Raw genomic sequence first — 72,089 nt, 5'->3', positions numbered from 1 at the left:
GACTTTGCTCAAGGCTTTTCATCCTTTTGGCCATCTAATTTTGTTCTACGACTCTGGGGTTCTGATCCTGCCCTAGTACAGGCTCGCACTGAGGCGGTAGAGGATTAGTACTGGTGGCGAACCTAGTTGGTTCCATTGAGAACGACGGTGCTTGGAATGTAAAAGAGGATGAGTCAAGGCTTGGCTTGTACGTGGCAGGCTGTGCCGTAGCTGGGAAAGGCGATGCAGTAAAGATGTTCATGCTTGCATCATTGGCCGACATTCGGGGATGAGGCTCAGAAGGTGATCCTGCAGAGAAGGCGGAGGTGGCTGGGTACCCAAATGGGGTAGCAGGGTAATTTATGGGAACATTAGAAGTCCCACTTGACCTGGAGAATAGTTCAGGGAATCCGGGGACGACACTTGGCGGCTCTTTCCCATTGTTCCAGTCATCCAGCATTTCCAACATGCGGAGCCGTAGGATCCTATTTTCCTCCGCAGTTGCGGATTCAGGTGTGAGGACGGCTGAGATTGAGCTCTCCTCAGAGACGGGGACTGTTTGCAATGGAATTTCCGAAGACATTTCCACACTTCCTTTTGACCTGGTGAAGTAAGTGTGAGTACTGCTTCTGGTCCTAACAACAGGTAGTTGAACACCTCTCCTTGACCTCGTGAAGTATGAGTGCGAGGCCAGACTTTCACCAAACCAACCGTCTTTTCAAAACCCTGAAAAAAAATGCTCAATGACAAACGCACGGTTAATTCTGCAGCAAATAATAGATAGTTAATCTCACGTTGGGCATGATGCACCTATACAGTTAAGTGGATTACTATATGTTTGCTACGAGAGCATGCGTCATTCCGGCATTTTTTCTCTTATTAGTTTTTCCTTTTTTTTTCTTTTCTCTTTTGTTTTCCTTTTATTTTATTTATTATATATATATATATATATATATATTTTATTTTTGTAGTAAAAGAAATGCGACCGGATCCGATGAGGATTGCCTACGTATCACGATGCCTACGTGAATCAGATCATTACGTAGTTCGAAAAACACAAATGGACGTAAAAGAAACAACCTCTTCATTGTTGAAATGTTCTATTACAAGCTACATTCTGCAAAAGAAAAAGCAAACTTGGAAAATGAACCTAGACTCAAAATAGACTGAAAATCACCTTGATGAAAAAACAGGCAGAAGATGCTAAAATACAGATTTGACCTATGAATGCATTATGGTTTTAAAAATTGGTTTCCGCGGGGCATCGTTCGGCCTCGCCGCGGTCCTAGGCGTGAGATCCCTCTCAAGTTGCTCCAGCTCGTGCATAGTCTGCTTGACATAACCCATTACTGCCGAGAGGACGGTAGCGCTGGACATGTTCTCACATCGTAGACATCGTCTGGTGATGGCATGGGCAATGGCCTTGATCCTATCTCTGGTTTGCTTCTTCTCTATGAGTAGGTGCCTTATCTGATCACTGCTCGTCTTGAATACCTGTGAGTCCTGTATGTGCTGATCCCTCAACTGCCGCACTTCTTCCTTCATTTGGGCCAACAAGTCGTAACAGTATCTATTCTCCATTTGGAAATCCCTGGCCTGCTTAACTGCTTTAAACTCAAGTGTAGCCATCTCCCTTTTTATTTTGGAAACAGCCTTCTCGTGATCACGTTTCAATTGGTTCAAACATCGGCGATGCTTATCTACTCTTGTTTCCCACCGTGCCTTGAATTCTGTCATGACCTTTTCGGATTCTTCTAACCTGTCTCGCCATTCCGTGATCTCTCTTTTCAAACCCTTTATCAACCGCTGGTCTGATTGACTTCTGGGTTGCTCATCAAGAGACAATCTCAATTTTTGGACTTGGGCCTTAAGTTCTTCATTCTCTTGGATCAACCTATTCTTTTCGCTTCGATCCGCCGCGATTTGTACGCTGTTATCGAATTTCAAACTATCTATTTGTAGCTTCAAATCGCCAATCTCTGCTCGATAACCCTTCTCTTTTGCTAACCAGTTCCATTGCCCTTGGGATGATTCTACGAAATCTTTGAGATGCGGCCTCTTAGCCGGTCTTTCGTAAGACAGGCTACCTCTAAACCAAGCGTGATATCCTGGGGCGACTTCCCCTTTTGCCGTATCGATCACACAAGTGTTTGCTGTCAGATGTTGGCATTCACTCCAGATTTGGCGAACTTCTTCTTCAGGGAAATGACCGTGCGGACTGATTTCAATCACTTGGGTACTCAAATCTTCATCTTTCGGTACCACTTGGTACCTCCCAAGTTGCCTCAAAACCCGATACGGTGCATAGGGTTGGATACTTTTCAGTCCCATCAACAGAAAGTGAGGCCGGGTTGCCGGCATGTATATGATTTCCTCGATAGGTGACCATCCGAGCGTCCATTGGATTTGGCTGGCAGTGAGAGTTCGGAGAAATGAGGTCCATGATGTGACTCCCTCAGGTAAATTGAGCCCTTTGATTCTCGTGTAGAATTCTCCAATACAAGTTTTCTCTGGCGAACCATAACCCACAAGTGAGGAGCGATGACATAAATGATCGGTCATCCATACTTGCAACAGTAGGTTACATCCTTCGAAGAAGTCACCCCTGGCTCGACAAACAGTGAGAGCCTGGAAAATGTCAGCCATAATCATAGGCGCCAGAGTACTTTTATCTTGGGTAAGCAAAGTACTGACAACCCCAGTTATTCTTAGATCGATGTTGCCGTCCTTCCTTGGGAACACTATAAGACCTAAGAAAGCCGTCATGAAAGCCAATTGCCTGTGTTCGTCCCATTTTTGCCGGTTGCCTTTACTACATAGTTTGAAATCCGGCTTATTGAACCCACCCTCATGACCGTATCTAGCATACATGAGATGGAGACTGCAGAAGCCTTTGGCAAGATCTGGATGGTGAAATGTTCGGGGTATTTTCAGAAAGTCCAAAAATCGGTGTACCGTGACGGCTCTAGGTGCAATCAAGTACTTGAACCTTAACGGAGCTTCATCACCCCCAATGTATCCCGCTATTTCCTCCAGCGTCGGGGTGAGTTCGAAGTCTGAAAAATGGAATACATTGTGCGCTGAGTCCCAGTAAGTGACCAATGATCTGATAATATCACCCCGAGGCTGAATGTCTAGTAAATCCGGGAGATTTTTCAGATATTTCCTCACTTTGCCTTGCCCTTCTTTGCCTAAGTCGTTCCACCATAATCGCAACTCAAAAGGGATCTTGGTCATTATTGAAAACGATTCATTTTGTATCGTGCTCATCCTGCACATTTATTTAAGGCGATAAACTTTATTAGACTCAAAAATTAAAATTATCTAGATTTTTTTGAAAACGGGAGGTTGGACCCGCCGAGGGTTGCCTACGTATCTCACCCCGTGCGAGAATCAAACCGGCGTAGTTCGGTCATATCGCGAATAGAGAAAATCAAATAAACCTAGTAATCAAGAATAAGCATTTTTATTGTTTTTGTAGAAAGATAAATACTAAAAATATTTTTTTTTTGTTTTTTTTTTTTGCAATATTTGGACTATTAGTCCGAATTTATAAAAGGGTATTACAAAAGAAACAACACATTTTTTTTTGAATTATGAGTTTTCCATATTTTTTTTTGAAATAAATACCCTCTTTTTTTCTTAAAAGAAAAGAAACAAATTTTTATATGTTTTTTTTAATCAGACTAAAAGGCAACTTTTGGTTTTATTCTTTTTTTTTTAGAAAAATTCCGACGAGGTTTCGACACTACTTGGACATTGGTTTTATTTTTCCAAAATAAGTAATTATCTCCCTACGCTGCTATTTTTTTTTTAGAAACCGATCAACATGCGGAACCGAAGCAAATAAATGCGCAAAACAAATAAGATGCAGCAGGGTGGCCTTTTCATTTCTGGTTGCTTGTCCTAGACGGACCCAACCCCTGTGTTGAGCCCCCTAAGTCAAATGCAACATGATGCAAATAAGCGTTCCTACTAGGGATCCGGCATGAAGTCGAGTTATACTAGGTTTAAACCTTGGTATTTGTTCTAGACTGTGTACCCGAGCGGACAACTCGAGTCGAGGAGGGGCAACTTACCGGGAACCAAAAGGCCGTCCGGCTTCGTAACTTATCCGTCCTCTTTCTTATTTCGGGTATTGACACTAACAGAATAGGGAGTCTCGACCAGCGAGCTTCTCCCCGGAGGTGAAGAGAGAAGGGTTTCGGCACAGTTTATATACAGTTCAGATAATATCAAAGCGGTAAAAGACAACATTTAGCACGTTATGCAAAAATATGTAATAAAGATCAGATAATAAAGCCGAATATAACAATTATTCCAAGCTCGAACTCTTGAACCCTGAACCAGTGGTTCTGGGTTTTAATCCCCAGCAGAGTCGCCAGAGCTGTCACACCTCCTTTTTGCGCGCCCAGCCCCGAAGGGTTAAAATGCGCGGGTGGAGTTTTTTCCAATTTAAGTGACAATATTCGAAATGGGATTATTTATTTAATTCAGAGTCGCCACTTGGGAAAGGTTTGGCTTTTGGTGTCCCAAGTCACCGGTTTATCTTGAATCCCAAATCGAGGAAATTTTCGACTTTTCCAAATGAAGTCTGCGAACCAGAAATTCTAAGTAAGGAATTCTGTTGACCCGAGGGAAGGTGTTAGGCACCCTCGAATCCCGTGGTTCTAGCACGGTCGCTTAAATTGTTATAATGGCTAAATATCTGATTTAAATACATGTTGTGACTTATGTGCTTTTATTAAGTTTTAACCGCTTTTATTATTATCATTTATTTTACAGAATTGCAACGTCGTGAAAATGCATCTCGAACCACGTCACAATCAATGCACCCGTGATTGTCGACACATTTGGACTTCGTTGAGATTTGGATTTGGGTCACATCAATGTGCACCCGAATTTAAGAATGTGATTTAATTAAGCCGCGCCAACAGAGTCTAACGCGTTATTATCTTTGTAGAAGGCCATGAAATTTATTAAATGACCTATCTTGAATTCTAAATAATTATCATTAGTTGTTGAGGGCCCCGCAATTGGGTTTTTTTTTATTTGGCGAGGCTCGTCTTATTATTTTTAGAAGGGTATCCTACAGTGACTACATTTCTATTATTTTTATTTCCAGAGATAGAAGAAAGGAAAGTGTGTGTGCTAATTGAAGTATATACTTCAGCTTAAACCAAACTCCTGTCAATTTTGATTGATTACTTTTAAAGTAAAAAGACGTCATGCCTTTTACGAAAATGATTTGGTCGAATAAAAGATTACATATGAGATAGATGAAATGCAATACTTAATCCGAACATTTCTTAATTTGAACTTAACTGAACTTATTTGAACTAGGTTAAAGGATAACTGGCGAAGTAAAATGCTTTAATTTGACAAGGAATCATATACGAGTTAGCGAAATACAACGTTTAGTCTGAGCATTTCTTGTATTGAACTTAACCAAACTTATATGGACTAGTCTTACTAAAAAAACTAAATGAAACAGAAAACAGTATTGTGTAAAGTCGAAATATGCATACTTATACTAACAGACAATTGTCGAGCTCAAATACAAAGGGGTGAAACTCAGTCGGCTATCAGTATACTCTTTTGAACTATTGAAACATAAGCTAAATCAATTTCCACAAGGCCTGTTAATGTACTATGAATATTACAGCAAATGCTTGAACTTCTTCAACCTTTTTCATTTCATGCTTTCAAACTGTTTCAATTACATCAATATGGGACTTGAAATGTGTACCTGAAAATGCTGAAAGTGCAAAGGAGAAGAAGAAGAAGATGGGAATCAGCAGCAGCAAAAAGGCAGAATTAACAGTAGCAGCAGGACAAAAATGCAGCAGCAATAGTGAGCAAGATAGCAGCAGCAATCAGAACAGCACAACAGAAAGGATTCTGTTGCGAGATGGAACTAGAGTTGAAGGAGAAACAACCCGATGAAACAGCACACAGTGTGATACTCCAGACAGTCCAATTCCGGAATATACCAAATGCAGCAGAACACTAACAATAATCTCGATTGAAATTTAGAAGAAAGAACACTGCCTAACGTATTGACAATAAATGAACTTCAGACAAACAAGACCAAGTTTCTGATTTCTTAATTCTGTTTTCTCTCTTTCTTGCTCTCTTTCTATTCCTGTCAACTCTCTCTTTTCTTTCTATCTTCACAGTGTGTGTGTGTTTCTTTTCTATCAGCTCTTAAGGTCTAGAGTGTGTATTTTCTTTCCCTCTCTTCTCTTCTCTCCCCCAGTCTATCAGATGTTTTTCTATCTCTTCCTCTTTTTTTCTCTCCTCATTTTGTCCCTCTTTTATAAGCCTAAACCTCAGCCCTTTATCAGCCTGTTGGATTAATCAAATACCCCTCCCACGTGCTGCCCCTTTTCAGTTCCACTTAGCTAATTAAGTATTAACCCCCATCAATATTCCCTGGCAGGCTTTCCTTTCCTATTTATTAACTAAAAGCAAGCATGGGCAGTAGAATGTATCTGACAGCATATGCTGTCAAACCATTTTTAAAATTAAACAAAGGACCTTTATGCAGGCCACAGGCTGTGCACAAAGCACATGAGATGCACCAATGCACATGCTGTGCACGAGTGCACATGCCTTCCAATTCAGAATCTAAGCACAAACAATCCAACAGCTATAAGTGAACTAAACTGGCTCTTAATTGATTCAGGCAAATGTTCAATAGAAGCAAATCGATTTAACTTTGTTCAGACCGTTGAAACTAATTGACGACACATGTCGACTCGACTATATTAGCATTAACATACACAAACGTAGCCAAATCAGACATTCAAAAGCATGGGACACATGACTCGACTTATACTGATTAAGCAGGATTATACTTTGAGGAATCAGTAAGTCAGTACAAATTTGGGATACAACCAATACACATGTCTTATCAGAATAGGAGGGGTTCAAACAAAACACAGTGGTTCAGGCAAAGTGGTCAATCAGAAGGTGGTAAAATTTAAAGACACAAATTGAAACAAAACATGACCAGATATTTAAAACAAATCACACGGACTAAAACAAATAAAGGAAAGAAAACAAACTCACCTTAAAGCTTGCAAAGTTAAAAATTTGAACTCGGATTTGGACAGACCTCTCTTAAGGCTGAACGGACTTTAATCGAAGTGTTTCTCAGATGAGAAACACTTCGATTAAGGTCCATTAGACCTTAATCTCTTTGGCTCGGACTGGCATGGGCCAGTGATGAAGGACACAAAACTTTCAAACTTAGATCTGGGATTCAGGCTTCCCTGATCAGATTCGGACCAAACCAAGTATGGTTTGGTCACGAGGGGGTCTGGGGAGTGTCTGGTATGAAGCTGAGGTTGGTTGGTGTAGATCGAGTTTTGACTCGAATCTTCAAATGAAGATTCGAGGACCTGGGGGGTGATTCGAAGTGTGTGGTTGGTAGATTTAGGTTTAGGATGGCATGGGGGTTCTATGGTGTTTAGGGGAAGGTCAACGACATCCATGCCGCCGGCTTTAACGGCGAAAGTATACAGGGGCGGCTAGGGTTTGGAGGACTGAGGTATGTGGAGGGGACGACTAAGGCCTGGGGGTTAGGATATGGGGGCAGGGTAAAGGCTTAGGCTTATATAGTTAGTGAGGGGTCGATTCTTGGCCGTTGGATGAGCTGCGATGAAGGGCCAGGATTTTTATGCTGATGGGTAACGGTGTCGTTTCAACCTGAAGGGGTTTGGGTTGGTCCGGGTGGAAACGGGTCGGGTTATGTTCGTGGGTATAGGAAATGTGATCTTGGCCGTTGATCAATCTGAGATTAACAGCCCAGATCAAACTGTATCCATACGACGTCGTTTGGACTCTCTCTGGGCATCATCTGGACTGGACCAGGCAGGCCTAGGTTTTGGGCTGAGTTTGTTGGGTCAATTTAACAAATTGGCCCAAGTCCGGAAGGGGTCTTTTCCTTTTTTTTCTTTTATTATAAAAAATACAAAACTAAGTAAAATCAAATTAAAATAAACACCTAACACAATTATTTGCACACACATTAAAATGACTCAAAACAGGTAAAAATTAAACAGAACAAAATCAAAGGCAAAGATGCCCGTTCATGCTTTCTATTTAACAATCATGTTACAGTTCAGATCATGCATGACACGTACATTTTTTGTATTTTGTTTTAATAAAGTAAAAAATGGGCTAACGTCATAAACAATTAACGAAGTGCCATGTAAAAATCTCAAAATTGTACAACGGGATCAATTGTTGTTATTTTTTTATTTCTTTTGGAGCGATTGTCTCGCGAAAACAAAAATCACGTGCTCACAGACGACATTTGAACATTTTAATCAATTGGAGCGATATAGTATTATTTGGAGTTTGAAGATTTAGGTAAGTTGATTATGGCTTACTCTTCTTGAGGGAATCTCTCTAAGCATGTTTTGAGTTAATACGTGATATTATTTATAAATGTACATCCGCACTTGTGGGGACAAGCGAGAATGTGTTTTTAATTTTTTTGATTTTGAAGTGTCACGCCTCTTTTTTACCTACACCCCGTAAGGGATGTATAAGGGAGTTTTTCCAATTTAAGTGACAATCGAAACGGGATTTATTATTAAAAGATTCAGAGTCGCCACTTGGGATAATTTATGGTGTCCCAAGTCACCGGTTCAAATCCCGAATCGAGGAAAAGATTGACTATGTATTACAGTCCGCAAACCAAAAATCCGAGTAAAGAATTCTGTTAATCCGGGAGAAGGTGTTAGGCATTCCCGAATTTCGTGGTTCTAGCACGATCGCTCAACTGTTATATTCGGCTTATTATCTGATTTTAATACATGTTCAAACCTATGTGCATTTTTGACTTTAAACAACTTTTAATTATTTAAAGAATTAATTCAAGATTATTTAAAACATATCGCAAGCCACGCTATATGAAATGCACTCGTGGTTCACGACACGTTCTATTTAACCTTGTTGGAAATTGGAGTCGGGTCACATGAAATGCACACCCGAATTTTAAACATGTTTATTTCATTATTATTATTCAAAATTATGGCAGGGTCACATGAAGTGCACACCCGAGCCCATTTAATCTAATGTGACGTAGTTCAGCAATCCAATTTCTATACTGTGACAAAATCATGTTCAGCTATAACCAATTCGAGTAAACACGAGCGGATAACCGAGCGAGCGAATTCAAAACTACGGAGAACAATTACAGAAACAATGGGATCGCATCACCAAACAAATAATTAACATTAAGCTCGAATAAAACAAAGAGAGAATGAAAGAATTGGACCTCTATATAGCCGGAAAATCGGTTGTTTCAATGTTTAACACTCAAAATGTGCTGAACAGCGGACGAAATCTGAATTAGCACCGGAAACTCAACCAAACACGGATTCAAACCCACACTTTAATCATTGTTTACGCTGACAAAGATTAGGTCCAGTAGCCCACGAAACCCTGTTTGATTTCTTCAATTCCATGAAACCCCTTTATGACTTAATTAATAGATTCAAAAACACTCAGATTTCTTTAGATAAAAAACGAATTGTTTCCCATTCCAAGGTGTTAGAAGCTGCAAAACGTTTGCACTTGAAAGAACACATTGTCCTTGATGGATCTGGAAATGAATTAAAAATAACTCTATGTTGATAAACAAAGCTGGAGATTTACAACATCACTCGTCAAACCAAACAGAGCCATGATCGGCGGACTGAAATGCCAAAACTACGAGCCGGAACCTCAAATCGGCGTCGGAAAACTCCACATCCAAACTCAAAGCAACTACTGTCCAGTAGAAGAAAGAGAGGCTTCAGAAACTTTTACAAGGCAGTAAACTGGGATTCACGAACGGGATTCACGGCTAGACTCGTTGGTGGTTGGTGATGGTGTCAACTATTTTTGGCTGGAGCTCGTTGTTCAGGCGAGCTGCTGGAGGAGGAAGACGAAGAGAACATCAGCTAGCGTTAAAGGTTTTTGGCGAGTTTTGTTAACGGGAAGAAGCAGAAGCTGAAAGGTCCTTTCTCTGTTAAAAATGGCTCAAACTCACGTAGGGTTCTTTTTGTGTTTTCTGGTTTTTGTTAGATCTTCATGAAGAAGAAACTCATGGGGTCTGGTCGTTTAGGTGTTCAGGTTGCTATGGAGATGGAGTTCTGCTTAGGGTTTTGTGTTAAGCCCCCATGAAGAAGAAGAATCGAGGGTCGTTTGGGGTGGGGGTCTGCGGATAAGATGAGGTCCAGGGGGTGGGTCTCGTGAAAACGGTGGATTCCTTTTGGGCGCAGCTTTCTACTTTTTTCCTCCAGCGTGTGTTTTTTTTTAGATTTTTAAGCATTTTTTATAGGTAGAGTCTAGGTTTAGGTGTATTTTTATGTATTTTGCTCATTAGTCCCTATGTCTTTTGTGTATTAGGTCCTTAGGGTCTTTTTTATTTATTTTTGTTCCAAAGAAGAGTCTAGAAGGGTCCCTAGGCTTAATTGATTAATCCAAATTGGGTCAAGAACTAGGCTCTAAAACTCTTAAAATTGTGATCCAACACCTTAATTGACTTCTTTTAAAATAAGATAAAAATACTACACAATGCAAAGGCTAACATGAAACTATTATATACCTTTTTTTTTGTATTTTCAAGATTATGTAAAGATAAAAGTACGCTATTTTTTTATATTTAAATTTATGAAAGATACACAAGCTAACATATTTTGTAATTTTCCATTTTTATGACGAAAATAAAGGAAAGAAGTCAAAAAATAGTTGAAATAGCTATATTAGGCCTAAATTAAATATTTTACGCTAAATGTGAAAAATCTTGGGGAGGGTCAAAAATCATATGTCTACATGAAGTATCATATGATTTTATATAAAAAAATTATTTTCAACCCTTGTTTGCAAGATGTCACTTGAGAAAAACATTATACGTTTTATTAAAACTTATGTGTTCATAAGAGTATAAACTATTTGGGTGATAAAGATACGTTTCACGAAAAAGTATGTGTTTTGAAATTTGAACAATGGAGTAGCACTTGTTGTATCTTTGAAAAATTAATGTCAATTTCTAAAGGCATTAACATGAAAAAGGTTATTCATTTGATTTTGTTCAAATGGTTTGGATTGGATATGAAAATAATTATTTGATTAAATAGATACTTTGAGGCTATCAAGCTATGAATCTATTTTTTATATTCAAATATTTTGGGAGTTACTAGTGGAGAAGATCGAGATTGGTTCGAATATTAAGCTCGTTACCATGAAACTATACGTGTCGATGTAGGGACGCATTCGAAGGCTAGGCCAGGTTTGTGGGATAAAGTTTCCGGTTGAGAGGGCAAATGATCATTACTTAAAGTAATCAGGTTAAGTCGACTCGTACGCTACTACGGGAAGTCGCCCGAACAAGATAAAGAAGACTTTCTTACTTTCTTATGTTCAAGCTTAAGGAGCCAAAAGTGATTTCGATGACTTAGTGAAAGTGAAATAGTTTTGTATGATTTTATTAAAAATCTTAGATTGATTTAAATGTTCTAAGAATTTATTTCATGGTTTGTAGTTCACTTGTCTTTTCATTTGAAATTATAAAAAGCATAATTTATATAATTGTTTATCACTTTACATCAACTATTGGTTGCATAGTTTTTGTAAAATCTTATCCAGGAACTTGAGTTGGATAGAATCTATGACACTTATTGAGTATTGTGGTGGTGTACTCAGCCCTCAGGGGCCCTTTTTCAGGGCTTCGCTTACTTTATATATTTCAGGACGAGGGGCATGATATGTGGCGTGCAGACATGGCTAGGATGACTCTCTTCCCAAAGTATATGGTGAGGGACCACTCATATTTTATGGTTGTTATCATGTTGTCCTTTTATTTTAGTTAGTCGGGCATTGACCAAAATATTGAGTTATATTCTTCGTATAGAGACTCCATAGATAGTTGTGATGAGTTATAATACGAGATGGTACACGATATATATAAAAAGTTATTTGTTGGATTTAATCCAATTAATATCATGAAAGGCATCATGTGTAATTTTGAATTGGAAAAATATCTTATCATTTAACTTGAAAATGTATATGATTTTCAAATAGCTTTCGCAGTTAAATTAGTTTTCATGCATATGGTTTTGGTGCATCACATGGTTTGATTCACTCGAGTCGGGTAGTGTGCTAGGTGCAAGTCACGTGATTTTGGGTCGTGACAGTAGAGAGTTTTTGTTGAAGAAATTTTTGTAGTGCTTGACTTTTATTATAAAATTTATCTAAGATAACTTTTGATTAGAAAGTTACTTTTAAGATTAGTTGTTTATTTCTACACAAATTCTAAGTTTAAATACTTATTTTATCTGGGAATCTTTTAGATTGAAAAAGAATAAATAAACCACAAATGGTGGTCTCCGTTTACTTTTGGTAAATTAAACGAGTAGAACTTTGAACCCGTGAACAACACGTCATATTGAATACCCTGAAGCGCTGAATTGCTTTATTCAACCATGTTAAGGGTGTTCAAAATATAATATTTAACTATATAAAGTAGTGTGTAATATATATACGCAATATAATTTTTCGACGAAGGGTGTGCGCTTGACCACCCTTAACATAGTGTGACAACGTCACTGATCATAGCGGGTTAGTCAAGTGAAAAATCAAGCCAAGCCAAGGTATATGTAAGATTTTTTTTTAATGTTTGACTCAATTTTCGATTTGGGTTGATTTCTCTTAAATGCCCCGCAAACAAGTGAATGATTCTGCAAGTGGGTCCAATTTTATTTTTTATTTTTTGGTCAATTATCTATTTTTTTGGGACAACTGTATAGCAAATGACTTTCTTTTTATTTTTCTTGAACTTTGAAGACTTTTGGAAATGCGGTCTAAAAATCCCTTTTGAGCAAATTAAAAATATTAAGCCATATTCTAAAATTATGTAAATTATTGTTGTAAGGTTGAATATACGAGAAAACTGTAGACCCGAGTCTAATATTATGTCCAAAAGGGTAAAATTATGACCTAAAAGGGACATTTAGGTAAATTAGCCAAGTGGATCAAGGACCACCGGTGAAAATAGCATGGCCAACCACTTTTTGGACTGATAATCGAAAAATAATCAGCGTTTGCAAAGTCATTGAAAAATTAATATTTTTTTGTTGAACACGAAAGGTTCGAGCATAATATGCGGATTATGGAGCTCTTGCGTATAAACTTCCACATATTATGTTGGAACTCCAGCACACGAAAAAGTTCCAGCATAATATGAGGGATTATGGAGCTCATGCATATAAACTTCCCAATATTATGTTGGAACTCCATCACATTATGAAATTCTAACACATTATGATGGAAGTCCAACAACAACGACCCAGTATAATCCCACAAGTGAGGTCTGAGGAGGGTAATATGTACGCAGACCTTATCCCTACCCCGAAGGGTAGAGAGGCTGTTTCCAGGAGACCCTCGGCTCAAAAAAAGCAACAGGAGCCGATATATTAGTACCATAAAAATGCATAATAAAATAACAACAATATAAGAGATATGAAATACAGAATACGAAATACGAAATAGATGATTGGTATAGTAAAACTAACAGGTAAAGCCCTGCATCAATAGACGACCAATGACATTCTTAGTCTAACTCTTAACTGGCTAGTCTCACTCTATTGTGTCGTAGAAATATTCACAAGTTTTCCCTAACCTACCACCTTAATGCTCGACCTCCATAATTCCCTGTCAAGGGCCATGTCCTCAGTAATCCTAAGTCGCGCCATGTCCTGTTTGATCACTTCTCCCCGATACTTCTTAGGTCACCCTCTACCTCTCCGCGTGCCCACTACAGCCAGTCGCTCACACCTCCTCACCGGTTCATCAGTGCTCCTCCTCTGAATGTGCCCGAACCATCTGAGTCTTACTTCCCGCATCTTGTCCTCCATGGGGACTACGCCTACCTTCTCTCGAATATCTTCATTCCTAATCTTATCCATCCTTGTATGCCCGCGCATCCACCTCAACATTCTCATCTCTGCTACTTTCATCTTCTGGATGTGTGAGTTCTTTACCGGCCAACATTCAGTTCCATATAACATGGCAGGACTAACCACTGCTCTATAAAACTTACCTTTTAGTAACGGTGGCACTTTCTTGTCACACAAGACTCCCGACGCTAACCTCCACTTCATCCACCCCACCCCTATACGGTGTATGACATCCTCGTCAATCTCCCCGATCCCCTAAATAACCGATCTAAGGTACTTGAAACTACCCCTCTTGGGAATGACTTGAGAGTTAAGCCTCACTTCAACTCCCGCTTCCGTCGGCTCAACTCCAAATTTGCACTCGAGGTATTCCTTCTTCGTCCTACTCAACTTGAAACCTTTAGACTCAAGAGCATGTCTCCAAATCTCTAGCCTCTTGTTGACGCCGCCTTGTGTCTCGTCAATTAGAATAATGTCATCAACAAATAGCATGCACCATGGCACCTTCCCTTGAATATGATGAGTCAGTGCATCCATCACCAGGGCAAATAGGAATGGGCTGAGCGCAGACCCTGGGTGCAACCCCGTAACAACTGGAAAGTGTTCAGAGTCGCCTCCTACTGTCCTAACCCGAGTCTTAGCTCCAGCATACATGTCTTTAATCACCCTAATATAGTCAACCGGGACCTCTTTATCCTCTAAGCAGCTTCATAAGACCTCCCTAGGAACCCTATCATACGCTTTCTCCAGATCAATAAACACCATGTGAAGATCCTTCTTCCTATCCCTGTACTGTTCCACCATCCTCCTAATAAGGTGGATAGCTTCTATGGTAGATCGCCCCGGCATGAACCCGAACTGGTTGTCTAAAATAGACACCGTCCTTCGCACTCTCATTTCTACCACTCTCTCCCAAACTTTCATGGTATGACTTAGTAATTTGATGCCCCTATAGTTGTTACAGCTCTGGACATCACCTTTGTTCTTATACAACGGGACCATTGTACTCCACCTCCACTCTTCAGGCATCCTATTAGTCTTGAATATAACACTAAACAATGCAGTAAGCCATTCCAAGCCTGCTCTACCCACACACCTCCACAGTTCAACCGGAATTTCGTCTGGCCCGGTAGCTCTGCCCCTTCTCATCTTACGCATTGCCTCCATGACTTCATCGATCTCAATGTCCCTACAATTACTTAATTCATGATGACTGTCGGCATTCCTCAATTCCCCAAGTATAATACCATGATCCCCTTCTTCACTTAGAAGTTTATGAAAATAGGTCTGCCACCTCCTCTTAATCTGGTCATCTCCCATCAAAACTTTGTCGTCATCATCTTTTATGCACCTCACTTGGTCCAGATCCCGAGTTGTCCTCTCTCTCGCCTTAGCGAGTCGGAATAACTTCTTCTCCCCACCTTTGTTCCTTAGTTCCTCATACAGACGAGCAAAAGCTGTCGTCTTAGCCTCCGTCACTGCCATCTTCGCCTCCTTCCTAGCTACCTTATACCTTTGACTGTTCTCTCTCTTCTCCTCCTCGTCGGGCACCCAGTGCCTTACTCAACCGAGTACCAACGCAACATATCTTTCTTATCATATTATCATGAGTAAATGAGCCAGAAAACCCGTCATGAGATAACAAGAATAAAACATAAGGGAATACTCAACATATGAAGACCCAACATGATATACAAACTTATATATGTGACATACGGGCCTATAAGGCCGACATGACCATTAGTAAACTCGAAACATAGGCCGACAAGGCCATACAAGTATCCATACACCTGATATCTATCTACAAGCCTCTAAGAGTACATAAAATCATAAAGGTCGGGACAGGGCCCCGCCATACCAATCAATATATATCCAAAGCATACTGACCAAATAGGCAACTCCGGAGCAAGTGGAGTGCACCAACACCTTCACTGAGCTGATAGCCTACTAGGAGGACTGTCAAGCTATCAATCGGGACCTGCGGGCATCTCCCTTGTAACAAGGACCTCCTCCAATACCAATACAAACAACAATGACCAGAGCAATCCATCAATACATAATTATCAATATCAAGACACCATATAACAACAACAAGTCACAACTACATTACGACGAGCAGCAAGCTCCGATTGGAATCCGTATACCCCTTATCAATCCTTATAGACTTCTTACTTCAACATAAAAGTATCATTAACATGATAATGAAGTCATTAATCAATGATTCCAGACTTAAACCATATATTTATAACAACAAAAATAATTCACAACTTCAACTATCCTCAATTAGCAACTTTATTCACTAGTTCATGTCTAGCCCATCCATTTAACTTAACCAACATCAAGATAACCTTAGGCACAAGCAAGATCACAATATACATACCTTATACATTAACTTCAAGTCAAAATCCAAGTTATATTCAGTTTACAACAATCCTTAATAGCAATACAACACCATAGAAGTGACTTAAGCTAATCCAAGTATTATCTTGTAGTTTATCATCCTAACAACTTAACCAACATACCAGCAAGATTAAGCACAATTAGTAGGCTGTTATACTCACCTTAGACAGCAGCAACAACTTGGAATTTCATCCAAATATAGCCCACAACAATCCTCAATGACAACACAACCTCAAAGAGGTGTTGTTCTTCACTAGAACTAAGTTTTGATGTTGAAATATGGTGTAATCACTTTGGAATCACTTCAAACCCTTGTGGTATATGTTTAGGAGGGTTAGGAGAAGTTTGGAGACGAATTTTAGTTGAAAAATGAGCAAAAATAGGCGTCCAAATCGTTTATAAATTGAAGTAGGTCAACCACCGCCTAAGTGGGTCCCATTGGGAGCTGCTTGCGCGGTCTCGCGAAAATATGAATATCTCTCTACTCCAATGTTGTATTGACGAACGGTTTAATGCGTTAGAAAGTAGACTCATATACCTTCAATTTGGTAGGTAGAACACCCCATTATTCCAAGTATATTTGGAGAAATTCTCAGATACATTTGACCTAAATTTCAGCAAATTTATGAATGTAACTTGTGATGACCTTTGCCAACTCTTGTTCCACAACTTGCTTGCCTTCAAAATGTAGAAAATGAATATCATACGACTAAAATAACTCATAGAATAACCTCCTTATCATGTTAAGAACCCTAGTCTCACCCCAAAGTACATGTTATAACATTCCAAACTTGTCGACTTTTGACGAAACTTATTTTCTTCAATTGGTTTAGCTTCTAAGATTTCCAACCCTCTTGGTACTCGTTATTCATGATCTTAAATATTTGTAACCTCCAAGGTAACATGATTAACTTACTTTATTTTCTTCCAAATATAATCTCATTTCCGAGCTTACATCAATGACTTACGACGTACTCTCACGTATGAAAACTTGGGGTGTAACATCATTCCCCCTTTGGAACATTCGTCCTCGAATGTTGACTGATGCGCTTATCAGTTTCATAAACTGTGGATCTTACGAATACTTTAATGCTCATCTTTCCATCTAAGCAACTGTTTTGTGAATAAATCCAAACGCTTGGGCATTCCCCCTTTTAGGCCTCTTTGTCACACCATGACATGTGGTTGGAATTCTTCCAACATCGTAACATTTGATACCTTATGTCATGCAGTATGTACGACTGTGTCCTTGTATGAGCGCCTAGCGACTCGTCTTCTCTTTTTCCTCCATCTTTTAGCCAATCTCTAAGCCTCACTTTATGAACATATACAGAATTATGACAAGCTGTCCCTCTAGGCATCTATAGGTGTACTGATGTCTTTCGCTTGGTACTTTATCGAACTTAAGACTATTTCTATCTCTTGTTTCATAGCCTTGTATATCTATCCTTATGGATTTACTACATCTAGGTAGGTTATACTATACCATAAAACTTACTTCGGTTTATTATTACCGAGGTTTGCTACCCAACTCCAGGTTACTCTCTCGCTGCTTATCCTATATGTATAAATCTAAGTCCTTTAGTGCTTCCTCATTATTATTCATCTAAGAATAACAAACAAATCTCATCTCGAACTTTGGAACTTGTACCCATCTATTGTTTATTCACCTTAATGTTGATCTATAATCTATCACTGATAACTTGCAACCTCTTACGTAATACACTGTCACTAGGGCTCACATCTTATCGGGGAACATATGAAGTAATTTTCCTGATCCACCTAGGGATAATACTATACTTCAATAACCATATTTCATTGCATCCCAACGCGATTCATCTTATGGGGGTATTCTAATCCCGTGCAATTAATGAAATCCCTTTCTCGTTAAATCATTACTCAATCAAAGGCCTAAGAATCATCCTCTTATCTATCACAATTACACCCTTATTCTACCGCCAGGGCAACATTCCATCTCTTCTAAATGCACCTAGTCTTAGACTCCTCTGGGTTCATTCAGGCTGTATAGAGTTTTTTATTCATATGGAAATCATCAGCTCCCTTGTTTTGATGGGTTTAATCCCGAGGACATACATATTCTCGTCACCTTCTCACTCACCTTTTCATATCCTTACTCCTATCAACCTAAAACCTTGTTGCTCTACAATACTTTACCTTAGGACCTACACCGATCTATTTATACTACTCACAACCTTCCTTTAACTTGCTAGCACCATAAATTTCCTTTCGTGCCTTCTCAGTTGTCCTTAAATGTAAGCAATTACTTTTGCTGGTCGTTCTATCACTTGTTACATGAATACTTGGCTTGTCATTTTGCCCACGAATACTATAATTTCCTGTACCTCATATGATCTCAAACATCACCTTTGATGGCTTTTTTTACCATTCATTAGCCATGATAGGTGCCACTTTCTTATGGAGTGTATACAATATTGTAGTGAGACTGTTGTTATAGGATCATTTACTCTTTAGCTCACTATGCTTAGATGGAAACCTTCTTCCTTATTTACTCAGCTAGTCTTTCATTGTAGTACTTAGGGAGACCTTCTGGCTCTTGTAAATTTGTGAGCTTGATATATCGTATACCCAAAGGTAATTTTCGTTATTCTTACTCGCCTATAATAATCCTTAGTTACATAAATTTATGCCTTTATGCTCGTAGGGTTACTTCTAAGCTCAAATTTTTATTGTCTCCTTAGTGGCACTCTCTCTTATTTTTATAAACTTTAAAAATAGTACCTTTAATTGCCTCAACTCCTATCTGAATTTTTTCCAAATGATTGCGATCTCGTATCTGCAAGACTGAATTCACTATGATGCGGTTCACTCCATTTATCTTGCATGATCTATTGATTTATCTGTGACCTCTTGTCTAGCCATAACTGGGCTCTTCCTGAATCAACTACTAATTACTCGTTGGTCCATTCTCATATATATATATATATATAGCATAATCCCTCTTGGGATATATCCTTTGTCTTAACTTATCTCTCGCCACTAGCTCCTGATGTATCAAGTGTCCATTCACACTTATTTATCAATAACATCCTGGCCGGAACTTTTACTGCCTCTCTCCGGTGTCGTGCTTGTATAATGTTCTGGAGTCGCAACATATCTGCAGGAACTAAATAAATGCAACATCATCCCTTTCTCCTTTTTACCACATTCTTCCTTTACCATTCCATAGTTAACTGAACCGCTTAACTCCGACTTAATATCATATCACACCATATTCCCCCTTTAGGGGAGTACTAAGATTTAGTACTATGACGATCTACCTATAGTTGTTTTACCTTTTCATATTCGGCGTCTTTTCACATTATCAATGAACCTTAATCACCTTAGGGTAACCTTCTGTAGCAGAGATAACTAAATTTCTTACGCACGAAGGTAACACCTACGGTAACTGGCACACTTAGTCCCTTAAGACTAACTCTGCTCAGAGTGCTTGCTTTAGGTAAGCGACTTCCTAAATGGCCTTTAAAGGTTATTCGTCTGTTCTCTATTCTATTATTGTTGGAGCACGATCTTTGAAATTCTCACGATGTCGACCATTATCAAATCCTCCGGTCCCTAATTCATGTTCGGTTTTATCTTGTTCACCAGCCCATACTGATTTTTATTACTCTGGGGTCTAACCTTTCCTCCTGGTAATCACGTTGAAGTCACCAACTCATTTCTCGAAATAAGAATATGACTTTATGGCTTATACTCTTTTATTGCCTTAAGGCTTGTCACCTCTTGTATTTTCCTTCACTTGACTATAGACTCTATCATCGTGTCATATTTTGATTTACTGTTATTACCCATATATCACATCTTACTCATGATGCTTCATTTATTTTCTTCTTATTCTCCGGATAATATTTCTTTTGTCTATCACTTTATTCTGAAAACTTCAACAAAAAGTTCTTTCCCTATAAGCTCCCCTAGCTTCATCTCACTGGCTCTTGGGAATGCCTAACATTCTTTTTTTTTACTCGGGGCTAGAGTCATACTAAGGTAAATATTTGTCCCTTCTAGGATCCCACTGCCTATCTTCTGAAATTTTTGAATATTCCAGTATTCGTATCTGATTGTACTACTCTAGAGTTCACCATCTGGGTGTCTTAGAAGGAGATCTATTACCACATTTGCACCATCTTTCGGAAACGTTAGTTAATGATAACAACCTATCCACAATTTTTGGGTTACTCTAACTCCAACTGGATCCTGATATCCCATCTTTCTCTTAAATAATATCTGTTAGCTCCCATAGAACATAACTGAGATGGGTGTGGCCAATTGTACTTACCTCTGTCATTGATGAAGGTACCAAAATGCTTATATTTCTCTGCCTGATTTGAAAATATTGATAATCTTCATTATCTGGGTGCCTCGTACCCCTCTTCACCTTACTTCTTTTACTTGTTAAAACTTGTATCTAGCTTCTGAATTCCTCATAGATTTTCACCATATTCGTGAATAGATATCCGTGCCTTAAGGCTCCTTATTAAGAAGCATACACATCTTAGTACACACATGATCTGTTGAAGACCTCATATTTACTCATCATAAGCATGATGTGAAATCGAGTTCCTCTGACTCAACTCTTCCACATCCACATGCAATCTCTTACCAACTGTCTTTGTGGATGTAGGTATCGTTGTATTACGACTAAAGTCGAATTTAGGAGTTTGAATTCTTACAACTGAGCTCTACTGCACGATCTAGAGTAAGAAGAAAGAGTGACAGACCTAAATGCCCTGTAGCCTCCTGCTTATAAGTGTGGTGCACAACACACCCATAAACAAGACTCTACTAGACACGGCTTGTAGACTCCCTAGGACAGAACTGCTCTGATACCACTTCTGTCACGACCCAAACCGAAGGGCCGCGACGGGCACCCGGTGCCTTACTCAACCGAGTACCAACGTAACATATCTTTCTTATCATGTTATCATGAGTAAATGAGCTAGAAAACTCGTCCTGAGATAACAAGAATAAAACATAAGGGAATAGTCAACATATGAAGACCCAACATGATATACAAACTAATATATGTGACATACGGGCCTATAAGGCCGACATGACCATTAGTAAACTCGAAACATAGGCCGACAAGGCCATACAATTATCCATACACCTGACATATGTCTACAAGCCTCTAAGAGTACATAAAATCATAAAGGTCGGGACAGGGCCCCGCCATATCAATCAATACATATCCAAAGCATACTGACCAAATAGGCAACTCCGGAGCAAGTGGAGTGCACCAACACCTTCGCTGAGCTGATAGCCTACTAGGAGGACTGTCAACCTATCAATCGGGACCTGCGGGCATGAAATGCAGCGTCCCCAGGCAAAAGGGACGTCAGTACGAATAAAGTACCGAGTATGTTAGGCAGGAAAGCATAAACAAGAACAGTAATGTAAAGAGAGAGATAAAGGAGATACAACCTGTAACATCAGAGTGCCTCTGGGGGTTACTGATATGAAATGCATAATACATATATATACATAAACTTTTTAAAACATTCGCCTCTGTGGGCATCATCATCATATCGTACCCGGCCTCAAAGAGGACTCGGTAAAAGCGTACCCGACCATCATAAGGTTCGGTAGAATCGTACCCGGCCACGTGGAGCTCGGTAAACCCAACTGATCAGTGGTTGCACAATAGGTGCCGTACCCGGCCGACTATAGCGCGGCTCGGTAGAGTAAAATAGATACTATATATAATGCATGCTAGACTCATGGAATCATCTTCTAAACCTTTTGGAGTGACTTAAGAACATTATGGACATCCCTACCATCAATATGAACCTTAGTAGGATTTAAGGATCATACACACTTGTTTAGAATAATTTTATAAGGAAAGAACAACATGGACAACCTTAGTTGCTAGGAGTAGAGTCATTATGAAATAGCGTATCGTTTATGTTCATTTCATTTTAGACCATGCCAAAAGAAAGAAGAAAGTGCCTTAACATACCTTAAACCCGTTGAGTCCTTAATCCCTTCCAAGCAACTCTTCAAACAAGTCAACTCAATCTATCATAGTATAAGGAGATTCAAAATCAGTGCTGAGCAAAGGCTAAGTCTATAACTTAAGCTAGTAGCTCGTTTACGTAAATTTTGGCAGCATCTCCCTTGTAACAAGGGCCTCCTCCAATACCATATACAAACAACAATGACCAGAGCAATCCATCAATACATAATTATCAATATCAAGACACCATATAACAACAACAAGTCACAACTACATTACGACGAGCGGCAAGCTCCGATTGGAATCCGTATACCCCTTATCAATCCTTATAGACTTCTTACTTCAACATAAAAGTATCATTAACATGATAATGAAGTCATTAATCAATGATTCCAGCCTTAAACCATATATTTATAACAACGAAAATAATCCACAACTTCAACTATCCTCAATTAGCAACTTTATTCACTAGTTCATGTCTAGCCCATCCATTTAACTTAATCAACATCAAGATAACCTTAGGCACAAGCAAGATCACAATATACATACCTTATACATTAACTTCAAGTCAAAATCCAAGTTATATTCAGTTTACAACAACCCTTAATAGCAATACAACACCATAGAAGTGACTTAAGTTAATCCAAGTATTATCTTGTAGTTTATCATCCTAACAACTTAACCAACATACAAGCAAGATTAAGCACAATTAGTAGGCTGTTATACTCACCTTAGACAGCAGCAACAACTTGGAATTTCATCCAAATACAGCCCACAACAATCCTCAATGACAACACAACCTCAAAGAGGTGTTGTTCTTCACTAGAACTAAGTTTTGATGTTGAAATATGGTGTAATCACTTTGGAATCACTTCAAACCCTTGTGATATATGTTTAGGAGGGTTAGGAGAAGTTTGGAGACGAACTTTAGTTGAAAAATGAGCAAAAATAGGCGTCCAAATCGTTTATAAATTGAAGTAGGTCAACCACCGCCTAAGTGGGTCCCATTGGGAGCTGCTTGCGCGGTCTCGCGGAAATACGAATATCTCTATACTTCAATGTTGTATTGACAAACGATTTAATGCATTAGAAAGTAGACTCGTAGACCTTCAATTTGGTAGGTAGAACACCCCATGATTCCAAGTATATTTGGAGAAATTCTCAGATACATTTGACCTAAATTTCAGCAAATTTATGAATGTAACTTGTGATGACCTTTGCCAACTCTTGTTCCACAACTTGCTTGCCTTCAAAATGTAGAAAATGAATATCATACGACTAAAATAACTCATAGAATAACCTCCTTATCATGTTAAGAACCCTAGTCTCACCCCAAAGTACATGTTATAACATTCCAAACTTGTCGACTTTTGACGAAACTTATTTTCTTCAATTGGTTTAGCTTCTAAGATTTCCAACCCTCTTGGTACTCGTTATTCATGATCTTAAATATTTGTAACCTCCAAGGTAACATGATTAACTTACTTTATTTTCTTCCAAATATAATCTCATTTCCGAGCTTACATCAATGACTTACGACGTACTCTCACGTATAAAAACTTGGGGTGTAACACTTTGACTGTTCTCTCTCTTCTCCTCCTCGTCAGTGCTCCCTACTAACCGTAGGTAAGCCGCCTTCCTTGCTTTCAATTTACCTTGGACAACTGCATTCCATCACCAATCTCCTTTGTGGCCACCATTGTGGCCCGTAGATATCCCTAACACCTCTCTCGCCGCCTTTCTTATACAGTCCGCCGTCGTCGACCACATTGTGTTTGCGTCCCCACTACTTCTCCAAGCTCCCATTGCCGATAACCTTCCTTCCAACTCCTTAGCTTTATCCTTAGTTAAGGCGCCCCACCTAATCCTGGGGCGTCCTTGTACTGACCTCTTCTTCCTCCTTATCCTAATACAAATGTCCATCACCAAAAGCCTATGCTGCGTTGAGAGGGTCTCACCTGGGATAACCTTGCAGTCCTCGCACAACCTTCTGTCGCATCTCCTGAGGAGGAGATAGTCAATCTGAGTCTTCGCCACCGAACTTTGGTAAGTAACCAAATGTTCATCCCGCTTTGTAAAACTCGAGTTCGCAATGACTAGATCGAAAGCCTTGGCAAAGTCCAACAGCGAAATGCCCCCTCCGTTCCGCTCCCGAAACCAAAGCCGCCATGCACCTCAGTGTACCCACCTGCAGATGACCCAATATGACCATTGAAATCTCCTCCTATGAATAACCTCTCAGAAGGCGGTATACTACGAACAATCTCATCCAACCCCTCCCAAAAGCGCCTCTTAATATCCTCATCCAAGCCTGTTTGCGGTGCGTACGTGCTAACGACATTTAAAGTAATCTCAACCACCACCAACTTAATAGTCATTAGTCTATCATTCATCCGCCTGACCTCTACCACGGACTCTCTAAGATGGCTATCTACCAGGATACCCACTCCATTCTTACCCCTCAGGACACCAGAGTACCATAACTTATACCCATCCACGTTTTTCGCCCTCGATCCGACCCACCTAGTCTCCTGGACACACGCTATATTAATCTTCCTCTTCTGCAGGATTTTCGCCAACTCTATGGATTTACTCGTTAGTGAACCTATGTTCCATGACCCGATTCTCAACCTATAGGCTCCCTTGCCCCCTCTACCTCCCCTGCTACCCGACCCACCCCCTGACCCCAGCCCCACACTCTGCCCCACCCGAGGATATGCCCTTATTCTATCATCCCAGACTGCAGCCACTACACCTACAACAATCTAGAGAAGACTCGCTAGTGCACAACGGACAACAAATCAAACTAGAAGGAAACAAGTGGTAACTAGTATCCTAGTTGAAAGGTTTAACTATTGCGAAGTAAAGTAACAGTAATTTAGCTAACACCAAAAGGGAAACAGTAAAACAGGAGGTACCAACTCCCGATAACAAAACCTGTGGCTGATTTGCTGTACTTGATGTAGTTGTACGCTCACGCACCACTTCCTACCGCCCTTTGCTGACACTCGCCCAGGTTGCTTTCCTTTGCCAGTGCTCGTGCGCCCAACTTGTCTCCAATACTCCGAGAATTCCTGAAAATACAGAAAATACCACGACATAAAAATCAGAAGGAGCTATCACCGCTACCACTGCTTTGGTGCAGTGAATTGGGTCACTTGTCAAAGGCTATTCCAACGAACTCGTTAACTCAAATCTAATTTAGAAAATATTTTAAAGTTTTTGCTATAGCTATGCCGAACAAAATCAGATATATTTTCTCCAACAGTGGAGGGAGAATAAAAATCAGATCTGAGTTATTCTCCAACAAAAATCAGATATATTTGACCTCAAAAAGGTTGAAAATCAAGAAAAAAGGAAAGATGTGGCTCTGGGTTCTCTTCCTTCCGATTCAGGCTATTGACAAAGAAAGTTGAAGAAGGAACACAGTTAAAACTTTAAGCATTAGAGTTCAGAGATTCCTTTGCCTTATTCTGCTATGATGGAAGTCCATATGTAAAACAATTCGAACTCCTGCATATTTCCAGACTATTAAGGGTGTTTTTTTTCCAGATTTTATCGTTACATGAAAAATTGGCTAAATTTCGATTACTTTTAAAAATGTGGCTTTTTTTTAATTACTAGTTGTAAATCTGACTATTTTTGATTTTTTTTCCGGGCTATTACTTGGACTTCCTTCATAGAAGAATTAATCTGATTAGCCGCCCACTCAATCGCTTAAACTAAAAATAACCGGCAGAGGTTTAATATATGTATAATTTATCTTTAATATGTATATAATCATGTATAATTAATATATAATCTAGGTAGATAAGTGGAAAAAGTAAACAATAAATATGATCGGCTGATTGCGTAAAGATCCCTTCTTCATAAGGCCCACGTTTCTTCTCCTAAGGCCCAAATTTCAACTCCGAAGCCCAGCACAGTTTCAGGCCTTACCAGCTCCACGTATATAATCCTTCCCAATCTCCAAAAACCCTAACCCTAGCATTTCTAACTTTCGCAGCTCGAGACAACCCCAATTTCTCCGGCGACCAGCAACCAGCAAATCAGCCATGGGTAAGCTTAGTTGCTCTTCACTATATCTCTCTTCATTTTCGATGTATTTAGATTCTTTTGTTCTGAATATAAGTGTGATTAGGTGACTGATTAATTTGTTGATTAAGTATTAATTTTGTAGTTTGGATTTGTTAATTGTAGGTAAGGTACACGGATCATTAGCTCGTGCCGGGAAAGTGAGAGGGCAAACACCTAAGGTTGCTAAGCAAGATAAGAAGAAGAAGCCACGCGGACGTGCTCACAAGCGTATGCAATACAACAGGCGATTTGTTACTGCTGGTACACATATTTTTTCTTTCTTTATTTCACTCTATGGATCTAAATACTGTTTTCGGCTCGAACTATATTTGTAATTGAAAAAGTTAATACTCCCTCTGTTACAATTTAGGTGACACATTTTGTTTATCGAGAGTCAATTTAACTAAACTTAAAGTTAAATTGGATTAGTTCAACTCATTATTTTAAAATCGGAATGTTGGTATTCAAAAACTATATTAAAAGTACTGTAAATTGCAACTTTCCTTGTGTCAATATGATAAAAAAATACATTTTAAAATGTTGGTCAAATTCATACAGCTTGAGTCTTGATAAGCGATCATCTAAATTGAAATGGAGGCCTGAATATATTTAAGCTTACACAGTCTTAATAATTTTGTCCCCAAAAAAAGTAGTTTAGTTTCTCTGGTTTTCATTTGTTTATGTAATATGAAACAGGCTAACAGGAGTATATATTAGTAGGTACACACACGTCCATTATTATGCAAAGCATAAAACAGAATAAGAGCCCGTTTGGCTTAGCTGATTTAGAGTAGCTAATAAGCATTAGGTGCTGAAAAACACTTTTAAGTGCTGAAGCTGATTTAAAAATAAGCAGTTGCGTGTTTGGATAAAAGTGCTGAAATTAATAATAAACAGTTAAAGAATTGAGTATATGAAGAGTTTTGTTTTAAAAAGAAGTATTTTAGGGATAGAATAGTAAATATTTTGGTCAAACCTAAAATGCTTATAAGCTGAAATTTAATTAGTTGGGGAGACCAACTTATGGCTTTTGGCTTATAAGCACTTAACTTATAAACACTTTTAATTTTACCAAACGCGTAGATAAGCCAAAAAGTGCTTATAAGCCAGTTTGACCAGCTTATAAGCTTAGCCAAACACCCTCTAAAACTGTTGATAACTGTAGATAAGTGACAAATAATGATTCACAGAAAGTATGTATGTGTTAAATGTACAAATTTTATGTATGCGAGTAAGCACTTACTCGCACATGGTTTTCACACCAACACCAGTAATAACATAACATGTGTATTCTGCATACTCTTTTATCATCTAACCATGGTCAATAACACCTCATTTATTACTTAACAATGATAGAGTATTGTATTTCTGTGGTGCGGGTGAGGTTTTACCATACACTGCTCATATTGATATATGAATGTGCCAGTGAAATTTAACATAACAGGTGTATTCTGCATACTCTTTTATCATCTAACCATGGTCAATTAGTGTCCATTTTCACCTCATTTATTACTTAACAATGATAAAGTATTGTATTAGTGAGGTGCGGGTGGGGTTTTACCATAAACTGCTCTTGTTGGTGTATGAATGTGCTATTGAAATTTAACATACTTGAAATCTCCCAAATACCCATTAGCTTTTGTTCAATCCTGAATCTATGATCGTAAGCATTCTAGATAAGTTTTGGGGTTGTCAGATGTAATAAAGCATCTGTGGTTTAAATCGAATTTGTCTATTTTTCTGTTCAGCATTGTATGATCTTAACACAGTAGATCTATTTCATTTCTATTAAAAGAAACAAGTGGATTAATTGTTCTAATATAACAGATTTTGCTAGTTTAAGTACCAGTGCGATGTGATATTTCTGGTGTGGTTACTTTTATTTGTTAGTGGTATATCCCTGTTTGATTGCTTGTATCTATGCTTCATTTTGCAAATGAACTTTTTGAATCTTCTCTTTTGGACATTTAAATTATATTTTCTCACTGAATTCTGCTTCTGTCTGCTTGCAGTGGTTGGTTTCGGGAAGAAACGAGGGCCTAACTCCTCAGAGAAGTAGATGAGGACGTCCATTGTTGTTTTTCAAGAATTTTGTCACCTTGTTTTGTTTGTAAATTTTAATTTTGGGACCTGATAATCGGAAAACTAGTTTATGACTTGTTTTTGTAGGACCAATGAATGTTTGATGTTTTGAAAGTATTTGAATTTCAGCCATGCTATCTTTTATTGATTATATCATCTTATTCATGACTTGAATGTTGTGTTATATCTATTGGGTTGCCGTTTCTGATTCGGAGGGAGTGATTCCCTTGATATTATTTCTTTGCTATGCAATCTGAAAAGCTGGAATTGTTTTCTGAAAAGTGAAAACAGATCTCTAGTACTTGGAAAAAATGTCCAGCAATTGAGCAAGTGTGAAAGTGGTGCAAATATTTTATTTTGTGGTCTGTACATACTCCTCTCGCAGGGCCATAGAGCCTTGCCCTCTTGACTTTATGTGTGTTTCTGTACAGAGGTTATTCCTTTTGGCAATGCTGTTTTGTTTCAGTGGGGTAATTCTACAAATGGTGGATTAGGATTCATCGGAATCCTGTAAACCGCAATTTGTGCTTAGAATTTCTTGTGAGTTTTGACCATTTTCATAGAGTCAGATAATAATCCGCTTGCTGCCTTTGTTAAGATAACCAAATCGAGCTAAAGAAGATTTTCTATCTGTTATGGTTATACTGATGGATATTGTCATTTACCACAACAACAACAACCCAATAAAATTTCACTGAGTGGGGATTGTCATTTACCACACGACAAAGTAAAAACATTTCTGAAGTTATGTTTAGTGAAATTATCTTATACTTTAGATTATGACTAGGTACACCTGAAGTCAGTGATGTAGTCTGAAATAGCTCCCTTTAAAATTTATCTAGTTGATCATCTGTTTGATACCTTATTTGACAAGGTGTATCGGGGAGTCCAGAATCAAAGTGTGGTTTTTTTGGACATTAGGGACGGAAATAAGTGGAAAAAAAAATTGGTAACTTTTTTATATATAACGCTCTTTTAAAGGGCGCTATACTTTAACGTCAATTTTGTCCGTTAAAAATAACCGCGCTATATCTAGTGTTTGCATTTTAACGCATAACGCTTTAAAGAAATGCGCTATACATGTGCTTGCATTTTCAGTGTATTTAAAGACCTGCTATGTGCCTCTCTCTCTCTCTCCATTGAGTTTCCTAATTTTCTTTTACTTTTTTCTTTTCTGGTTTTTTAATTCATTTTTTCCACTATGGCTACCCAAATCTATTTTTTAATTCATTTTTACCATGCCCCCACCTATGAGGAAATTGTAGTTTTTTGAACAATACATAGTAGTATTTGAACATTGTAGGAATAATTTACTCTACTATGTATTTGAACATTGTAGGAATAATTTACTCCATTATTATCGTAATTTTTAAAATGTAGATCTAGTACCATGAAAATTTTAACCTCCTTGTTGAGTTGAGGCGTTCAGGTAATATGAAAAAATCAAATCAAACCGAAGATCAACTCAAACTAAAGAAGAAAACTGATTTTGTTTTTATTTTTAATTTTAAAATCAATAAATCTTGATTGGATTTTGGTTTTAAGTAAAAAATAATTGAAAAATAAACTAAATTGACTATATAAATACATACCTAAAAATAAGAATTACACACACACACACATATATATATATATATATATATATATATATATGTATATTTTTGTGTAAATCATAATTTTTTTTACAGTACATATATTATTTTTTTGTACAATTGATTTGTAATCTAGTCCTTTGTCTTAATAGTAATTTAGATATTTGCTCTTACTTTCTAATTGGAATTTTAGTCTTTGTTTTGATAAGTTCAAGAATATATTTCATATTAAAAAGAATCTATCTTTAATTGGATCCATAAATTATTCATTAGTTTTTAATTCAAAATTCTTATCAATATATCTTGATAAATGATAAATTTTCTTAAAAAGTAATTGGCATGGTAGTATTATGCTAGATTATAGTCGGTTGAATATGTGTTTGATAATGTATTTAACATACTTTAAGAAAATTTAACAAAAAATTTAAACACCGAAAACCTGATAAAACCGACAAAAAGCGAATCGATGAAAATCGACTCAATTGCTTTGATTTGGTTTATATATTTTAAAAATTGACTTAATTGGTTTGATTTATAAACACTTCAACTGTCGAGGATAATATATCTTTTAATAAAAAAATTGTAAAATACTCTCTGTCCCGCAAAAAATTGTCTTATCAGATTAACCGTATCGCTTATACGGATCACATCATATTAGAATTTTATATAAAAAAAAACTATAAAAGAGATAACAAAAATGCCACTCTAAGTCTAAAGTAGTACTTCCACCTACACATTTTACGCGAAAATATTCTTTTGGATTATGATGTTTAAGAATTTAAATTTTTATATAAGCCAAGTATCTTCAAAATACAGAAATTATCATTTAAAATGAGTATTAATAAGAGTTTTACGTATCTTTTCATTTGAGGTTTAACAAAAAAAAGTCCAACAATGTATGTCATTGATAGTAGATGGAATATAAGATTAAATAATTTAAAAAATAGAACCTGCAGGGATCAGCGCGATGAATTGTAGAAAAGGAAACTACAGGGATTATCCTGCAACGAGCACACTTTTCAATCACATCTAACTCTCTTCAAAGTGAAAGGAACTCTGACGGGATTCAGAAGAACATACCATACAACCATTTAGTAGAAGTTCAACTAAATTCATATTGTCTTCAAATGCAACACTGTTTTTAGGTGATACCGCAGTGGCTAAGCCAGAAATTTCTGCAAGGGTATTCAAACTTGAAAGAAGTGAAAAAAATTTCCCGTCAAAAGATGTTCAGCACATGTTATACACCTCTAAAACCTAATATTTTATCTATGTACATAGTGTAATTCTTCGACGAATTGACCACCCTTCGCTTCGCCCCCTGGTGATGGAGATGTTTCACCCATTTCCATCAATAGCATAACAATACATGTATGCAGGAAAGACAATTTATAAACAAAAACTAACTAGTTTGCAGTTCAGTTGTCTCTACGGGTAATGGCAACGAAATCTAGAGAAAACCTTTTAACCTTACATAAACAATGGAATATCATATCAATCACATTTGGAAAAAGAAAAATACAACTCGCGCCAATAGCGCCATTTGAGCGTTCCTCTTTGGAAGATCAACGAAACCAGCTCCAACACCAACTTGATTTAGAGCGAGTTTGCATATTAAGTAAAAAAGAAAAAGAGAAACCTATTTGTCTAAAACCTATACCTGTTCCTGTAGCAGAAATTCTTCTTGGTCCACGAGGTTATCAGACTCTTTGGGAACCTTACAACTCATCACGAACATTTCGATCCTGAGTGGTTGCTTTCACCTGATGTTCGAGAAGATATGTCGTGGCTAAGGATGCATGTAACGCAGCACCATATGGAAGTGCATCTTCATTGACTCTGTAGAAAGGGTTGTGACCTGACTCGAATCGTCCTTTAGTTTCATCCACCATTCCAAGTAAATAGAAGTATCCAGGAAAAGCCTCAGCAAAGAATGAAAAATCTTCTGTCCCCATAGTGGGTTTCTTTTCTATGATCTTGTCATTGCCCAGCATCTGTGCAGCTACATCTCGAAAATGTTCATGCAAAGCTTTATTATTTACTGTCACCGGGTAAAACGGCCTATTTTCAGTATCAAAGTCAACTGTTGTGTTGCACCTTTGTACGGCAGCTTGACGTGTGATAACCTGTTAATTATTTCCAGGAAAATTTCACTTAAACAAATCGAGTTTTACCATTCATTGGTCATAGCACGTCTTTTTTTGGGACACATCATTCAACAATCATATGATACATTGGGCATTCAAATACTAATATAAAAGATATACCTCAACGATTCTCTGTTTAAGTTGCGTGAAACTTTCTTTTGAGAATGCCCTGAAAGTTCCACCGATTGTGACAGAGTCAGGTATAACATTAAATGCGCCGCCACCTTTGAACTTTGCAACCGTAACAACCTGCAATATCATGCCTCTTTAGGGTAATCGGTGGATAAGTTGTAAAGGCCAACGTGATTTCTTTGGAGAATGAAAAAGGCATGGTAATATTTGAAATAAATGAGCAATAATTTGTCAATTTAAAGGATGCGGAAGGAGGAAGATGGGTAAAGGAATTTCTCACACAATAACCTGGGAAGTCTAACATTTTTCGTTCTTGACATGCTACAAATTGTAATATTTCCCATGTATTTGAACATGACAAATGGATATGAATATAAATTTTTTACAGATGTCACCATTCCGGATAGTCAAATGCACCGCAGAAATTCTAACTACGAAAAGGGAGGCACTGCTTTGCCCGAACATTAGCACATTTTGCAAAATGGGAAGCAAAACTTCTACATAAATGCCAATCAGAGTGTATTCAGCTAATTTTTTGCATCGGCAACAAAGATAGGGAAGGAATTATAAACTTACTTAAAATCAGCAGCAGTAAGAGCTTACAAATAAGCTGCATAAATTTGCACAACTGCTAGAATGCATGTGTTGGATTCACATATACTAGAGAATGGGGAGAGAGAGAACCTGTGAATCCAAGGGATCGGCTTCCCGTGAAACAAGATGTTGCAAACTAACTATAATGTTAGAAGCTGCTAAGATTGGATCTATAGTGTGCTGAGGAATTGCGGCATGACCACCTTTCCCCTTTATTACCGCCTCAAAGAAGCCACTGCCAGCCATGATAGGGCCAGAATTGGCGGTAACAGTGCCAATAGGATGAACGGCAGAAATATGCAGACCAAAGATGGCATCGACATTATCAAGTACCCCAGATTCAAGCATTTTCTTTGCTCCTCCACCTCCCTCCTCAGCTGGCTGAAAAACCAGAAGAACAGTTCCCTGCCATCAAAAGTTCGGTCAACCCCTGACTCCAGTTTTTTCGATAACATCCACGATATTCATAGATTCTGATCCAACTGTTTAATCCTTGAACACAACCACTAACACCATTATAACAAACTAAAACAAGCATGATTATGTATGGTCTATGTTTTCCGATAAACCAAGGAGTTCTTGGTCGGCTTAAAAGGACAGTTCAGTTTGAGATTCATGCCACAGCAACAGGCAACAAGAGGACTAAAGCAATTGAATGAAGAAATTAAGGTCCAGATTGACCCTTACTAAATAGCACAATCGATGATCTATAGCTTCTTTAATATTTAAGAAACTATAAGGTAATTGAGGGCAACTACTGCTTTTTGTTAGTCGAGCAGCTTACCCTCATTCCAATTATGCAGTCCCCTTTCACAAATTTTTAAAGCCAAACTCTAGTATCACAGATAGAAGGAAATGGGCGACAGTTTGGCACCAAATATATGGAGGTGCGAGAGGCTAAACTAAAAATCGTGAGGATTCAAGTTTCCTGTATTATCAAAAACTATTTCACTTCCAAACTAATTACCTGATCCCTTATGTTATTGATTCCAAATTCCTTATCTATCTCATAAACGTTCGTGACCACACTCAAATCAGTTGTTAAGCTGTTATATTAGCATAATGGTACCTATAAAAATAACTACTCAAGCTGTAACAAAAAAATTGTGTTCAAAGCCTCACTTGGTTCGAACCTAGCACTGGAGATGCCATCCCTCTAAGTTTGAGACAAACAATTGTTTGTCTCAAATACTAACCTACTGAACTTACATAATGCATCCCCAAAATCACGACATAAGCAGGTAATAGAGAACAAAATTTCCAAAATAAGATAACGTCAAAGTCCTTTCTTAGAGAAGAGACTTCATAAACACTGTCAATCCCTAGAGGTTTCCATAAAAAGAAAGGGTCTTGTGGGGTTTTGGCACATGAGCACAGAGCATCTATCTTCACAGTCATTATACAGCAAAAACAAGAGTCTCTCATGTCAAACTATCACCCTCTCTATTCTATCCAAGGATACTAAGAATTTTATAACTTGTTATATGACTAATCATTGGTGGTTTAGACAAAAGGACATAACACAAAAGGAGGGATCAAATATTGATATCTATATAAAAGGCATTTCTGTGACAGTTACTTAAGTTAGGTGGAACTCAACATTGAAGAGTGATCATTTTACAAAGCACATTCAATCTAAAGAGAAAAACAATCTCTTATTTTTTCCCAAGTGACCGTCACTCTGTAAACTAAAAACAGACCCAAAAAAGGAATACCATAACATTTTCCTTTATAGCATGCACAAACACTAATGGCGTTAGAATTAGCTAGCAAATAGAAGAGTGGCAAATATTCTTGAATCCAAGCTAAGGTAGAGAACTGCAGTATGAACCTGCAAATAATCGCGCTGCTCCTGAAGAATCCTTGCAGCACCCAGAAGCATAGCAACATGGGCGTCGTGTCCACAAGCATGCATTTTGCCCGGAATTTTACTCTTATGCTCCCATTCCACTTCCTCCTGCACCAATCAACAACATATTGAAGGCGAGTGCAACACAAATAAATTACATGTTAGACTCTTACATCTATACTTTCCCCCTTACCTAGAGGCAGATCCACGATTTAAATTAATAGGTGCAACTTTTAAGATTCTCATCATTGAACTCATTTTACTATCAGAATTATGGTTCAGATCTAATATTTATTGATATTTTAGTAGGTTTTACATATATATCTATACTCTGTATCAAAAGTTATGGGTTCAAATGAACCCGTAGCGACAAGACTACATATGCCCCTGCCCTTACCCCCTCCCTCCAAGAAAAAAAAAATACTCCATATGTTTCATTTTATAAGACACTCTTCCATTTTAATATGTTCCAAAAAAATGACACTTTTCTATATTTAGAAACTCTTTAACTTTAAACTTCTTATTTTACACTTAATGCCATGACAGTATGTCGCAAAAGTCTTTTCTTCTTAAACTCTATGCATAGTCAAACACTATCATATAAAATGAAACAAAGCGGAAATAAAACAAAAGAAATAGCATATCACTACAAACTTCTACCACAAATTATTTGATAAAATACAATAAAGGCAGCACTCTATATTATCATTTGCCTAGGCAATCTAACATCGACAAACAAAAGGAATACAACAACAATTACACTTCAATCCCCAACAAGTTGGGGTTGAATCCTGACACACCGTGTTGCTGCATTTAAGCTCATCTCAGGCCATACAATTACAAAATAAAAATAAACATAAAAACTAGAAATTCTCTATATTTTCCACTAGTATAAAACTCCGACTAGACTAAAAGACTCCTATAAAACATAAGATATAAACTAAAACTACTAACAATACTAAAATTGACAAGATAGGAATATTTATGTACATAATTAGATGTGCACATGAACCTAATTGGTTAAAAACCTGCATAGGAAGAGCATCCATATCAGCTCTAAGAGCAACAAAAGGTGATTTTCCAGTACCAATAAAACCAACTACACCAGTAACAGCTACAGGGTACTTGTAATAAATTCCCATTTTATCAAGCTCATTTCTGATAAGTTTACTAGTCTCAAATTCCTCAAATCCCAACTCAGGATTTTCATGTATAGTCCTCCTAATTTTCACCATCCAATCAAAAAGGTCTGTTCTTTTGGCCAAATTCAAGAAATTGGCTGAAATACTGGCTAACTCATCTTTGTTCAATAAAGAATCTGATAAGGTGGGTGTTGCTAAATATGTGCATAGAGTGAAAATGGCAAGAACCCATTTCAAGAAACCCATGAAATGATTATTTGGGTGAGTGTTGAAAAATATTGAGTTTCTTGAAATTGATGGGCTTTGTCTAAGTTCGTAGAGATTACTTTCTGTGTGTTGGAAAAAGAATCAAGGAGTATTACTTTTGCCCCTTTTTACTTGCTATTTTGGGATTGAGAATCAGAATCTAGCCTTAAAGTTAAAAGGAGAACTTTTATTTAATTTATTTAATTTTTATAGTTAAATTGAGAATACACATCAATTTATCGTGGTTAAAAAACGGGATTGCATTTACTGGTTTGATGTTTGACCAAAAAAAAAAAGGTATCTTGAATTGTAAAGACAAAATGGCCTACAGTCCACTTAAACTTATACGTGTTTGTCAATCCGACAAAGAAATTTCCAAGTTTTCCATTTGAATACTTGTAGAAGATATGGAAGTCGATGATTTGGATAGTAGAGTAGGTAGTCTGGAGTGCACGCAGTCTCAATTTCTGTTGGTAGTAGGTTTTATGACTAATCATTATTTTTTTCCCCATTGTTAATCACCTTACTGTCTTGTTGTTTTTATTCTGCTTTTATATGGCTTTTTGGTACTGTCCCTTCTTGTCTCTAAGAAAATTTTCATTAATGTGGTGCTTATGCTTTCCTGAGCCGAGGATCTATTGGAAACAACCTCTCTATCCTCACACTACCCTCCCCAGACCCCACAATGTGGGATATTATTAGGTATATTATTATTGTTGTTGTTGTTGTTGTTGTTGTTGTTATTGTTGTTGTTGTTGTTGTTGCATTAATAAATAAACTTTTTTTTTTTCAAAAACTCAAAGACATTGATAGTTGACTTGAAGAAAAACATACAGACTTGAAACAAAATAGCAACAGACTCGAAATGGACGAAAAGACAAACAAACTCGATGCGAGGAAAAAGAAAATACAGAGTCAAAGACTTGAATAATCAAGAACACATATGTGCTTCAAAGGTTATTTCGGGGGCCCGCGAGACATCAACTGGTCTCGGCACGCAGGGGCAGATGCACAGTGGTAGTTATAGGTTCAATTGAACCCATAACTTTCGACGCAACGTAAAAATTTATGTGTAAAAATTCATTAAAATTAGAAAAGATAATAGATTTGAACCAATAACTTTAAAAATATAATGGGTTCAATGTTAAAAATCTTAAAGTTGAACCCATAAAGTTTAAATTCTGGATCCGTCTCTGTCGGCGTGGGCCTTCTTGTAAGCTCTTCCTGAAGGAGCTTGAAGTCGGCCATGACCTGGCGAGCGAAAGATAGTACCGAGTGGAAGAACATAGCTCGAATTATATTTTCACACTCATGGTATCTCATTGCAGTGTAATCGGCTATTTCTTTGATTCCAAGTTTAATGGCACCCTTCTCCTGGAGCAATCGTCCAATCTGCTGCTCTCAAACTTCCATTATTTGCATAGCCTCGTTGTTTTGATCTTGCAACTGCAGCACACTTCCATCCAATTGATCAATCAGTGAATAACAATGTTCTCTTTCTGTCTTGAAGTCCTTTGCTTGCTGACCTATTTCGTTTTCGAGGGTGGCCAGCTCTTTCCTTAAAACCGTAACTTCTCTATCATATCTTTGCTTTAACCAGCGGGCTGACCTTGTCTGTTCTTCTGCATCTTTTGCCAATTTTGCTTGAGCTTTTGCTAAATCTTTCTCGGCCTTTGTCAGGTCGGCCGCATAGTCATGCACTTTTCGCCTTAGGTTGCTTATGATCCTTTTATCTCTTTCACTTCTTACCGATGTTTCGACGGTTATTTTCATTTTTCGGATCTGAGCTTGGAGGGATTCGTTTTTTCGGGCCAAACTTTTCTTTTCACCCTCATCTTCAGCGGCTTGCAATCCACTTTCAAATGTGATGTTTCTGACCTGATGCTCTAGCTCGCTAATGGTGGTCCGATATTCTTTTTCTTTGGCTAACCAGACCCATTGTTCTTGTGCCCCATCGGTGAATTGTTGGACATGAGGCCTTTTGGCGGGTTGTTCTGGCTCTTGATCGACCCGATATCTCTTACCATACCATGCTGTGTGATCAGACTCTACCTCACCAGATGATAAATCCTGCACCCATGTCTGTGGCTCCAAAATCTACTTTGATGCTAAATCTGACGGACCTTTTATTCCGGAAAAGCAGCCCCTGAGCGTAGCTCAATAACCTGTGCACTCACATCTTCATCATGGGGGATTGTTTGATACCTTCCCAATTGACGTAAAACCCGGTGTAGAGCATATGGCTGAATACTCTGAAGACCCATCAATAAGAGAAAGCACACTTCGGCAGACATGTAGATAACTTTGTTGATCGGGAGCCAACTGAAAGTCCACTCAATTTGCTTTGTGGATAAAGAACCCATATGTGTGAACCATGCTTCAGTACCTTCCGACAACTCATAGCCGTTTACCCTATTTTCATATTCTTCGATGCAACTGAGCCCAGTTAATCCGTAGTTCATGTATCTTGGGCGATGGCAGAGATGCTCCACCAGCCACATTTGCAAAAATGGATTACAACCCTCAAAGAATTTTGCACCAGATCGACATGCAGTTAGGGCTTGATAAATCTCCGCGAGAATCATCGGCACAAGAGTACCGTTGGCCTTCTTGACCAAAAAGTCAGTCATCCCTGCAAGTCCCAACTCTATATGCCTGTCACTTCTTGGGCATATCAGAGTGCCCAGAATGCGACTACGTAGGCTAAACTTCTGCGCGCTTCTCACTTGTTTTTCTTCCCTTGGTGAGTCAAACTAGTGTTTGGAACCTCAAATCCATGGGGATCCCCATACCGGCTATACAAGAAGTGGAATGTATAGAAACCTTCTACCAAATTCTCATTTTTAACTTGCTCATTAATGCTTAGAAGGTCCAAATATTTATGAGGGGTCACAGTTCTAAGTGCTACTAGATATTGATGTCTAAGACTCCCATCACCACTAGCGTAACCTGCTATTTCCTCCAGCATAGGGGTCTATTCAAAGTTTGAGAAGTGAAAAATATTGTGCGCCAGGTCCCATAATGGTATTAGTGCCTCAATTAGATTGACATGTGCTTAATCTTCAGAACCTTAGTTACAGAATGTTTGCTTACCTCCCCCAAGTCATTCCACCACATGTTGAGTCTTAGTGTAATATCATTTACAACCTAAAAAGGTAAATTCTCAACAATTCATTCTGCACGCAAATTAGGGACAAATGATCAAAACCGACACATTTTCAAAACACAAAGTGGCTAATTTTGAAAATTTAGTTTATTAAACTTAGTAACAAAACATGGGTTGCTTTTGTAAATACAATACTTCAACACTTGAAGAAAGTTTTTAGGGCTTGTTTCCGCCAACTGATATTGATTATAGGAAAAGACTAACTTGGGTTTATATTGTGGCTATTCTTGTGAAAACAGCCTTCCGACGTCCCAAGAGAACGTTTTAAGGTAATTTAGACAAGAACAGCCCAAGGTGATGGCCATGTTTCAAAAGGTTCTTATTTTGGTCAATTTTGCAAAAATAAGGCCGAACTTGATAGGGGTTGCCTATGTATCTCACATTCGGTGAGAATCAGACCCGCATAGTTCGGTAAGTTTTTACACAACAAGAAAATATGATTTTTTAAAACATTTGACTTATTTGAAATGACCCTTCTTCCTTTCTTTTTTTTTCTTCAAAATTTTGGCAGAGTTTCGGGATTTTATTCTTGAATACTTGAATTTTTCAGAAACCAGGTAAATTTCTCTCTCTTGCCTCACTCTTGGTTTTTCTTTCCCTACTCTAGAGGCCAGTCAACATGCAAGACGAAACAAACATATGCATAAGTAGCACGTAAAATGCATCAGGATGATCTTTTATATTGGGTACACATGTCCTAGACGAACCCAACCCCTATGTTGAGTCCCCAAAGTCAAATGCACGTGATGAAAAAACGTTCCTACTAGGGATCCAACATGAGGCTATGTTATTCTAAGTTCAAATACTGGGTGTATTGTTCTAGACTTGGCTTACCCAAGCAGACAACTCGAGCCGGGGGAGGGGAAGGGGAAGGGCAGCATACCGGGAATACAGAAGCTTCACCGACTTTGCAACTTGTCCGGTTCTCGTTGTAAAATCAGGGATATGACTCTAACAAAAAAGAATCCACGTGAAGCGCACACTTCCCAGAAAATTTAGAAGACTCAGAGAGAAGAATGGTGTCGTAACAATTTTTTATACAGTTCAAACAGTATCAAAGCGGTAAAAAGTGGCAATTAGCACATTAGGCTCAAACACGTAAAAACGAATTTAGATAATAAACAAAAGCCCAAGTATAACAGTTATCCTAAGCTCGAATTCTGAACCCTAAACCAGAAGTTCTGGGTTCTTTTTCCGAGTAGAGTCGCAAGAGCTGACACACCTTCTTTTTTCGAGGAATCAGGAGTTTTTTCAATTAAGGTGACATTATTCAAAATGGGATTATTTATTTAATTTAGAGTCGCCATTATTTATTTACTTTAGAGTTACCATTTGGGATAATGGTGTCCCAAATCACAAGTTTATTTTAAAATTCCAAATAGAAGAAATTGACTCTATTTATGGTCTATGAACACGGAAGACTAAGTAAGGAATTCGGTTAGCCCGGAAGAAGGTGTGAGGCACTCTCGAGTTCCGTGGTTTTAGCATATCACTTAACTATTAATAATTGGCCTAATTATCTGATTTATTACATGTTTAAAAACTTGTGTGCATTTTTGCCTTCTAATCGCTTCTAATTATTTATTTAACCGTTTTTAGTATTTATGGAATTTATTTGAATAAGTCGCGATGTCGCACACTTATTGTTCTTGTACACATTGCGAATTGCATCACGTGAAACACACCCGCGATTTACAACATGTTTATTATTATTATTATTATTATTATTATTATTATTATTATTATTATTATTATTATTATTATTATTATTATTATTATTATTATTATTATTATTTGAAGTTATGGTCAAGTCGCGCGAAACGTGCACTCAAATTGAGGATTATATATCATGACTATGTTACGAGAACTGTACCCATAGTCACGATAATTTTTTTAAACATAGCTAAAGCAAACTACGATATTTAGATTATTTTCCTAAAGCTAATTCGAGATTATTGTAAGGTCTTTGCATATGGATAAGTATAGTGGTATAAGGGGGAAGATTTAGCCTTTATAAATAGCTAAACAATATCAACATTCTGCCTTACATACAAATGTGGGACAATCATGTCATTTGGGGCCTAAGTCCGTATGACGTTGATTCACAGGAAAATTATGAGATGGGTTGAGATCTTGGTGTAAGATCGCATAGACGCATATTGTATACACATTTTATGAATCAGGCACGCATAATTGTGATAGCTGAAATCTAAGAGAGAGTGCATGCGAATTAAGGGTTACTTTATACATTCAGAGTCAAATTATAATTACCAATGATTTAAACACATGTCCATAGAATTCAATTAGTGAGAAAGGATGAACGCATTTATATGTAAGCGACTGTCCTATTGATTCTAATTTGGTTGTTTTAATCAAGAACAATAGCGCAAGTAGACATAAATGCCCAAGTCCTCAATGGGCTTTCCTTGGTGAAGCCCAGAATCTGTCATTAACTAAACGGGCCACTGTATGACCAATTCTATCTCTTAGGCCCAACAGAGAGAATTTAACTTCTAAAATTGCAAAAAAGCTGCTAGAATGGACTATAAAACAAAATCTGCAATTATTCAAGCCCAACATTGATTTGCAATTAATTTGAATAACATAAGAGGTCCATAGCCTAATTGAATAAAATTAATTACATCAATCAAAGCAACCAATCGATTACAAACATTATTTTAACATCCATTCTCAAATGCTACAAAATTACACATCTATAGTTACTACTTTCATTGAGGAATTACCGTGGAATCAATGCACTCTAATAAATAGAATTCATCGAGCTAGCTTTTCAAATGGTGAATCTAAACAACAAGTGACCAGATTCTCAAGTTCATCACCCTTGAAGGCACCTTGCACATGAGTCCTAGTTAAACTCAGTAAAAATTCTAGTAATGAACCATTCATGAGTGATAACAACCAAAATGACTTAGTTCAAATATATTGGTAATACTACATGTTTTAAAAAAAGATGGACATTCAAACAATACTTCATAAAAAACATATTGGAACTATAGAATCAGATATGAACATTGCATAGACAAGTTAAGATTGCATTAAGAATCCACGTGAAGCGCACACTTCCCAGAAAATTTAGAAGACTCAGAGAGAAGAATGGTGTCGTAACAATTTTTTATACAGTTCAAACAATATCAAAGCGGTAAAAAGTGGCAATTAGCACATTAGGCTCAAACACGTAAAAACAAATTTGGATAATAAACAAAAGCCAAGTATAACAGTTATCCTAAGCTCGAATTCTGAACCCTAAACCAGAAGTTCTGGGTTCTTTTTCCGAGTAGAGTCGCAAGAGCTGACACACCTTCTTTTTTCGAGGAATCGGGATTTTTTTCAATTAAGGTGACATTATTCAAAATGGGATTATTTATTTAATTTAGAGTCGCCATTATTTATTTACTTTAGAGTTCCCATTTGGGATAATTATTATGGTGTCCCAAATCACGAGTTTATTTTAAAATTCCAAATAGAAGAAATTGACTCTATTTATGGTCTATGAACACGGAAGACTAAGTAAGGAATTCGGTTAGCCCGGAAGAAGGTGTGAGGCACTCTTGAGTTCCGTGGTTTTAGCATATCACTTAACTATTAATAATTGGCCTAATTATCTGATTTATTACATGTTTAAAGACTTGTGTGCATTTTTGCCTTCTAATCGCTTCTAATTATTTATTTAACCGCTTTTAGTATTTATGGAATTTATTTGAATAAGTCGCGATGTCGCACACTTATTGTTCTTGTACACATTGCAAATTGCATCACGTGAAAAATACCCGCGATTTACAACATGTTTATTATTATTATTATTATTATTATTATTATTTGAAGTTATGGTCAAGTCGCGTGAAACGAATTGAGGATTATATATCATGACTATGTTACGAGAACCGTACCCATAGTCACGATAATTTTTTTAAACATAGCTAAAGCAAACTACAATATTTAGATTATTTCCCTAAAGCTAATTCGAGATTATTGTAAGGTCTTTGCATATGGATAAGTATAGTGGTATAAGGGGGAAGATTTAGCCTTTATAAATAGCTAAACAATATCAACATTCTGTCTTACATACAAATGTGAGACAGTCATGTCATTTGGGGCCTAAGTCCGTATGACCTTAATTCACAAGAAAATTATGAGATGGGTTGAGATCTTGGTGTAAGATCGCATAGACGCATATTGTATGCACATTTTATGAATCAGGCACACATATTTGTGATAGCTGAAATCTAAGAGAGAGTGCATGCGAATTAAGGGTTACTTTATACATTTAGAGTCAAATTATAATTACCAATGATTTAAAAACATGTCCATGGAATTCAATTAGTGAGAAAGGATGAATGCATTTATATGTAAGCGGCTGTCCTATTGATTCTAATTTGGTTGTTTTAATCAAGAACAATAGCGCAAGCAGACATAAATGCCCAAGTCCTCAATGGGCTTTCCTTGGTGAAGCCCAGAATCTGTCATTAACTAAACGGGCCACTGTATGACCAATTCTATCTCTTAGGCCCAACAGAGAGAATTTAACTTCTAAAATTGCAAAAAAGCTGCTAGAATGGACTATAAAACAAAATTTGCAATTTTTTAAGCCCAACATTGATTTGCAATTAATTTGAATAACATAAGAGGTCCATAGCCTAATTGAATAAAATTAATTACATCAATCAAAGCAACCAATCGATTACAAACATTATTTTAACATCCATTCTCAAATGCTACAAAATTACACATCTATAGTTACTACTTTCATTGAGGAATCACCATGGAATCAATGCACTCTAATAAATAGAATTCATCGAGCTAGCTTTTCAAATGGTGAATCTAAACAACAAGTGACCAGATTCTCAAGTTCATCACCCTTGAAGGCACCTTGCACATGAATCCTAGTTAAACTCAGTAAAAATTCTAGTAATGAACCATTCATGAGTGATAACAACCAAAATGACTTAGTTCAAATATATTGGTAATACTACATGTTTTAAAAAAAGATGGACATTCAAACAATACTTCATAAAAAACATATTGGAACTATAGAATCAGATATGAACATTGCATAGACAAGTTAAGATTTCATTAAGAATCCACGTGAAGCGCACACTTCCCAGAAAATTTAGAAGACTCAGAGAGAAGAATGGTGTCGTAACAATTTTTTATACAGTTCAAACAATATCAAAGGAGTAAAAAGTGGCAATTAGCACATTAGGCTCAAACACGTAAAAAAAAATTTAGATAATAAACAAAAGCCAAGTATAACAGTTATCCTAAGCTCGAATTCTGAACCCTAAACCAGAAGTTTTGCGTTCTTTTTCCGAGTAAAGTCGCAAGAGCTGACACACCTTCTTTTTTCGAGGAATCAGGAGTTTTTTCAATTAAAGTGACATTATTCAAAATGAGATTATTTATTTAATTTAGAGTTGCCATTATTTATTTACTTCCAAATCGAAGAAATTGACTCTATTTATGGTCTATGAACACAGAAGACTAGATAAGGAATTCGGTTAGCCCGGGAGAAGGTGTGAGGCACTCTCGAGTTCCGTGGTTTTAGCATATCACTTAACTATTAATAATTGGCCTAATTATCTGATTTATTACATGTTTAAAGACTTGTGTGCATTTTTGCCTTCTAATCGCTTCTAATTATTTATTTAACCGCTTTTAGTATTTATGGAATTTATTTGAATAAGTCGCGATGTCGCACACTTATTGTTCTTGTACACATTGCGAACGCATCACGTGAAAGACACCCGCGATTTACAACATGTTTATTATTATTATTATTATTTGAAGTTATGGTCAAGTCGCGCGAAACATGCACTCAAATTGAGGATTATATATCATGACTATGTTACGAGAACCGTACCCATAGTCACAATAAATTTTTTAAACATAGCTAAAACAAACTACGATATTTAGATTATTTTCCTAAAGCTAATTCGAGATTATTGTAAGGTCTTTGCATATGGATAAGTATAGTGGTATAAGGGGGAAAATTTAGCCTTTATAAATAGCTAAACAATATCAACATTCTGCTTTACATACAAATGTGGGACAGTCATGTCATTTGGGGCCTAAGTCCGTATGACCTTGATTCACAGGAAAATTATGAGATGGGTTGAGATCTTGGTGTAAGATCGCATAGACGCATATTGTATGCACATTTTATGAATCATGCACGCATAATTGTGATAGCTGAAATCTAAGAGAGAGTGCATGCGAATTAAGGGTTACTTTATACATTCAGAGTCAAATTATAATTACCAACGATTTAAACACATGTCCATAGAATTCAATTAGTGAGAAAGGATGAACGCATTTATATGTAAGCGACTGTCCTATTGATTCTAATTTGGTTGTTTTAATCAAGATCAATAGCACAAGCAGACATAAATGCCCAAGTCCTCAATGGGCTTTCCTTGGTGAAGCCCAGAATCTGTCATTAACTAAACGGGCCACTGTATGACCAATTCTATCTCTTAGACCCAACAGAGAGAATTTAACTTCAAAAATTGTAAAAAAGCTGCTAGAATGGACTATAAAACAAAATCTGCAATTATTCAAGCCCAACATTGATTTGCAATTAATTTGAATAACATAAGAGGTTCATAGCCTAATTGAATAAAATTAATTACATCAATCAAAGCAACCAATCAATTACAAACATTATTTTAACATCCATTCTCAAATGCTACAAAATTACACATCTATAGTTACTACTTTCATTGAGGAATCACCATGGAATCAATGCACTCTAATAAACAGAATTCATCGAGCTAGCTTTTCAAATGGTGAATCTGAACAACAAGTGACCAGATTCTCAAGTTGATCACCCTTAAAGGCACCTTGCACATGAATCCTAGTTAAACTCAGTAGAAATTCTAGTAATGAACCATTCATGAGTGATAACAACCAAGATGACTTAGTTCAAATATATTGGTAATACTACATGTTTTAAAAAAAGATGGACATTCAAACAATACTTCATAAAAAAACATATTGGAACTATAGAATCAGATATGAACATTGCATAGACAAGTTAAGATTTCATTAAGAATCCAAAACAAAGATAACAAAGATGGATGAATGCACATACCAGCAGAGAAACAACAATAGAGAAACAAGGAGAGATCCAAACTTTAAAACTAGAGCTCAACCACAACAAAATGAGCATAGCAGCCAAACTGTGAATTTTCTTTAACTCCAAAAGCTATAAAACCCAGAATTTACAACAACAGAGTAGGAATTCGAAAAACATCCTTGAATCTTTTTATTTTTATTTTTTATTTTTCTCTATATTTAGATTGAATGTTTTAGAGTGTCTTTCTTTAAGAGCAACGTATGAAATGAAGAAAAGAGTGTGAGGTTTCTGCCTAGAATTCCAGTCTGTATGAAAGAGAGGATATGTAGTCTTATATAGAGTGTAGGGGGTGTCATATATGAGAAAAAAAGGGAGGAAATATAGGGGAATATGTCAGCTGAAAATTAGGAATAGGCATATTTTTTAACTGAAAAATGGACAGCTATCCTTCAACCTATTTTTCCTATTTTCCAGCCCCTTTTGCTTATGAAATTAATCCCCCTTTTACCCCATATTTGATCTAATTTTTTTGTTTTATTGCACTTTAACCCCTCTCTAGAAGTTTCCTACTCAACTACTTAAGATTCCTGATTTTCTTATTTCTTTTAGCTCCCCTGATATTTTAGTAACTACAACCGCTATCACAAAACTTAGATGAGTTAAAAATCAAAGCACATCAAACAATATTCAAACTTCAACCTATTTTAAGTGCTTAACCTAATTTAAACATGTAATTAACTAATCCTTATCACTTTAGCCTAATTAACTGACTATTATGCATTTGGATTATTGGCCTAACCTGGGATTAACGAATTTAAAATCCTAACTAATCTAGAACATGCTGAACATATGGAAAAACACGTTAACAATCAACTATTGATGCAACCTTAAAACAACTATCAATTGATAAGTTAAGAAAGTTGGCTAGGTATAATTGAAACTATATTAATCATGTCGTTAATTGGAATAAGACTAATCTATAACATGTGATACAATAAATCAAAACATAGAATGTCACTCAGTTAAGTTAATCAGTCAATTAAGTAAAGAAGTGAAAATAAGGATTACCAATAGGAAATGAAAGCTGCCCGAAAAGAGGTATCCAACTAACATCCGACATTGCTACATGAGCATTAATCCACACTTGGGGCGTAGCCAATGCTATATGCGGCGATGTCTGCCATACACCGTCAAAAGGAAACAACGCTATGGGACTTTCATGGTGGTGACCGAAATCTGGTAGTTTGGAATAGTCTCAATACACCTCCAATTGATAACTCTCAACGAGAGTGTTCAATTAGTGTTGGCATGAACCTCAGGTAAGCCGGAATTTAGGAAAACTCGAAATGGTGGTGAATTTAGGTTTTTGTGACTTCTTAGATCCAAAATCCACGGAGTTGTAGAGATTTATGAAGGAAATGGTTTGGGGATTAGGAATGAGGAGGAGAAAGGGATTGTAGGGTAGCGATTTTGGGTCGTTTGGGGACTGCCTGCCGCCGTAGAGCGATTTCTGGCGACGACTTTGAGAGAGGGTGAAAGATGAGAGATGAAAATTAATTATCTTAACAATATGAACTAATAAAAGAAAATTATTAATTTAAAACTAAAAGCTAAAATGTAAAAAAGACTAGGGTATTTTTTGTGATTTTCATTTATTAATTATGCAATTAACATGTGATCAAATCCTAAAAATGCAATTAAAATCTAAAATGCTATGCAATAAAGAATTGAAATTTTTTAAGTTATTTTCTATGTTTTTAAGATATTAAATATGGAAAAAAATGCAACTAAATGCAAACAAATAATTAAAAATATCCTAAAATTCTATAAAAAGTAAAAAGCAATTAAAAATTATTTTTTTGTGAATTTTGTAGGAGTACTTTCGTAGGGGAAAAATTACGTGCTTACAGCTACCCCTCTTTGATCGAAAATATGAAGAGTTTTCGGGCAAAGATAAAGCGAGCAATTACGAGCAATATTTGCCCGTTTGACACTCCATTTGGAAGCATTTTGAAAAAGTTTGACCGAACCTTGCTTCGGAGATTGCCTACATATCCTTGGCTATAAAGGAATCAAGTGAGTGTAGTTTTGGGAATTTTGGTAGCTGAGACTACCGTAAAAGCTGTGATTTCACTGTTGTTATTGCTGCTACTGCTTGCTGAACTCCTTGTTACACCAAAATCAGAATCAAAAGAAGCTAAACAAACCTATCAGCTATGAGTTACAAGATTCCTATCTATTAGTTTTCTAAAGCTTGATCTTGAGTCTTGGCTGGTTCTTCACACAAACTCTGATCTGAATCTTGATACTTGTTAGCTGCAGGTGGTAGTTTATTCTTCTATGGCATCTTCAGATCAAAACGGGACATACAAAGATCGTGACTTCAGTCATGTCTTGAGCAGTCCACATCTTTTCCTCCGCTTCTGCATTTTGGACTCACCTCTTTTCTTTTATTTATTTTGGGTTGAGACTTCTTCTTTTGGTCATCTCAAATCCTGTGCCTAGAGGTAAAATCTGCTATGACACCAAAACAAACAAACAAATGAATTTTTTCTGCCTAGTTTTTACTAGAAAAGATTTCATGAATTATTCTCAACAAAACTCTATACTGCTTCATTATTGAAAGCAATAAAAGGTCGGGATTGGTGTACCCTATGAACATGATTCTTTGGGAATGTTGGAAAAGAGACCGGGGAATGGAGTCTCCATGTCTAAAAATAAATTAACTAGGGAGTGGATACCCTATGTTGAAAAATAAAACTAGGGAGAAGACACCTTATGTCTAAAATAAAATCAATTAGGGAGTGGAGACCCTATGTTGGAAAAGAGACTAAGGAGTGGAGACTCGATGTCTAAAATAAAATCAACAAGGGAGTGGAGACCCTATGTTGGAAAGAGACTAGGGAGTGAAAACCCTATATATAAGATAACATCAACTAGGGAGTGGGGACCCTATGGTAGAAGAGATCCTAGGGAGTGGAGACCCTATGTATAAAATGAAATTAACTAGGGAGTGGAGACTATATGTTGGAAAAGAGACTAGGGAGTGGAGACCCTAGGTCTAAATAAAATCAACTAGGGAAAGGAGACCCTATGCTAGAAAAGAGACTAGGGAGTGGAAACCCTATGTCTAAAATAACATCAACTAGAAAGTGGATACCCTATGTTAGAAAAGAGACTAGGGAGTGGAGACCCTATGTCTAAAATGAAATCAACTAAGAAGTGAAGACCCTATGTTGGAAAAGAGACTAGGGAGTAGAGACCCTATATCTAAAAATCAACTTCAACTAGGGAGTGGAGACCCTATGTTGGAAAAGAGACTAGGGAATGGAGACCTTAGGTCTAAAATAACATCAACTAGGAAGTGGAGACCCTATGTTGGAAAAGATAATAGGGAGTGAGGACGCTATGTCTAAAATAAAATCAACTAGAGAGTGGAGACCCTATGTTGAAAAAGAGATTAGGGAGTGGAGACCCTATGTCTAAAATAAAATCAACTAGGGAGTGGAGACCCTATGTTAGAAAAAAGACTAGGGAGTGGAGACTCTATGTCTAAAATAAAATCAACTAGGGAGTGGAGACCCTATACGACCATGATTTTGAAATTTCTTTCTTTTCTTCTTTCTTTTTATTAAGAAAATGAGAAAAATATGGGAAAGAATTTGGAGAAGACTTCCTTTTTTTTGGAGTTGTTGCTGCTACAGAGTTATTTTTATCCTCCGCACAATTTCTTTTTGGTTGTACCTGCTTCTTTCAAGGTTGCTTTTGGATTGCACTTTTTTCCTGTTTTTCAAACAAAGAACAATTTGTTAGTTTTAAACGATGATTGGTTTTGCGGCTTTGAGTGTTTCAGTCACTTGATCTCGGCCAGTTTCTTTGATGATGATTTCAACATCAATCAGTTGTTTCCTAGATACCGGTTGCATTTCTTGTCTTGGAGAACCTTTCGCTTTTCCAAAACTTTACTATGACGGTTGGTCGCGTGAGGCTTAACCTTTTCAATTTTATTTTGCCTCTATAGGCGCTTCAATTTGATTTCCTTCTTTCGAGAGTTTTAATTTCAAAAAATACCCACCATGGCCAGTCGCAGTTGACTTGATGCCCCTGCCGAGGCTGGGTGCCTTTTTTTTACATATTAGCTTGTATCAAACGAGAGCTCTGTAGATCAGTCTTGCCGTCCCTTCTTTGCTTAGTTTTGGAATAGAGTTAGCCCTAAAGGGATTTAAAGAAAATAAAACAATGGAATGGACATTGAAGTTAGACAAGAGGTATCCCTTTCGGGAAAAGAAAAAAAGGACTTATTTGGAGTACATGCAGACTTCAATAAACATGACATATCTTTTGGACTGGATGCCTAATCTGTGTAAATCGTTCGACTCTCAGAAATTCATCATAACTTTTGTCTTGAAACCGAGAAACCTTGCCCAGGATTGTGTCGATGCCGATGGCCGTGAGGATCCTCTTTTTCGATAAATGGTGCCCTTTGCGGGTTTTCACCAACTGTCCTCTCTCATTTCTCTTCTCAACATTGCCTTATACTGCTCTTTGCGAATTTTCACTAACAAGACTTTGTCATTTTTTAATTTCTCTACTTACCATCACCTTATGATGCCCCTGAGGGTTTTCACCGATAAGATTCTCTCATTTTATTTCTCTCATTTGGTTGTATCATATCCAAGTGGCCATATCCTCCAATTCTTGAACATTTATACCGGTTGATCGGAAGGACTTGAAAATGATTTAGGTAAAAGAAATTAGATTGAATTACAACTTTGGAACCTTTCAGGCGAAATCATCTACCCTAGTTTCAATTTTTGAGGGAATGTGAATTTTTGTTTTGGTGTTACTGAACCCCAGAGAGAGGCTGCCTACGTATCCTTTCGGAATCAAGACGAACGTAGTTCGAGGGGAACTTTGTTTTTGATTCTCCTTTGTCTTTCTTTTCTTTTTATTTCTTTTTCTTTTCATTTTCATCATTTTAATTACCTTCCAGATTCCAAAGAGGGTAATCAAAGAAAAGAAACCGGCTCAAAGGGTTTGCAAAGTGTTGGTAGTGTTTGGATAGCAAGAAAGAAAACCTTCGTCATTGTAACGACCCGACCGATCATTTTGAGATTTTACACTTTGCTCGCCAGTTATCGAGCATGACTAGTCCTGTGTGATATATTATGACTTATGTAAATTGTCGGTTTTGGTTTTCAGGGTAATCAGAATGAATTTGGAAGAACAGTTCTCAGTTTGAAGCTTAAAATTTGAAAGGTTTGACCAAGTTTTGACATGTTAGTATATGATCTCGGATTGGAATTTGTATTATTTGGTTAGCTCCGTTAGGTGATTTGGGACTTAGGAGCGTGATCGGAATATATTTTGGAGGTCCGTGGAAGGTTTAGGCTTTAATTGGCAAAATTGGGTTTTCGACATTTTTCGGTTGATAGGTGAGATTTTGATATAGGAGTCAGAATGAAATTCCAGAAGTTGGAGTAGGTACGTTGTGCCATTTGTGACATGTGTGCAAAGTTTCAGGTCATTCGGGCAAGATTTGATAGACTTTTTGATCGAAAACAGAATTTGAAAGTTTTTGGAATTCTTAGGCTTGAATCCGATGCAAATTTGGTGTTTTAATGTTGTTTTGAGCATTCCCGTCACGACCCAATCCCCGAACCCGGTCGTGGTGGCGCCTCTCGTGAAGACAAGGCTAGCCGGACCGAAACAGAACACCCCTTTTAAATAGTTAATCATCATAAAAGTAATAACATATAATATAATATTCATAAATTGTGGAATTTAACGATAATAACAACAGGAACCATTCCGACACAGCCCAAACCGGGGTGTCACAAGTCATGAGCTACTACAGACTCTGCTATAGGTCTACAAGTATGGAATCCGCTACAACAGTCTGAAGAAAACATAAATGATAGAGGATAAGAGAGACAAGGGGCTGCGAGCATCAACAACTACCTCGTAACTCCAAATCATTGCCTAGTCTGGACAGAATCAGCGCTTAGGTACGGACTCTGCTATACCTGAATCTGCACACACGGTGCAGGGAGTACTATGAGTATTCCGACTCAGTGAGTAATAACTATAAATAATGGCTGAAAGTATGAAAATACGTAAAGGCACAAAACAATTCCATATCAAGCAGTAAAAATAACTTAAAGCAGTAAATCAATGAAGAAATCAAATAATATTCCTTTTAAAACAAGTAAAACCGGTAATTTAACAGGTAAATAACAAGTAGAAATCCACCCCTCGGGCACGGTATCAATCGCTCAGCATAGTATCAGCCCCTTAGGCTCACTCTCAGTACAGTATCATCCCCTCGGGCTCAGTATCAATCACTCAGAATAGTATCAGCCCCGCGGGCTCACTCTCAGTACAATATCAGCCTCTCGGGCTCAGTATCAATCTCTCAGAATAGTATCAGCCCCGCGGGCTACCTCACAATCACTCATATCAGCCCCTAGGGCATAGTATCAATCGCTCAGCATAATGGGTACCCGCGCTCACTGTGGGTGTGCAGACTCCGGAGGGGCCCCTTACGGCCCAAGCGCTATATCAAGCCATCTCGTGGCATCATCACTCGGCACTCGGCCTCACATCACTCAAGCCACCTTGTGGCATATAAAGTATCTCAGGCCCTCGGCCTCATATCACTTAGCATATCCTCACATATGGCCCTCAGCCTCACTCAGTCCAAAAAATCATCACAAGCCCCTTGAGCATTAGTGAAGCAGTAGTTCTCAGCCCAAAACATGATGTAGAAATATCATTTAAGTTTCAAATCCGAGTAAAAGTGGCTGAGTTTGTAAAAGATAGATATCAACATGACTGAGTTCAAATAATAAGTCAAGCAGTGAGGAAACAGTGATAAAAATCCCCGAAGGGTTCAAATAGTTGGCACGAAGCCCAAATATGGCAACTAACCCAAATCATGATGATAACAAATGAATTTCAGTCAAATATTCGGTAAAATCATCAATCGGGATGGACCAAGTCACAATTCCCAGTAGTGAAATACCTCACGCTCATCATCCAGCGCGTATCTTGCCTCAATATAACACTACGATGTGCAAATCCGGGGTTTCAAACCCTCAGGACATCATTTACAACCATTACTCACCTTGAACTGGATAATCTCTAGCTCGCGACACCTTTTCCCCTCAAATCGGTCTCCACGCGCATCGAATCTAACCAAAATCAGAGCGAATACATCACAATATGCTAAGGGAACAATACCCAATCGAAAACAATCGAAAAATATCAAGAATCACGAAGTTGGCAAAAACCCGAGCCTTAGGCCCACATCTCGAAACTCAGAAATTTTTACGTCATCGGGTTCCTTATCTCGCCACGAATCTATACATACAAAAATCTCTCAAATCGGACCACAAATGGCCCATCAAATCCCAAATTTAGAATTTCAATTTCAAGCCCTTTATTTCTTACAATTTGGCTATATTTTCATGAATTTCAAAGATGATTTCACAATATAATCATGTATTTAGTTCATAGGACTTACCTCCAATCACTTCCCGTCAAAACCCCTTTAATTTCCGTTCAAAAGCTCTCAAGGTTACTCAAAAATGGAGGAAAAATAGGTTGGGTTCGCGGATGAAATGTTTTAACATTCTGCCCAGATCACTGTAGCTCCTTCTATGCGATCGCATTAGAGCCCATGCGATCGCATAACACAAATATTCTGCCCCCCAGATTTAGCCCTATGCGATCGCAAAGGCCTCTCTGCGATCGCATAGCACAAGGTCTTTACCCTGTGCGATCGCATGCCTTCCACCGCGATCGCATAGCAAAACCAAACAGCCCCCCAAAATCCTTCTATGCGATCGCAACCCTTGCTATGTGATCACATAGCACAACCAAACAGCCCCCCAAAATCATTATATGCGATCGCAGCCCTTGCTATGCGATCGAATAGAGCAAAATTGCTCTGCACTGACTGCTGCATTTCTGCAGCATTTTCCAACTTCAAAAATTCCCGTTAGCCATCCGAAAAATCACCCCGAGGCCTCCGGGACCTCAACAAAAGCACCCACACATCTTAAAACATTATTCAAACTTGCTCCAATCATCAAAATACCTCAAACAATGCCAAAACCATCAAATTACATCGGATTCAAGCCTAAATTTCTTAAAAACTTTTGAAATACGCATTTGATAAAAAACCCGACCAAAACACCTCCGAATGATCTGAAATTTTGCACACACATCCAAAATGACCTAACCAAGCTATTGCAACTCTCAGAATTCCATTCCGACTCTCGGATCAAAATCTTACCTATCAACCGGAAGTCGCCAAAATACTAACTTCGCCAATTCAAGCCTAATTCTATTCCGGACCTCCAAAATCAATTCCGATCACACTCCTAAGCCACATATCAACCCCCCAAGCTAACCGAATAACAGGAAATCACATCCGAGCCCTCTAACTCCATAGTCAACATCCGGTTGACTTTTCCAAAACAAGCCTTCCTTAAAGAGACTAAGTGTCTCATTTCCTATCAAAACCAATCCGATTTAACTCTAACACACCGAATACCGATAACGAAAACATGAAGAAGCATAAAATGGGGAAAACGGGGCAGTAACTCACGTGATGACGGGCCGGGTCGTCACAGTTCCGAAGGTTGGAATAAGTTTGAATGATGTTATGGGATATGTTGGCTTGTTTGGTTGAGGTCCCGAAGGGCCTTAGGTGTGTTTCGGGTGGTTAACAGATCAATTTTTGGACTTTGGACTTGGCAGATTTTTGCTGGTTTGTGTTCCAGACGGTTTGTTCATTGCGTTCGCAGAAGGGCTTCGCGAAGAGTGTTCTATGAGATGGAAAATTTTGTTCTTCGCATTCGCGAAGGTGTAGACGCGAACGCGAAGGGTGAGCTGAGTATTCAACGCGTTCGCGAGTAGGCAGTCGCATTCGCGGTGGTTGAGCTAGTAAAGGTCCGCGTTAGCGAGTGGGTCATCGCGATCGCGTAGAAGGATTTCTAGGTCTGAGGCAATTGTGCTTCGCGAATGCGAGAAAGCTACCGCGTTCGCGAATGGTTAAATCTGGGCAGCAGTGTTAAATATTAAAATCGAGGGTTTGAACCCATTTATCATATTTTGGACTAGAGACCACGAAATTGGGCGATTTTTGAAGGGAATTTCGGAGAAGTGGTTGAGGTAAGTGATCTTCACTTGTTTTTAGTTAAATTACACGATTTAGTATTGAATTTCATCATTTAATTTGAAGAATTAGACTGGAACTTGGGAAAAAATGAAAGAAAAATTTGAGAATTCTTTTGGGTATTTGAATGGGCAATTGAGGTTGGATTTTGATGAATTTGTTTTGGGTAGACTCGTGAGAGTGTAAGGATTCTATTTATGTGATTTTTATAGGATTTCGAGACGTGGGCCCGAGGCTCGGGTTTGGCCAATTTCGGGATTTTTGATATAAATTGCTTACTTTCAAGTGGGATTTGTTCCCTTAGCATATTTTGATGGTTATGTACTGATTTTGGTTAGATTTGGAGCATAAGGAGACCGATACGAGAGGCAAAGGCATTGCGGGCTAGAGTTTGGACCGGATTGAGGTGAATAATGATTGTAAATATTGTCCTATGGGTATGAAACCCTGGATTTCATATCGTTGTGCTATATTGAGGTGACACACACGCTAGATAATGAGCTTGGGGTCGTGAACCGTTGGGGATTGTGACTTAGTCCATCCCGTATGACTGTTTTACTGCGTATTTGATTGAAAACTGTTTGCTATCATCATGTTTGGGGCTGAATGCCATATTTGGGCCTCATGCCAACTGTTTGGACCCTTAGGAGATTTTTAATGATTTTTATAATTCATTCATGTTTACTCTATTTTAATACTTTAAATGATATTTTGGGCCGAGCATCATATTTTACTGTGCCCGAGTGGCTTTTAGAGATTTTTGACTAAGTAGGGTCGAGGGCCTATGCTGTGATGATTATTATGGGATCGGGCTGCATGCCACAACAGTGTTTTACTGATTATGATTATGAGGCCGAGGGCCTGATCTGTACGCCACAAGGTGGCTTGATATGAGGCCGAGAGCCTATTGATTATGCCACGAGATGGCTTGATATTGCTCTTGGGCCGTAAGGGGCCCCTCCTGGAGTTTGTACACTCCAAGTGAGCGCGGGTACCCACTGTGATATGTGATATAGCCCGAGGGACTGGTATTGTTCCATGTTATTGCCCGAGGGGCTAATTTTGTTGATATTGTGCCCGAGGGGCTAATTTTATGTGTTTATCCTTTTCTCGCTACTTTTTATTTACTTGTTTAACTGTGAAAAAGTTGTTTTAAAGAAGCTCATATTGAACTAAGGTGTTTTTATAAGAGTTCACTGTTTTATTGCATTGTATTGGTTTTACACTGCCTCTTTGTAGCATTTTGCTGTATTTTACGTGTTTTCTTATCGCTCAGTCTTCTTTTATTTTTATTACTCACTGAGTTGAAGTACTCACATTACTCCCTGCACCCCGTGTGCAGATATAGGAGTCTCGATCCTGCTAGCGAGGGCTTATTGCTTCCAACGGGCTATTCGGAGTTCACTAGGTAGCTGCTTGGCGTTCGTAGCCAAGTGTTTCTCCCTCTTATCTTTATTTCTTTTCCTTGTATTGGATTCTGTAATAGACTGTGTACTCCCTTTTCCATACTCTTAGACTTATATTAGATGCTCATGACTGGTGACACCCCGATGTTGGGCTGTGTCTGTTTCCGTAGTTGATATACATTTCACCCTATTTTGAGATTTATCATTACTAATGACTTAATTATGAATTATTATATCTGTTAATTAAATTTGGGGGTTTGTGTCATCTGGTCTTGTCTTCACGAGAGGCGCCATCACGATAGGGTTCGGATTTAGGGTCGTGACAGTCATCCCAATTGGAGCATGTTAAAGCTATGAAAATGGTCAAATGTAATACTTTTTGACTGCATCTGCATTGATAGCTGTCTCGGGGTCATTTCCCTTGATATCTCCCAAATACAGTGTTCCCTTTGGCAACAATCTTCTTATAATGTATGGACCTTTCTAATTTGGAACAAATTTTCTTTTGGCTTCTTCATGATGCGGGAGAATTTGTCTCAAAACGACTTTCCCCAGTTCTAATTTCCTGGGCCGCACTTTCTTGTTATATGCACGAGCCATTCTTTGTTGGTATAACTGCCTGTGGCAAACTGCAGCCATCCGTTTTTCATCAATCATAATCAATTGTTCCAATCGGGTCTTGACCCATTCATCATCCTCAATCTTGACTTCAATAATGATCCGGAGAGAGGGAATCTCAGCTTCTGCAGGTATTACGGCTTCAGTGCCATAAACCAATAAATAGGGGGTGGCCCCAACTAATGTACACATAGTTGTGCAATATCCCAATAGTGCAAAAGGAAACTTTTCATGCAATTGTCTAGAATCCTGAATCATTTTCCTGAGGATCTTCTTGATTTTCTTATTTGCAGCTTCAACGACGCCATTAGCTTTGGGACGATAAGGGGTGGAATTACAATGCATAATTTTAAATTGTTCGCATACCTCCCTCATCAAATGGCTATTCAAATTTGCAGCATTATTAGTAATGATAGTTTTAGGAATACCAAAACTTTTAGGAATACCAAAATGACAAATAATGTTGGAATGCACGAAGTCTACCACTGCTTTCTTGGTGACGGCATTGAAAGTGACTGCTTCGACCCACTTTGTGAAATAATCAATGGTAACCAAAACGAATCTGTGCCCATTTGAAGCTTTCGGCTTGATTAACCCAATAACATCCATGCCCGAAGCAACGAACGACCAAGGTGCTGAAATAGGATGTAACTCTGAAGGTGGTGCCTGAATCAGGTCACCGTGTATCTGGCATTGATGACATTTCCAGATGAAACTGAAACAATTTTTTTTTCATGGTCATCCAATAATAATCTGCTCGGAGGATTTTCTTTGCAAGGACATACCCATTTATGTGAGGCCCACGTACTCCCAAATGCACTTGATTCATGATTTTTTCGGCTTCTCGAGAGTATACGCACCTCAAAAGGTTCAGATCTGGATTTCTTTTGTATAGTACCTCTCCACTCAAAAAGAAGCTACTGACATGCCTTCTGATAGTTCTCTTTTGATTCCCACTGGCCTGCTCGGGATATTCTTTTGTTTTCAAAAACCTTTTGATATTATGATACTATGGCTGAACATCTGGATCCATTTCAGTTATGTTGCAATAACCATGCCTTTCTCGAATTTGGATTTCTAGCGGTTCAATTAACATTACCCGGGTATCGCAGCATTGAAGCCAAAGTAGCTAATGCATCAACTAACTCATTGTGGAATCGAGGAAATATACTTGAACTCAACGGTCTTGGACCATTTGCTGAGATATTCCGCATGTTGCCTATACGGGATGAGTTTGATGTCTCGAGTTTCCCACTCACCTTAGGCTTGCTGAATAATCAAATCAAAATCCCCCATGATTAATAATTCCTTTACATCCAGATCAAATGCTATATTCATTCCCATAATACAGGCTTTATACTCGGTAGTGTTATTTGTATAGAAGAACTGAAGCCGGGCTATGGCCGGATAGTGTTGACCTATGGGCGAAATCAGAATTGCCTCAATCCCTACACCTTTTGCCTTTACAACCCCATCAAAGAATATTCCAAGCATTGACGTTCTCTGCAATCACTTTAATCGAGTTTACTTCTCGTCTGAAAAGTAAGTGCTCAGGGGTTGGTATTCGTCATCGACCGGGTTCTCATCTAGATGATTCGCCAAGGCTTGGCCTTTCATTACCGTGCAGGTGACATAGACTATGTCAAACTCGGTGAGCAGGATCTACCATTTTGCTAACCTTCTGGTGGGCATCGGTTTCTGGAATATGTACTTCAAAAAGTCCATCATGATTATGAGATATGTTGTGTAATCCAGCAAGTAATGTCTGAGCTTTTGGGCGAGCCAAGTTAGGGCGCAACAAGTTCTTTCCAACAAAGTGTACTTGGCTTCATAACTGGTGAAGTTCTTGCTCAGATAGTATATGGATTGCTCTCTTTTCGATTACATTGTGTTGCCCTAGAACACAACCGAAAGAATTTTCCAAGACTGTTAGGTACAAGAACAAAGGTCTTCCCGGCTCGGGTGGAACCAACACCGGCGGATTTGACAGATATTCTTTGATTTTATCAAAAGCTTCTTGACACTCATTTGTCCATTTGATGACCGCGTCTTTCTTTAACAACTTGAATATGGGCTCACAAGTGGTAGTAAGCTGAGCAATGAATCTGCTAATGTAATTCAATCTCCCTAGCAGACTCATGACCTCTTTCTTGGTCTTCGGCGGTGGCAAATCCCGAATAGACTTTATCTTTGTTGGATCTAACTCAATACCCCTCCAACTAACTATAAACCCCAAAAGTTTCCCAGACGAAACTCTGAATGCACATTTAACTGGGTTTAGTTTCAAGTCATACCTGCACAAACGCTCAAAGAACTTCCTCAGATCCCGCACATGGTCTTCTTGCATTCCAAATTTAATGATCACATCATCCATATATACCTCAATTTCCTGATGCATCATATCACATAAGATGACAGTCATAGCTCTCATGTAGGTTGCCCCGACGTTTTTCAGACCAAATGGCATGACCCTGTAACAATAAGTGCCCCTAGGTGTGGTGAAAGCAGTCTTTTCTGCATCTTTTTCATCCATCAGAACTTGGTGATACCCAACATAACAATCCACGAAAGTCTGTATCTCATGTTTGGCATAATTATCAACAAGAATGTGTATGTTTGGCAATGTAAAGTTGTCCTTGGGGCTTGCTTTGTTCAAATCCCTATAATCAATACACACTCGGGTTTTTCAATCTTTATTTGGCACTGGAACCATATTAGCTAACCACGTGGTGTATCGAACCACTCAAATCACACCCAGTTTTCAATTGTTTCGTACCTTCTTCCTTGATCTTATCACTGATGTCCGTTTTAAACTTTCTTTGCTTCTGTTGAAGGGGTGGATAACCGGGATAGGTTGACAATTTATGTACCACCAAATCAATGCTCATCCATGGCATATCATCATAAGAGCATGCAAACACGTCTTTGAATTCAAACAAGAGTTGGATCAAGGCATCTCTAGTTCTTTGATCAACGTGAATGCTTATCATGGTTTCTCGGATCCCTTCTGGACTTCTCAAATTAACTGGCTTGGTTTCATTTAAGTTTGGCTTAGGCTTATTCTCAAATTGTTCTAATTCTAGATTTATTCCCCTAAAAGCCTTATCTTCATCATATTCTGGTTCTTGATTCATTATTTCAAAGTTACACAACATTTTAGGATCTGAGCATGAAGTCAGCAAGCATGTCATATTTTTTAAGTCCGCATTATTAGAACTGAAAAGAAAAAGATAAGAAAAATAGCAAAATTCAGAAAACAAAAAAGGGAGATCTATGGACGATGAAATATTGATTTCATTTTATTAAATTGAAGATATGAGGGTTTACATCAAAATTAAAAGTAAATAAAGTAAAATCATTCGAGTTACACCCTAAAATAACTCGTAGTAGAGAAGAGATGGCAAGACTGAACTACCGGGACTCCCGCCTGACAGGGAATGTGGTAGCTTTCCAATTTTGGAGCTTGAAATCCGGCCCCATATACTGCACCTCGGCATTACTGGTTCCTTCCCTTTGGATGGACCATGGAGACTCATATAGCATTTGTTTCAAGGCTTCACAAATATCATCGATTTCTTCGGCCATGAAGGCATCTTCTTCTTCTTCCACATATTTTGGTTTGACAAATCATTGGGCAAGATATGGAATGGGCCGGGACAGAACCTACTCTTTTTATTTGTGCTTATCAGCCTATTTTCTGTTGGCCTCTGTAGCTCGGAAACCCACATTGAAAAACTTCTCATTGCCGATTGAAGTAATAGGCTCAGTGATGCCCTGCAAAGATACCCTGAGCCCCTTTCCGTGCTTGTACCCATGTCTAATCATTTTGGTGGCAACCATGACCGAAGAATTAGACAAGAAAGGTTGAGGTAATGGGACCTCTTATTCACATTGGTCGGTGACCACAATTTTGAAAGCTTGGTATACAATATGCTCGCTGCCTTCCCCAACTTTGAGACACGGGACTGAAGGGTCCCGGTAGATGGATTGCTCGTCCTCTACATGGGCAACAATTTCTTGATTTTCATATTCAAACTTGAGCATTTAGTGGAGAGTGAAGGGAACAGCTTCGGCATCATAAATCCATGGTCTACCTAGGAGGAAACTGTATGAGTTTTCCATGTCCAAAACCTAGAAGGTCACCTCAAAATCCACGGGGCCAATAGTCAGAATCAAATCAATTTCTCCTATGGTGTCTCTCTCGACCCCATCAAAAGCTCGCACACAGACATTGTTAGCCTGGATTCTTTCTGTTCAAATCTCCATTCTCTGGAGTGTAGAGAGAGGGAAAATATTGACCCCGAACCCACCATATAATATCACTCTTTTCACATAATAACCCTTACATTTGACAGTCAGGTGTAGGGTTTTGTTGTGGGCAGTTCCCTCTGGAGGCAAATCATCGCGGCGGAAGAAAATCCTGTTGACCTCAAAGAATCTTTCAGCCATTCTCTCCAATTGTTCAATAAAAGTATCAACCGGGACATATGCTTCATTCAGTGTTTTGAGGAGAACTTTCTGGTGTTCATCCGAACTTAGCAACAGAGAAAAGAGTGAGACCTGGGAAGGAGTCTTGCGGAGTTGGTCAACTATTGAGTATTTTGAAGTTTTCATCTTTTTGAAGAACTGTTCTGATTCCTCATCACTTACAGGCTTCTTGGTTGGCAACCGTTTATTCCTATTCAGTTTGGACTTCTTTAGCTCTTCTGGACTATGGTACTTCTCGTTCACTTCACCCATAACTTCTTTTCTTTTATATGCAACCACAGTTCTATTGTTGTTCTAGGGGACTGCGGTAGGATCTTTTATAGGACTCTGTGGTGCATGACTGATAACCACGGGTTCAGTCAGCCTTGGTGAAATTACTGGCCCTCGCGCCACATAGGTCCTTTTTGGCACATATAATCTTGTCACATTCAATGTGGCCCTCCTTTCCTTGAATTTCTTAGAAGTGTTGAGGATAAGCTGCTCTTTTCTTGGGGACTTAGGAACATAGAGAATGACGTTCTTGGTAGGTGCTGCCCCAGTCTTTGTTTCAACAACTTAAGGAATCAGAGCCAATTTCTTTTCAGTTTTGGCTAGTTTCACCGCCGCTTTAGGTCTTGCCTCTGAACTGGCAATGGAAGCAATGGCCTTCAATGCTGGATCAAACTATTTGTCATCACAAATTATTTCAATGACCGGCTCATTGTTGTGAGCTAGTAATGGATTGTTGTTCACATTAGGGATTTCTTTGTCCCTTAGCATAATTCTCTTTTCTTCTATCAAGTTCTCGATCGCCTTTTTAGGGCCCAACAGTCTTCTGTATCATGGCCTTCTACTCCCAAATGATAAACACATCTGGTACCAGCCCTGTATGATGGGGACTCGGGATTTTGGCGGTTGGGAGGCATAAGTTGCAACATACTCAGTTGGATTAGCTTTTGAAGCAGGATGGAGTTAGATTCACCAATAGGGGTGAAATTGTTTCTCCTGGTAGGCTCACGAGGGTGTGGATTATGTTGGTGTGTGTTTTGTGGTGGCCGGGGATTATATGGAGCTTGGTAGGAATGGTTATTTCTGGGATGTGGAGCTTGGTCTTGGTTGTAATGCTATTGTGGCCGTGCGTAAGGTTGCGTATTCATCACCGCATAATAAGGTAATGCCACGACATAAGCTGCATCTTGATATGGGTAATAGTGTTGTGGTGTTCTTTGTGGCATATAAGAGTGATCAAAGGATCGACGAGGCTCGCTCAAACCCGAAGCTATCATGGTTCTCTCCTCCCTCTTTTTACGATTAGCTAAACCCCCTCAACCATTCTGGATGGCTTGGGAGGTAGATTTCAAGGCATCTTGACTCAATATCCGGCCAGTTTTCAGACCGTTCTCTACCATCTCCCCGATTTTATAGCCTCGGAAAACGGTTTGCCTATAGCGGACATTATATTCTAGAAGTAATCAGCCTCTTGGGCCGGTAAGAAGACTATAACCATTTTGGCCTCATCCATAGGCGGTTTCACTCTGGCGGCCAACTCTCGCCATTTGATATCATACTCACGGAAACTTTTCACAATTTTCTTCTTCAAATTAGATAGGTAATTTCTATTTGGAGCGATATCGACGTTATACTGGAATTGTCCGACAAAATCTCGGGCTAAATTGTCCCATATGTGCCAGTGGTAGATTTCCTGATCCATATACCATTCCGAGGCGATTCCTGTTGAGCTTTCTCCGAAGTAGGCCATCAACAACTCTTCTTTCCCACCAGCCTCTCTCAGCTGATTACTATTTCTTTTAAGATGGGCAATTGAGTCTCCATGACCATCATACTTCTCAAACTTTGGCATTTTGAAACCGACAAGTAGATGATCATTTGGGAACATGCACAAATCTGAATAGGAAACATATTTTTGGCCAATCAGACATTGTATATTTTTCAAGCTTTTTCCAAGCTTCTCATCTTTCGAGCCATTTCTTCCTGCTCGGGATTCCTAACTGCTCTTTCTTGTTTGATCATGGAATCATATTATGGCTATTAAGCGTATGATTCCGGAGTAACATTAGTCATATTAGGCTGGAAGTACGGGCCTTGGAAGGTGAATCCTGAGGGTTCAAAGCATGGACTGGGCACAGTTGGTTGTGCCATCGTAAAGACTAGTAGTGCGGTGAACAATGTTAGAGGTACCCTTGAAAACGGTGCTTGGGGAAGGACCTCAAAAGGCATACCGATAAAGTTGGATGACATAGAAGGGTAACCAAATGGGACAAATGGTTTGGTCATGGGGATGTTGGTGGTTCCACCCATCCTAGGGATCAGCTCGGGAAATCCAGGGATTGTACTTGGTAGTTCTATACCATTGGATCAGATGTCCCACATTTCCAACATGAGAAAGCGTAACCTCTTATTTTCTTCAACAGTGGGCGATTCAGGTTGTGAGATAACCAGTGTAGTGTTATCCTCAGGATCGATAATGCGGAGGCTGCTTTCTGAAGACATAGGATCCATTTCTTTGGATCTTGTAAAATAGGGGTGAGAAGCCAGATTACCAACAAAACCAACCACCTGAACGAATCTAGCTAGTTTGCAAACACAACAAACTTGTCAGTTTTGAGACATCTAATAGATAGAAAATTGCACATAGGGGATCCAGTGCACCTGGACAGTTAAACATTTCTAAAATGCTTTTGCAACGACTGCATGTTTCACCCCAGTTTTTCACTATCATTTCTCACTTTTTCTTTTATTTTTACTCTCTTTATTCGTTTTCTTTGTCATTCCCGGTTTTCTCCCGTTGTTGTCACTTCTGGTTTTTTCTTTTGTTTTTATCACACTTTTCTTTCCTTTATTTTACTTATTGTCCCTTAATCTCTCTCTTTTTGCTGATCTTCACTTAGATTAATTATGGCTATGATCGAATTAGATGGAGATTGCCTACGTATCATGACACTGCATGAATCAGATCATTATGAAATGAAAGTAAAGATATTTTTTAGGATTTTCAACATTTCATTAATAAAAAATCTAAGGACAAGATGTAGGAAACGCGCCTTAGGTGGTTTGGTCATGTGAGGAGGAGGATCACAGACGCATCGGTGAGAAGGTGTGAGATGTTGACATTGGAGGGCCTACGGAGATGTATATGTATGCCAAAGAAGAGGTGGGGAGAGGTGAATAGACAAGACATGGTACATCTTCAGCTAACCGAGGACATGACCCTTGATAAGAAGATATGGAGGTCGAGGATTAGAGTAGTTGAGTAGGTAGTCTGGAGTATTCATAATAGTATTGGCACGCAGTCTCAATTTCTGTTGGTAGTAGGTTTTATGTCTAACCGTTATTTTCTTTCATTGTTGATCACCTTACTGTCTTGTTATTTTTATTCTGCTTTTATATGGCTTTTTAGTACTGTCCCTTCTTGTTTATATTTTTATTAATGTGGTGCTTATACTTTCCTGAGCCAAGGGTTTATTGGAAACAACTCCTCTATCCTCACAAGGTAGGGGTAAGGTCTGCGTACACACTACCATTTCCAGACCCCACAGTATGGGATATTACTAGGTATGTTGTTGTTGTTGTTGTTGTTGCATTAATAAAAATCTTTTTGTTTTTTTTTCCATTACAAAGACTCAAAGACATTGATAACTGACTTAATGAAAAACATACATACTTAAAACAAAATAGCAATACACTCGAAATGGACGAAAAGACAAACAGACTTGATGAGAGAAAAAAGTAAAATACAAACTCAAAGACTTGAACAATAAGAACACAACTGTGCTTCAACGGTTATTCTAGGGGCCCGCGGGATATCAGCCGGTCTCGGCACGGGCCTTCTTGTAAGCTCTTCCTAAAGGAGCTCGAGGTCGGCCATGACCTGGCGAGCAAAAGATAGTACCAAGTGGAAGAACATAGCTCGAGTCATATTTTCACACTCATGGAATTTCATTGTAGTGTAATAGGATATTTCTTTAATTCTATGCTTAATGGCACCCTTCTCCTAGAGTAATTGTCTAATCTGCTGCTTCTGAACTTCCGTTATTTGCATAGACTTGTTGTTTTGATCCTGTAACTGTAGCACACTTCCTTCCAATTGATTAATCAATGCATAATAATGTTCCAATTTACAATTTGCCTGCTAACCCATTTCGTTTTTGAGGGTGGACGGCTCTTTCCTTAAAACCGTGACTTCTCTATCATATCTCCGCTTTAACTAGGGGATGACCTTGTCTGTTCTTCTGCATCTTTTGCCAATTTTGCTCGAGCTTTTGGTAAATTTTTCTCAGCCTTTGTCAGGTCGGCCACATAGTCATGCACTTTTCGCCTTAGGTTGCTTTTGATCCTTTCATCTCTTTCACTTCTTATCAATGTTTCGACGACTATTTTCATTTCCCGGATTTGAGCTCGGAGGGATTCGTTTTCCCGGGCCAAACTTTTCTTTTCACCCTCATCTTCAGCGGCTTGCAATCCACTTTCAAATGTGATGGTTCTGACCTGATGCTCTAGCTCGCTAATGGTGGTCCGGTATTTTTTTTCTTTGGCTAACTAGACCCATTGTTCTTGTGCCCCATCGGTGACTTGTCGGACATGAGGCCTTTTGGCAGGTTGTTCTGGCTCTTGATCGACCCAAGATCTCTTACCACACCATGATGTGTAATTAGACTCTACCTCACCAGAAGATAAATCCTGCACCCAAGTCTGTGGCTCCAAAAATCTACATTGATGACAAATCTGGCAAACCCTTTCTTCCGAAGAAGCAGCCCCTGGGCATAGCTCAATACCCGTGCACTCAGATCTTCGTCATGGGGGATTGTTTGATACCTTCCCAATTGGCGTAAAACCCGGTGTAGAGCATATGGTTGAATACACCAAAGACCCATCAATAAAAGAAAGCACACTTCGACAGACATGTAGATAACTTTGTTGACCGAGAGCCAACTGAAAGTTCACTTAATTTTCTTTGTGGATAAAGAACCTAGATGTGTGAACCATGCTTCAATACCTTCCGGCAACTCATAGCCGTTTACCCTATTTTCATATTCTTCGATGCAACTGAGCCTCAATTAGATCAACCCTGAGCTTAATCTTCAGAAGACTGGTGAGCCCACCTAACACCTTAGTCACAGAATGTTTGCTGACCTCCCCCAGGTCATTCCACCATATGTGGAGTCTTAGTGGAATCTCATCTATGACTCGAAAAGGTAAATTCTCAACTGTGCTCATTTTGCACGCAAATTGAGGACAAATGATCAAAACCGACACATTTTCAATACACAAAGTGGCTAATATTGAAAATTCAGTTCATTAAATTCAGTAACAAAACAGGGGCTGCTTTTGCAAATACGACCCTTCAGCACTTGAAGAAAGTTTTCAGGGCTTGTTTCTGCTAACTGATGTTGATTAAAGGAAAAGACTAACTTGGATTTACATTGTGGCCATTCTTGCGAAAATAGCCTTCCGACATCCAAGGAGAACGCTTTAAGGTTATTTCGACAAGAATGACCCAATATGATGACCATGTTTCAAAAAGTTCTTATTTTTGTTAATTTTGGTTTTAGCACGGTCGCTCAACTATTAATAATTGGCCTAATTATCTGATTTATTACATGTTTAAAGACTTGTGTTAATTTTTACCTTCTAACTGCTTCTAATCATTTATTTAACCACTTTTAGTATTTATGAAATTTATTTGAATAAGTCGCGATGTCGCACACTTATTGTTCTTGTACATATTGCAAATTGCGTCACGTGAAACGCACCCGCGATTGACAACATGTTTATTATTATTATTTGAAGTTATGGTCAAGTCACGTGAAACACACACTCGAATTGGGGCAATATATCATGACTATGCCACGGGAACCGTACCCATAGTCACGATGATTTATTTAAATGCGCCTAAAGCAAACTACGATATTCAGATTATTTTCCTAAAGCTAATTTGAGATTATTGTAAGGACTATGCATATGGATAAGTATAGTGGTATAAGAGGGAAGATTTAACCTTTATAAATAGCTAAACAATCAACAATCAACATTCTGCCATATATACAAATGTGGGGCAGTTATGTTGTTTAGGGCCTAAGTCCGTATAACCTTGATTCACAAGAAAATTATGAGGCGGGTTTAGATCTTGGTATAAGATCGCAGATTGTATGCACATTTTATGAATCAGGCATGCACAATTTTTATCGCTGAAATCTAAGAGAGAATGCACACAAATTAAGGGTTACTTTACACATTTAAAGTCAAATTATAATTACCAATGATTTAAATACATGCCCATGGAATTCAACTAGTGAGAAAAGATGAATGTATTTATATGTAAGCGGTGTCCTATTGATTCTAATTTCATTGTTTTAATCAAGAACAAAGGCGCAAACAGACATAAATGTCCAAGTCCTCAATGACTTTCCTTGGTGAAGCCCGAAATCTGTCATTAATTAAACGAGCCACTGTATGACCAATTCTATCTCTTAGGCCCAATAGAGTGAATTTAACTTCAAAAATTACAGAAAAGCTGTTAGCATGGACTATAAAGCCAAATCTGCAGGCCCAACATTGACTTGCAATTAATTTGAATAACGTAAGAGGTTCATAGCCTAATTGAATCGAATTAATTACATCAATTAAAACAACCAATCAATTATAGACATTATTTTAACATCCAGTCTCAAATGCTATAAAATTACACATCTATAGTTACTACTTTGATTGAGGAATCACTACACTCTAATAAACAGAACTCATCGAGCTAGCTTTTCAAAAGGTAAATCTGAACAACAAGTGACCAGATTCTCAAGTTCATCACCCTTGAAGGCACCTTGCACATGAATCCTAGTTAAACTCAGTAGAAATTCTAGTAATGAACCATACATGAGTGATAACAACTAAGATGACTTAGTTCAAATATATAGTTAATACCATATGTTTTTAAAAAAAAGATGGACATCTAAACAATACTTCATAAAAAACATACCAGAACTATAGAATCAGATATGAACATTGCATAGACAAGTTAAGATTTCATTAGAATCTAAAACAAAGATAACAAAGATGGATGAATGCACCTACTAGCAGAGAAACAACAATAGAGAAACAAAGAGAGATCCGAACTTTAAAACTAGAGCTCAACCACAACAAAATGAGCACAACAGACAAATTGTGAATTTTCTTTAACTCCAAAAGCTATAAAACCCAAAATTTACAGCAACAGAGTAGGACTTCGAAAAATAACCTTGAATCATTTTTTTTTCTTTTCTTTGTATTTAGATTGAATGTTTTAGAGTGTTTTTCTTTGAGAGTACATATGAAATGAAGAAACGAGTGTGAGGTTTCTGCCCAGAATTCCAGTCTGTGTGAGTGAGAGTATGTGTGCTCTTATATAAAGTATAGGGGGTGTCCGATATGAGAAAAAGGGAGGGAATATAAGGGAATATGTCAGCTGAAAATTAAGGAATATGCATCTTTTTTAACTGAAAAATGGACAGCTGTGCTTCAACCTATTTTTCCTATTTTTCAGCCCCCTTTGCTTCTGAAATTAATCCCTTTTTAACTCCATATGCAACCTAATTCTTTTGTTTTATTATACTTTAACCCCTCTCTAGAAGTTTCCTACTCAACTACTTAAGATTCCTGATTTTCTTATTTCTTTTAGCTCCCCTGATATTTTAGTAACTACAAACAGCTATCACAAAACTTAGATGAGTTAAAAATCAAAGCACAACAAACAATATTCAAACTTCAACCTATTTTAAGTACTTAATCTAATTTAAATATGTAATTAACTAATCTACATCACTTTAGCCTAATTAAATTGGCTATTATGCATCTGGAACATTAGCCTAACACAAAATTAACGAATTTAAAATCTAAACTAATCTAGAACATGCTGAACATATGGAAAACACGTTAACCTCGACCGTTTCTAGTGATCACCGCCATTGCATGCCCAGTATTGTTCCCACCCTTCGGGTTTACTACCGTATCACTAGGTAGAGCCCCCTTAGGGTGAGTATTCAAAGATTGTGAAATCTAGCCAAGTTGAACTTCCAAGTTTCGGATTGATGAGCTAGGACCTTGGGACGGAAATGGAGGTGGATCGTTTGGTTGTTGATACATTGGAGGTCATTGAAAACCTTGCCCCCGATTTCCTTGATTGCCATTATTCCAATCCCATTGGTTGTTGTTTCCTCCCCAATTCTTGTTGTTGCCACTCCAGTTTCCCTGGTTGTTCTGGTTGCCCCAATTTTGATTGTTGTTCCCCCGGTTGCTATTTCCCTGTTGGTTTTGATTCCGCCAATTGCCTTGGGATCTCCACTGTTGTTGTTGGTTAGGAGCATTGCCCTTTTGTCCTTGGTAATTGTTCACATATTGGACTTCTTCACTTTGCTCATCATACCCATCATCTTGGTTGAAACCACTTCTACCTTGCTCATATTGATTCAGATTTCCTTGACTTTGTTGTCCTCTTTGTTGCCTTTTGTTGACCAACATGTTTACACCTTCTATAGCATTGACTTGTCTCGGTACTTGAACTTGTTGCAATTGAGCTTTAGCCAATTGGTTCATTATTGTAGTCAACTCCGCTATTGCCTGGCCATGGTTATGGAGCTTGTTGTACAAGTGAATGACAGTGGGGTAACCCTGTGGCACATTAGCTCGACTTTGCCAAGATGAGGAAGTATCAACCATCTCATCAAGAATATCACATGCCTCAACATAAGGGAGCTTCATGAAATTACCCCCTGTCACACCTCCTTTTTCCGCCCCGCGAGGGTGCGTGGGATTTTTCTCCAATTAAAGGACAGTCGAAACGGGATTTGTTTGTTTGTTTCAGAGTCGCCACCTGGGAATTTTAAGGCGTCCCAAGTCACCGGTTTTAATCCCTGAATCGAGGAGAATATGACTCTGTTTGTTATTCTGCGAACCAGAAATCCTGAGTAAGGAATTCTGTTAATTCGGGAGAAGGTGTTAGGCATTCCCGAATTCCGTGGTTCTAGCACGGTCGTTTAACCATTTTTATATTTGGCTTAATTATCTTGATTTACTAAATACCTTTTCCTTATTGCCCGATTTTATTACCGCTTTCTGTTTAGACTGTTTACAATTATATAAACGAATCACGCGTACGTATATTCATATTATATACCTTTTATAATTGTAGAGAATCGTGCCCCGCATACGTGTACACAAAAAGGTTGATAATATTTTTATATTTTTATTATAAAAAATTTAATTGATATTCGAAATTATGCTTAAAATAAAATTAAGAACATTCGCCTTTCTTAAATAGTGAACCGCACATCTCGGGTTTTATAAAATTAATTTAATATCCTCCGACGAATCTCTTTTTATTAAAATTAAGGCTCAAAGTTGCGCGAACGCATAATCCGAACTGCTTTAAAAAAAATGTAATTTAGGCCACGCGAACGTATCCCTAATTTCACAAAAATATTCTTGATAAAATTCTCTACAAATTGTTTATTGCATCCACTTATTTTTATATGAAAGCCATAGAGAAACACTGATTTAGATGTCTCTAAATTTTCTTGAAAAGAATTCAAAAGTTATTATGTGTTGACCACAAGTCTTATTTTACGCGTATGAATTATATACCTCAAAACTATTCAAAGTTTAAAGAATTAATGATATGAAGAAAGAAACAAACAACATGTAACTAAAAAAAAACTACCATTTTTATCGTGGATACAACATTAATATATCCAAAAATTGAATCGCATATAAAACTGGAAAAGAATTAATTTGATAAACAAATTAATAGTTTCTGAAGAATTTTCATTGTTATATTTAATGCGAACTCTTATTTCTACATATCCTTGACATAAAATGTTGCAATTCGTGCTTATAAATCCCATATCCTTCTCATATACTTGTTTTTAGTCCAAAGTTATAATTGTTTGGTTAATTTGTTTACAATGGTAGATAAGAATCAA

The 72,089-nt window shown here is 38.0% G+C and overlaps 3 protein-coding genes across 3 annotated transcripts; 1 reads left to right on the top strand and 2 right to left on the bottom strand.

Annotated features, from left to right (window-relative positions):
- The first annotated feature begins 26,245 nt into the window (after nucleotides 1-26,245).
- On the top strand, nucleotides 26,246-28,659 carry LOC104241057 (small ribosomal subunit protein eS30z/eS30y/eS30x). The gene is made up of 3 exons (XM_009795996.2): nucleotides 26,246-26,385; nucleotides 26,527-26,664; nucleotides 28,416-28,659. The coding sequence occupies exons 1-3, from the start codon at nucleotides 26,382-26,384 to the stop codon at nucleotides 28,460-28,462; spliced, it is 189 nt and encodes a 62-aa protein (XP_009794298.1). The 5' UTR covers nucleotides 26,246-26,381; the 3' UTR covers nucleotides 28,463-28,659.
- Nucleotides 28,660-31,528: 2,869 nt separating this feature from the next.
- On the bottom strand, nucleotides 31,529-36,313 carry LOC104240968 (IAA-amino acid hydrolase ILR1-like 4). The gene is made up of 5 exons (XM_009795899.2): nucleotides 35,828-36,313; nucleotides 34,782-34,907; nucleotides 33,041-33,355; nucleotides 32,345-32,473; nucleotides 31,529-32,203 (listed from the first exon to the last, which is right to left on the bottom strand). The coding sequence occupies exons 1-5, from the start codon at nucleotides 36,185-36,187 to the stop codon at nucleotides 31,796-31,798; spliced, it is 1,338 nt and encodes a 445-aa protein (XP_009794201.1). The 5' UTR covers nucleotides 36,188-36,313; the 3' UTR covers nucleotides 31,529-31,795.
- Nucleotides 36,314-57,519: 21,206 nt separating this feature from the next.
- LOC138870260 (uncharacterized) lies at nucleotides 57,520-59,148 on the bottom strand. Its single transcript, XM_070148055.1, has 4 exons — nucleotides 58,969-59,148; nucleotides 58,138-58,341; nucleotides 58,021-58,036; nucleotides 57,520-57,965 (listed from the first exon to the last, which is right to left on the bottom strand). The coding sequence occupies exons 1-4, from the start codon at nucleotides 59,146-59,148 to the stop codon at nucleotides 57,520-57,522; spliced, it is 846 nt and encodes a 281-aa protein (XP_070004156.1).
- Nucleotides 59,149-72,089: the final 12,941 nt, after the last annotated feature.

The sequence above is a fragment of the Nicotiana sylvestris genome, chromosome 6, assembly GCF_000393655.2.
Source record: "Nicotiana sylvestris chromosome 6, ASM39365v2, whole genome shotgun sequence".
NCBI classification, from domain to species: Eukaryota; Viridiplantae; Streptophyta; class Magnoliopsida; order Solanales; family Solanaceae; genus Nicotiana; species Nicotiana sylvestris.
Note: the sequence above shows the minus strand (reverse complement) of the source record. Positions and strands in the feature narration are given on the sequence as shown.

Bases quoted from the DNA above. Each gene is read 5' to 3' on its own strand.
- LOC104240968 (XM_009795899.2), bottom strand. From the start codon at position 36,187: ATGGGTTTCTTGAAATGGGTTCTTGCCATTTTCACTCTATGCACATAT. The intron at 33,356-34,781 runs GTTCATACTGCA...TTTTGATGGCAG, and splicing joins AGCAGCGCGATTATTTGCAG to GGAACTGTTCTTCTGGTTTT. The intron at 32,474-33,040 runs GTTCTCTCTCTC...ATGATATTGCAG, and splicing joins CCGATCCCTTGGATTCACAG to GTTGTTACGGTTGCAAAGTT.
- LOC104241057 (XM_009795996.2), top strand. The intron at 26,665-28,415 runs GTACACATATTT...GTCTGCTTGCAG, and splicing joins CAGGCGATTTGTTACTGCTG to TGGTTGGTTTCGGGAAGAAA.
- LOC138870260 (XM_070148055.1), bottom strand. From the start codon at position 59,148: ATGCTTGGAATATTCTTTGATGGGGTTGTAAAGGCAAAAGGTGTAGGG. The intron at 58,342-58,968 runs GTAAAGGAATTA...CATCAATGCCAG, and splicing joins ATATAGCATTTGATCTGGAT to ATACACGGTGACCTGATTCA.